Source organism: Crocodylus siamensis, chromosome 6 (genome assembly GCF_052110815.1).
Source record: "Crocodylus siamensis isolate JL-2025a chromosome 6, ASM5211081v1, whole genome shotgun sequence".
NCBI classification, from domain to species: domain Eukaryota; kingdom Metazoa; phylum Chordata; order Crocodylia; family Crocodylidae; genus Crocodylus; species Crocodylus siamensis.
Window position 1 is genome coordinate 7154756 of NC_143400.1, and position 65851 is coordinate 7220606.

At 64.4% G+C, this 65851-nt stretch overlaps 5 protein-coding genes across 16 annotated transcripts in view; 3 read left to right on the top strand and 2 right to left on the bottom strand.

The window, feature by feature from the left end:
* Positions 1-5133: 5133 nt before the first annotated feature.
* On the top strand, positions 5134-17104 carry PPP1R1A (protein phosphatase 1 regulatory inhibitor subunit 1A). Its single transcript, XM_090054436.1, has 7 exons — positions 5134-5233; positions 11744-11804; positions 14411-14448; positions 14918-14981; positions 16053-16262; positions 16557-16681; positions 16870-17104. Exons 1-6 carry the CDS (start codon positions 5153-5155, stop codon positions 16679-16681), a joined length of 579 nt encoding a protein of 192 aa, XP_089910562.1. The 5' UTR covers positions 5134-5152; the 3' UTR covers positions 16870-17104.
* Positions 17105-17875: 771 nt separating this feature from the next.
* PDE1B (phosphodiesterase 1B) lies at positions 17876-42132 on the bottom strand. 3 transcript variants are annotated; one of them, XM_090053283.1, is made up of 15 exons: positions 41926-42132; positions 27498-27611; positions 27108-27290; positions 26657-26723; positions 25940-26056; positions 24765-24905; positions 24241-24341; positions 23831-23956; positions 23307-23408; positions 22990-23110; positions 22117-22198; positions 21911-22034; positions 21065-21201; positions 20178-20288; positions 17876-19962 (listed from the first exon to the last, which is right to left on the bottom strand). In XM_090053283.1, the coding sequence occupies exons 1-14, from the start codon at positions 42009-42011 to the stop codon at positions 20191-20193; spliced, it is 1599 nt and encodes a 532-aa protein (XP_089909409.1). In that variant the 5' UTR covers positions 42012-42132; the 3' UTR covers positions 17876-19962; positions 20178-20190. The 3 variants fall into 3 exon arrangements, with proteins under 3 accessions (XP_089909409.1, XP_089909408.1, XP_089909410.1); XM_090053282.1 differs by having other exon boundaries at positions 17876-19959; positions 41926-42131; XM_090053284.1 differs by lacking the exon at positions 41926-42132 and adding an exon at positions 35600-35701 and having other exon boundaries at positions 17876-19959.
* Positions 42133-46356: 4224 nt separating this feature from the next.
* NCKAP1L (NCK associated protein 1 like) lies at positions 46357-58678 on the bottom strand. Of its 3 annotated transcripts, XM_090051116.1 has the most exons (30): positions 57287-58678; positions 56714-56824; positions 55976-56068; positions 55715-55771; positions 55454-55596; positions 55264-55354; positions 55036-55173; positions 54711-54759; positions 54459-54615; positions 54275-54331; positions 53800-53896; positions 53536-53645; positions 53184-53316; positions 53018-53099; positions 52805-52863; positions 52580-52725; positions 52156-52288; positions 51821-51940; positions 51592-51731; positions 51154-51504; positions 50548-50678; positions 50362-50459; positions 50085-50178; positions 49726-49808; positions 49451-49531; positions 49169-49262; positions 48175-48288; positions 47564-47673; positions 47163-47252; positions 46357-46917 (listed from the first exon to the last, which is right to left on the bottom strand). In XM_090051116.1, the coding sequence occupies exons 1-30, from the start codon at positions 57386-57388 to the stop codon at positions 46792-46794; spliced, it is 3390 nt and encodes a 1129-aa protein (XP_089907242.1). In that variant the 5' UTR covers positions 57389-58678; the 3' UTR covers positions 46357-46791. The 3 variants fall into 3 exon arrangements, 2 of the variants coding, with proteins under 2 accessions (XP_089907242.1, XP_089907243.1); XM_090051117.1 differs by lacking the exons at positions 46357-46917; positions 47163-47252; positions 47564-47673 and adding an exon at positions 47751-47887; XR_016442905.1 differs by lacking the exons at positions 46357-46917; positions 47163-47252; positions 47564-47673 and having other exon boundaries at positions 49444-49531.
* On the top strand, positions 58325-59762 carry LOC149860816 (gametocyte-specific factor 1-like). The gene is made up of 5 exons (XM_090051127.1): positions 58325-58458; positions 58565-58691; positions 58889-58978; positions 59297-59372; positions 59657-59762. Exons 1-5 carry the CDS (start codon positions 58366-58368, stop codon positions 59673-59675), a joined length of 405 nt encoding a protein of 134 aa, XP_089907253.1. The 5' UTR covers positions 58325-58365; the 3' UTR covers positions 59676-59762.
* Positions 59763-61952: 2190 nt separating this feature from the next.
* Positions 61953-65851, top strand: part of LOC149860817 (gametocyte-specific factor 1-like) — a 10722-nt gene continuing 6823 nt past the window's right edge. The window contains exons 1-3 of one of the 8 annotated variants that reach the window (XM_090051119.1): positions 61953-62459; positions 62848-62903; positions 63217-63328. In XM_090051119.1, coding sequence (XP_089907245.1) covers positions 61968-62459; positions 62848-62903; positions 63217-63328 — 660 coding nt within the window. In that variant the 5' untranslated portion in view covers positions 61953-61967. The other 7 variants (XM_090051120.1, XM_090051121.1, XM_090051123.1 and 4 more) reach the window with 7 other exon arrangements.

The following is a 65851-nucleotide window of genomic DNA, read 5'->3' on the forward strand; positions in this document are numbered from 1 at the left end:
CACTACCTGGAGGGGCTGCGAGCACTGCCCAGGCCCCGAGTGACAGAGCCACACAAGAACATGGGCTGGCAGCATTGGAGCCTGGACCACGAGCTGCCCGTGGGGCTGGGCACAGGTCTGTGCCACGTGCAAGAAGGAGCGTAGGGCCCGGGTGCACCTTGGCTTGGCAGCTGGGCTGAGACTCATGATTGCTGGGGGATTTCTCAGCGCTGCTTGTGCCTAGCCTTGCTCACAGCAGCTCCGTGGACATGGGGCTGTGTCCGTCCACCATGCTGTGGCCTCTGCAAGCTGCCGGATAACAGACATCTGCAGAGAACCGGGTTGGGATTTGAGGTGGGGCAGACGGCTCCAGCATCCTGCTCAGACCACCTCTCTCCAGCCCTTTCCCCTGCTGCTCCAAGGGGCCAGCCTGGCTCTCCGGGACCCTGGCCGGCGGCCTTTTGGCTCTGCAGGGGCCAGGATTTGAAGCCTGCCTCAGACAAGAGCATGAGACAGAGTCAAGGAAGGAGACGCAGGGATGGTTATTCTCCCAGGGGCTCTGGGTCCTCTTGTCCCCAGCAGCTCTGGGTTTCTAGCGGGGTCCAGTGACAGTGAGATGCTCCCAGCTCCCCCCTGGCTTTGGGCAGGGAACTGGGCATCACCTGGCACCCAATATAAAGTCCCATTGCCACCTGGGCACCGCCGGGGCGTGAAATCCAGATATGTACAGGGAAGCCACGAACCAGATCCTAACATGGAGGATCCTGCCAGCACAGAGAAGGCCCCGTGGTCCGCCCAGCCCCGAGATGCTGCAGCCTCGGGGGTGGGATTCTGGGCCCGCAGAGGCAGGGCAGGGGATAGCAGAGCTGCCTCAGCCCTCACTCCCGCTCGCCTCTCGTTCGGAGCTGGGCACAGCCACCTCAAAGCAGCGCACGCGCGTCCTGGACTCCGGCATCCTTGCCGCGGGCTAGACGCTGACCTCGTCACTCCGTGGGCGCAGCCTGGGTTGGATGTGTCCCCAAGGGAGTCTCTGCGCTGGACCCCAGTGCTGCGGGGCTCAGCCCTGAATCCCTGCTGAGGGGACTCCAGGCGGTCTCGGCTTCCCCCACCGGCGAACGGGCCCTGGGGCAGGGCCCTGCTGCTCTTTGGCACTGATAGAGCAGTTTTCCAGCTGCCCCAGCGGTGCTTTGGCCCAGATGAAGGGGCGGTGAGGTCCCCCCCGTGCTATCAGCGATGCACCACCTGAGCCCATCCACTCAGACCGGAGCAGCGGAGGTGGAGCACTGCATCCAAAGCCCCTAGCCCAGGCGCCAGCCTTTCCTCTCCAAGCCAGTGCAGGGAGGGTCTGGCATTCCCCGTATGGGCAGCCAGCCCAGGAGGAGCTGCCAGGCCGCCACAGTGTTTAGGTCGAGATGGCGCGCTCCCTGTTCCGGTAGATCTGCCCGGGGAGGAAACACCTGGGCAGGAACCGCAGCAGGGAGCTCCCTGGCATGTGCCATACTGGGAGCTCACTGGGGTCATCAGAGCCCGGGCATATCGGGCTCCCAGCACCGCACTCCAGCCTGAGGAAGGTCCCCCGTCCCCCACGGCACTGGGAGCCGCTGACATCTCAGCCCCGGCTGGTATCAGCGGGGAAACCAGGGCCTTCGAGCCCCCGGAGCGGGCAGAGGGAGCCTGCGTCTCCGTCCGAAAGCCCCAGCTCCCCTTGCCAGGCTCGTGGCTTCTTGCAGAAAGCCCCGATGATAACACAGGGCGGCTTCCGGCACTGGGACGGCGCGTCCCAGTCACGGGGCCTGGCAGGGAAATGGCACCGCAGATAAGGCCGGGGAGAGGCAGCCACAGATAAGGCTGCTTCCTAGCGGCACCGAGATTGGGGGCGGGGCAAGACAGCAGGGTCCAGCACCCCTGGGGCAACTCCAGTGGGGTAACCCAGGTCAGAGCAGTGGGGGCAGAAGGGACCTCCCCTGGCCTGGCACCTCCTGGGAGCTGCTGGGCGCTGGCTGCAGGTGCCCCGGCCAAGGTCAAGCAGGCGGGGCTCGAACAGGCCACCAGGGGGCGGCCCACCCCCAGGGACACGGAGGGGGCGGCCAGCAGGGGAGAGGCCAGAGGTGCCCAGACCAGCCCTGCCTGCAGCTGGGATTGGCACATCTCCGCTCTGCCTCCCCAGACGCTCAGGGCTCCCGGCTGCTGTGCCCATTCGTTTCCACCCCTGCCAGCACGGGAAACACCCAGAGGGCAGCTGGGCTCCCATGTGCCCAGCTCTAGGGGTGATGTGGGCAAGGAGGGTCCTGACCCTGCCCGGGGAGGGTGCTGGGCAGCCCTGGGTGGGCGGGGAGGACACTGTTCCAGTGCCCTTTGCACCCAGCTCTGCGCATGACCCCTTTGCAGCCATTGCAAACATTGACTTTGCAAGAGTCCTGGCGGCACCCGGCCTACTTGGCACCACGATGCCAGCCCAGCCCAACCCAGCACTGATCCCATGCCCAGCGATGAGCCCCACCTGCCCCTGGCTGCCGTGTCTGGTTTCAGGCTTGCACTCTGCAGCCAAGGAGGGTGGGGGCTGGGGGATACGACTCAGCCCAGGTCTCCAGCCTGGCACGAACTTCATGCCCTGCACTGTGACCCAGCCCGCCCCTCCCTGCAGGCCCCCGGTGCCCCCACACTGGCAGTCAGCCCCCGCACAGAGCCCTGCCTCAATCCTGAGCAGCTCCTGGATGGAAAAGGTCATGCACAGACTCTGCCGCATGGGTAGCCACAGCTGCCTTTGCGCCAGGGGCAGGAGATCCCCCTGCTGCCCCCCCCCAACCCCACTCTTGAGTCCTCTCATGTTGCAATGAGGCGCTGAGTCACGGCCATGGTATGGATTACCGAGTTGGCACCAAGCTTGGCCGGGCCGACCCGGAGAGCTGGCCCTCCGTCTGGCCCTATACCACCCTAAGCCCTGGCTCTGCCCGTCTCCTTGCAGCCCCACGACCTGGCTCTGTCTGTCCACCCGCATAGAGTTGTGTGACCTGGCTCTGCCTGCCCCCATACAGCCCCGTGCCCACCCCCACGTCTGCCTGAGGTTTCTCTCCAGCCCAGATCCCCGGCCTGCTCCTCGTGCCCATCACTCCCATCCTCTGCTGCACTTCTTGCCCCAGTGCCAAAGAGCTGCCCAGGAAGGAGCTTACCCAGCTGGACTCCCATGGGTGGCAGCACCTGCGTTAATAATTATCCAGCTCCTTTGCTTCTGGCTGGCCCGGCCAAAGGCCAGGGTGACATAGGGGCTGGCCTGTGCCTCACTCCCTTCCCCACCATGGAGGGGCTAGGGCCCTAGGTTGATATCCTGACCCCCTTAATCAGCAGGCCAGTTCTGCCCCAGGTGAAGCGGGGCCCAGGATGGAGCAGGGTCACCCCCGTGCTGGGCTATCCCAGACTGACATGGATGGACGCAGGGACAGGGGTAGGGGTTTGTGGCTGCCCCAGGCAAACGGGGTTGGCATGGCGTGCCATCAGCCAGGCCCGGGATTGGGGTCTCTGGCCGGCCATGGCTTGTCCAATGTAGTACCCACCCTCTGCTCTGCTCCAGTGCCCGCTCCTCCCACCAACGGGGGTGTCGAATGCCTGGGTTTTTCCCCCCTCTTCGTTGTTCAGCAAAGAGCTCCTGCTCTTCCTCCTCCCACTGGCGGGTGAATCAGCGCAGGGGTCCCTCAGCCGCCTCCACCAAATCTCACGCGCCGGTTGTCAGATCCCGGCTGGCGATATGGCTCCACGCACTGCCCATGTGCCTGCCATGGGAGCAGGGGTAGCAGGCAGCTCCAAAGCATGGCACTGAGCGACCCCACACTCAGCTGCCATCCCGTCTACAGCACACCAGATGCCTGGAGCTGCTCCTGCTGCCCAGCTCAGCTTGGCCTTTCCTTCTGTACGTGCAGCGCCTTGCACGGCGCAGTCCTGCCCTGGACTGGTGCCTCTGGGTACTGCACACGGGGAGGATGAAAGGCGGTTTGCTTTCCCTGGCACTGCTCCTTCCTTAGCCACCAGCGCTGGCAGGTTCCCCTCACCACTGGGGTGGAAACTGCGGGAGACCCTGGGACCGGAGCTGGCCAGTGGAGGGGAGAGCAGCTGCAGCTCAGGGGAGGACCCAGGAGCCAGGCGCCATCGCACGGGCAGCAAGACGCACGGAGCTGCCACCTCAGGGACCAGCAGGGACCGGCGGCTGGAGCGTCTCGGGAGCTGGCCCAGGCAGAAAGGAAGGAAGCCCCCACTCAGCCACTGCCCCAAAGCAGGCGTGAGGCTTGGGGCTGGAGACCTGCCCTGGCTCCAGGATGCCTGGCCCTGCTCCCCGGCCTCCTGCTTGTTGGCTCCCCCAGCTCCCTGGCGACAGCCCCGATGCACACCCAGGCCCTGCGCTGAGCTGTCCCTGCCGGGAGCCAGGGGCCATGGGCCTGTGGGGTGAGGCCAGATGGGCCCTTCTCCTCCGCTCCAAGCACCCAAGGGCTTGAGCCAGGGTTATACACACGCTGCACCCCATGCCCGGATATCACCCATCCAGGCTGGGTGAGGGAGGGGCAAGCTGCCCTCCCCCCCAGGAGAGGGGCTTCACGCTCACAACCCACAGGGACTCAAGGGGCAGCTCCCCACCCCAAGCAAGGCACAGGCTCGCCACAAACCCAGGTCATGTCCCTGCATCGGGACCAGGCTCCACGGGGACCCAGGGCCTGCCTCCATCCAGGGGCCGGGTGGAGGCCTGGCAGCCAGCAGAGGTGGGCGAAAGGGATCTGTGCAGAGGAGGAGGCTGAGGCGGGGGGGTAACACGCGGGGCAGGAGGCACCAGACCCGAAGCGCACAAGCCCGAGCAGGGGGCTGGGAGCCAGGATGACGGGGTGCCCCCTCTGCTTGTGCCAGCCTCCCACGCCCTCCTGCCCTGGCTCCCCTCGCTGCCCTGCACCCAGCATCAGGGCCCGCATCCAGCTGCCCAGCCCCACCCCGGCTGCGCCAGCGGGGGACCAGCGCGTCCCCGGGGAAGCGCCTCTCCCGGGCCGGCGCGGAGCCGGGCGCCGGGGGCGGGGCTGGGCGGGCCGGGCCGGGCGGGGGAGGGAGGGGGCCTGGCCGCGCCCGAGCAGCCAATCCGCGCCGGCGGCTGCCCCGGAGCTGGGAGCCGGGCCCCGGGACCCGCCGCCGCCGCCGCGCCATGGAGCCCAACAGCCCGCGGAAGATCCAGTTCACCGTCCCGCTGCTGGAGCCGCACCTGGACCCGGAGGCGGCCGAGCAGGTGGGGCCGGGCTGCGGGCACCCCCGGGCCGGGCGGGGGGCGCTGGGGCGGGGGCCGAGCCTTCCCGGCCCGGGGGTCACGGGCCGTCGGGGCTGCTGTGCCCCCCCCCACCCCGGGCACGGCAAGGCTGGCACCCGCCCCCCATTTCCCGGCCCGGACCTGGGGGGTGGGGGTCACTCAAGGACAGAGCCAATGCCCCTGCCCTGCTGCCCGGCACGGGGAGGCTCAGCAGGCGGGCAGAGGGGCGTAGGGATATGCCAAGCGCGCGCCACCTGCCACCGGGGTGTGCCCGGCTGCGGGCTCCCCTCGCCTACTCCCCGGGGTCCCTGCGGCACAGGTGGGCTGGCGCGGAAGGCGAGGGCCAAGACCGAGGCCACAGCCGTCACTCGCGGCCCCCGGAGCCCGGGGTGCCATGGTCAGGGGGGACCGGACGGGGTGGCCCTGCCAGCAGCCACGTGGCTTCGTTGCAAAACTGCCTGGCGGGACTGGAATAGCAGCAGGGATTGCGCGTTCGGGCAGCGCAGCCGGGGAGCCCTTGGCACCGCTCGGCAAGGGGCTGGGGGCCAGGAGTGAGGGGCTGGGGGCAGTTGGGACTGAGGGGCACTAGCAGGGCTGGGTGGGGTAGGAGCGTTGGCAGGGCTGGGCAGGCAGGGAGCTGCGGGGTCAGGAGTGAGGGGCACCAGCAGGGCTGGGGGCAGAGGGGCAAGACCGGGGTGTATACCAGACTTGCACTGATCGTGCCCCTGACCCTGTCCAGCAGCAGCGAGATGCAGGGGGGCACCAGCGGCCCGCAAGTCCCAGGCACAGGGTTTTGCTGCCAGCCCCGGGGCCACCTGCTCTGGGCCAGGGAGAGGGGCGGGAAGGTGACCTGACTGCTGGGAAGGCTCTGAGCCCGGCAGCCGCGCAGCGGAAACCAGATGCTGTGACTCCTAAACCAGCTCCCTGGTCGGCCGAGGCCCGACTTGCAGCTGAGCTGGAAGGTGCTGGCTCCTGGCAGAGGGCTGGGGGAGCTGTCTCTGTCCCCAGCTTCGGGTCGGGGGGTCCCAGGGAGAGGTTTCTCTAGCCCTTGTCCCAGCTGCTACATGGAAGGGCTGGAGACATCTTTCTGGGACCTCTCCCCTGGATCCCATCACGCCATCTGTGCCTGGCAGCCAGGTCCTTGCAGCAGCTCAAGGAGGGGCTGGCGTGGGGGGCTGGTGAGAGCTGCCCCCCCATCCTCCTCCTTCGACACCTCCCGGCTGAGCAACGAGCAGGCGCTTCTGCTTCACACTCCTCCACAACGTCTGGGAGCTCAGGCCTTCCGGCGCGGGGCGGGGGACACCCAGGGGAGAACCGGGGCCTGGGCTTTTTCTCCAGCTCACCAAGGGCCGTGAAGCGGGTCTACTCGTCCTGGCTGGCCGCTGCCTCATGGGGTGACCATGGATAAGTCCCGTGCCTCAATTTCACCGCCTGTTGATGGGGTTCAGTGACCCTTCCCAGGCCGGTGGGAAGGTCTGTTACTGTCTGGAAGGGGCTACGGACCGGGCGTCCAGAAGGGTCGAGCACCCCAAGGAGAGCAGGGATGACTCCCACCCACCCCCGGCAGAGAGGCGTGGTGGCCTGCCTGAGTCTGCCCCCAGCCTGAAACAAATGGCTGGGTTCTGGGCGCTGTTGAGTCCGGAGCCTAATGCTGCTGGTTTGCTTGGGAGGCGCGATCCACATTTCCCTGCTGCTCCTTGCAACCAAGAGCCAGCCCAGCCCAGCGCCTGCTCGAGCTGCTGCGGCACCCGCCATGAGCGAGGTCCTGCTGCCTTCTCGGGACCCTCCCGTGACCCGTATCCAACCTCAGATTCCCGGAGCGCAATCCAGGGAATCGCACGTCACTCCTTGTCCCGTCCCCGGTGTCCACTTGCAAGGGGCGGCTGTAAAATTAGCTCTGGGCTGCATTGCGGCCTGAACGCAGAGCAGCAGGAGGGGCTGGGGCAGGAGGTCCCGGGCCCCGGGGCAGGGGACGCAGCTTGGCTTAGTGCCCAGAGGGCAGCAACGGGGCCAAGGAACACAGTGGGAGGCTCGTGGCTGGGTGAGTAGCGGGGGCAGCTTGCATGGGTCCCCTCTCATGGGGCTCATGAGCAGCTGGTGACCTTCTCGCTGCTGCTGGAGACGGCCAGAGGGGCATTTAGTCTGTGCAGAAGACTGGAGTCAGGGGTCCTGGACTCGCGGCATGTGGCATTCCCTGCCCAGGCCTCGGCAGATCTCTCCAGCCGAGGGTCAGGGATGCCCCCACGCCCCGCAGGCCTTGGCTTGATGCAGGAGGAGCCTGGATGCTGCAGGAATGGGCAGCGGGGAGCCTGACGGGGGTACCGCACTCTGCTGGGGCCCCGGCTGCATGCCGTGAATGTGCCAGGCTGCCTCTTCCACGGGCACCGGGCTCTGGCCCCATGCCTGGCACTTCCCCCTTGGAGCGAGGGAGCCGCCTGCGGTGTGCAGAGGCTCCGCGGGGCCCTGCCAGCAGCCGTCAGCGAGCAGATGCTCCCACATCCTGACATGCCGCCAGCATTGGCGCCCGCCCGGGTCGGTGCTGCGATGTGCAACAAAGGAGCAGCTTCTCTCCCTGCTCCGTATCACGCAGGGCCCAGGGCTGTGGGGGCGGCTTGGGCATCTCTGGCTCTGATACCTGCCACCCTGCATGGGGGGACGGGGCCCTGAGCCGTCCGGCGTGCATCTTGCCCGGGTCCATGAGTGGGGGCGCAGCCTCGACCTGCCCTGATGCAGCTCGCAGAGGGGCCGGGTGGTGGGGGGGCCTTGAGGTGGAGTCCAGCTCGGTTCATGCAGGATCAGCCCAGTGGGATTCTCCCCCCTGGAGCAGACACAGGGACCTGGCGGGTCTCTGACCCCAGCCCATTACCACTGCCGTGTTCCTGTTTTTGGCATGGCCAAAGCAGTGGCCTCCAGTTAAAGCACTGGTGCTGCTCCAGCTCCCATGAGCTTCCCAGGTGAGGGGGCAGAGGTGGGCTGGTATTGTGCATCCCCATGCTTGGGTTTGGCTTGTTCTGCACCAGCCACTGCCCGGGACCCCTGTCCAGAGCCGGTTGCAGCCCCGGGGCTCTCGGGAGCTTGCTCCTCTGTCCCTGGGCTCCCCTGATGCGTCGGGTGGGTACGGCAGGCACTTCTGAGCGGACTCCGGGCGTGGGGACAGCTGGAGACCCACGGCCATCTCACACCTCCAGTACCTGCCTGCTGGCATCACTGTTGTCACAGGCCTCATGCCAGGCTGAGCCCCACGTGCCCTGCTGTGGAGGGGCTGGCCAAATGGTCCCATGGGTCGACTCATCTATTTGCTGCATCTGGGGAAGGACATCTGAAAGTCTCCGGAGAAGCACTGAGCAGGCAGCTGGACTGAGTCTCTGCCCACCTGGTGTCTGCCAGTGGCAGCAGTGTCCAGCCCAGCCACCTTCCTGCTGCTGCTCTTCTTGCTTAGGGTGTCCCAGCTCCTACAGTCCTGCCGGCAGTGGTGCTGGGTGACTGCAGGGATCGGCCTGACCCAACTGCCCTGTGTCGCCCACCTGGGCTCAGCCTCCATTTGGGGGCAGTGGCTCTGGGCATCAGCCACCGATCCTGTCTCCCACCTGGTTCCCGTGCATCCCAGTCCCAGGGTGGGGGCAGCTCCGGGTTTGGGAGCATGGCAGGTCACGCTTCAGCTCTGTGTGCCTCAGCTGCCATGGTGTAGACAGGCCTTCGCCATCGGTTCTCTCGAGAGGCACCGGTGGCTGCGCCGTGAGCGGGTAGCACTGTGCTGCCGTGGGTTCAGGTATCTCCCAGCCTCTAGCCCTAGAAGATGGCACTGCCAGGGGCACCTGCCGTGGCCTGCACGTGGGCTCACATGGTCCAAGCTAGCAGGAGGGGGCGTGTAGTCTCAGCACACAGAGCCCCCCCTGCCCCGCACACGTTGGCACAGGCCCACACACTCGCCAGCCTGCACACCCACGTGTGCTCCCAGCTCCCCCCCCCGCCCCCGCCCCGAGCAATTCTCAATCGATGGCGGAGATTGATCTAATAATAGCCGAGGAAGGAAAGCAGCAGCTTCCAGCGCCAAGCGTGGCGGGGGGAGGAGCGGGGCAGCTACACCGGCTGTGCCTGGATCCACGGCAGATTCAGATCAGCCGGGCAGTGGGACGAGCTGCCCGGTGGCTCTAATGCCCGGGGAGGTCTGAGCAGGGCCTGGCAGAGGTGTTGCAGGGTCAGGCCAGGCTGGGTCGGATTGGGCACCCTCCGCCCGATGTGTGATGGGGAAAGAAGGGGCCTGGACTCCTGCCTAGCTCTCCATGCCTCAGCGTCCACATGGAGGTGGACCCCAACCCAGCTTCTGCAGGCAGTCACTGGTGTCGGGTGGTGAAGACCCCGGGAGGGAGGGAGGGTGGCAGACGTGGGGGGTACGGCACGCTCTGTATGGCACAGTGGAGGTGGAGGGAGGGCAGGGGGCTCCTCTCCCCCTGGACCTGGTTCAGACCCCCCTGGGGGGACCCGGGACCCAGGCTGGATGGAGAGCTCTGTCGCGTCCCTCCAGCCACGGCGGGGGCAGAGAGGCAGGAGGGTCCCTAGCCCGAGGGGCTGGTGCCCACGCTCTGAGCATGGGTCCTCCGCCTGTGCCCTTGCCCAGCCCAGGGCAGAGGCCGTGGATGAAGCAGCACCTCAGCCCGGTTTGGAGCAGGTGCCGGTGGCTGGCGGGAGGGGCAAGGCCTGGGACTTTGAACCCACGCCGGGGTGGGGCTGCGCCTTGTCTGGATGCGGCCGTGGTGGCAGGGGCAGGGGCGCTTTGAGCCTGGCCCACGTCCTCCCAGACAGTGCATTGCATCCCCTGCTCCTCCCCAAACCGGGGTATGGCTGGCCACACTTGGGCTGCCCCGTCTCTCTCGTGGTGGGCACGGTGTCCCCTGCAGGGGCCTGGGCTGGGGCAGGAGGGCAGTGGGAGACCGGCAGAGCTCAAAGCCCCTCTCCAGCTCTCCCGCTGGCCCACCCTGCTGCCATCAAGCCCCCGGGGCACCCCAGGACCCCTGCGGTCCTGGCCTTTGCTTGGGCATTGCCACGAAGAGGCAGATGAGGCATGGACGTGGGCTCCGGGGCTGTGGACCAAGGCCTTCTGGGCACTGCTTGGGGAGGGGGCTGCATGTTTCTTCCCCCCCAAACCCCCGAGCCTTCATCTCGGCGTAGCGCTGCCAGAGCCGCTTGGTCACGCGGGAGATTTTTGTACCTTTTTAATCTCCGTTTAAAATTCAGATGCCGTGTTTCCTTGGCAACGAGGCTGCCGAGGAGAGAGGGAGGAGCCAGCCTCCCGCCCTGGGCTGGGGGTGGGTAGCGGAGGGGCTTTCACGGGGGCTGGACGGTGACCCCGTGTTTCCCTGCCTGGCCTCCGACGGTGCCCTGGCCACGCCACCAGATGCTAATGGCAGCACATTGGCATCTTGTTAGCAACTCGTTCTGGGGCCAGAGCCCCCCATGTCAGCCCCAGCCCTGGAGATGCGTCCAGCGGGGACAGGGAAGCCAAAGGGGGCTTTATTTGGAAGACCCCGACCCTCTCTCCCCCCTGCAAGAGACCATCCTCAGGCCTGCTCTCGCGGGGGGTGCTCTGGTTCGGGTACCGATACCCTGAGCCAGCTGTGGAGGTGCCAGCCCCAGAAAGGTGGGTTCACGCTGTGACCATGGCAGGGTCCCAGCCACTGAGACCATGGTCAGGCTGGGCTGTGCCCAAAAGCCCAGCCCGGGCTCTGCGGCTGCTTGCAGAGATCAGCGAGGGTCCGTGCCACCCGGCCGAGACCCTGGGGGTCGAGCCCCCGCAGCACCAGCCTTAGCAGGGCTGTGGTTGTTTGCAATGCTGTGGCTAGGGTCATTCCCACAGCCCGGGAAGGAGCCCGAGGCGTTGGCTGGGTGGAGAGGGGTGGCACAGACGTGGGGCTGGGGGCTGGGCTGGGAGTCGGGACAAATGGGTTCGGTGACCATCAGGCTGGCGGTGCCCAGTTCTGGAGTCGGGGGGTGCTGGGCCAGGCGGCACCCAGCTCGTGCCCTGGATGGAGCCACAGGAGAACAAAACTTCCCTGCAGGCCTCTGGATCCACCTGCCCCCGCTTTCCCCGCCAGCCCCGGCCCTGCAGAGACCGAAGGACCGGCCCGTACATCTGCATCGATCGTGCTCTTGGAGCTAGAAACCACAGCACGCTGCCGGCAGCCGCGCTGGGGCCAATCGATGGGGCAGGACTCGGCTTCTGCCCTGCCCTGCTGGTCCCAAGGCCACGGGAACGTGCGTCCGTGCGCGTCTGCGCCCCACATCCCAAAGCGCCCTGCAGGGCTGGGCATCCAGGGCACCCACTGTCCTAGGCCCAGAGAGAAGCAGGAAAAAGCCCCGCTCTGGGGCACGAGACCTGAGCACCCTGCCTAGGTCTGTGAGCTCCCCATTCGGCCCCACTGCTGCGTCCTGCCAGCTCCTCCAGCCTGGCCGGCTTCTGTGTCACCTAACAGGCTCCGTGTCCTTTCTCCCCAGATCCGGAGGCGCCGGCCGACACCCGCTACCCTTGTTCTGAGCAGCGACCAGTCCTCCCCAGGTGAGTGCCAGGCTCTGCCACCAAGTAGGGGGTCACATACCTGAACCACCCCCCCCCCCCAGCAGGACTGCCTTGTGCACAACCGTGCCAGAGCCAGAGCCAGAGGCAGCTGCTTGCATGATACGTGCAGCACAGTGCACGGGACGGGTCCACGTGAGCATCCATACCCAGTGAATGAAGGGCCGCTGTGAAGCCCCGGGATGCAGCGTGGTCCCAGGCCGTGGGACCAGGGCACCTCGCACCACCCGGCTCTCACCCCCCATGACAGCCTCGGCCCTGGTGGAGTGCGGCTCCTGGACCCGTGCCAGTGCAGCCGGGGCTTCGGCCCCTTTCCCCTCGCCCTCGCCTGCCCGTCTCCCCAAGAAGCAGCTGCAGCTGCTGTCCCACGCGGCTCGTCCCGGGCAGGCAGCCAGCGCCTCCAATCCGCGTTGCCCTGGAACGCAGCACCCCCACCCCGCACCTGTCTGTCCGTCCATCCTGGGAGATGCCAAGGTGACGGCCGGCCCCCCCACCAGCACGATAAGCTGGGCCGGGCCGTGACATTTGAGAGCACGGCAACAGCCCCGGGGCTCGAGGCCTTGGCAGGTGGTAGGGGGTGGGGGTGCCATGCAGCCAGGTCCTGCTGTCTTCTCTGCCTCCCCTTTCCCTTCCTCCTTCCTCTTCTCCGCTGTCTCAGTCGTGCCAGGCTTGCCAGGCTCGGGGGGCATCTCCTGCGGACAGCGCCAGACGGCCATGGGCTTGCAGAGTGGTCAGTCATGCGGGGGGTCTGACTGCCCTGCCAGGCTTGGGGGCAGCTGCAGGACCTGGGCCACCCTAGGGACCTACGGCATCAGCTGCAGCAGGCGCTGGTCGAGGTCCAGCTGGGTTCGGGGCAGCGGGCTGCCAAGGTCATGAGACTGGCCAGGGCTTCCCTGAAGCTTGCACCGGCAGCTTCAGCCCCATGGCCGAGCTCTCAGCTGTGCCCATAGAGAGCCAGCCCTGGTGCACTTCCGGGAAGGACCCATCCGTCATGAATGCGGACGCCAAGTGCCGGCCCCGGTGCCCAAGGACACAGGCTAGGCCAAGCCTGCTGCTTGCAACAGCTTTCCCGAGCGCCTGTGATGACCAGCTCCGGCGCTGGGCACTGCTCGGCCAAGAGGGCAGCTTTGGCAAGGCACAGGGGACCATGCCATCCAGAGCCGGACAGGCCACATTGTCACATGGCCACGCAGCTGCAATTGCCCCCTGCCTGGGGATGGCTCTGCCAGATCTGCTTTTTGGACAGCAAAGCCAAATGCTCCAGATAGGCCACAACATGCCTGCCCGGTGTGTGGGGCCTCCGTGGTCCCGGTGCAGCAAGGAGCCGGTTTCCCCCTCCCGTGCCCTCCCAGGGACGCCAACACAGCAGGTGCAGGCACGCAGGGCCGAGCCTGTGGCCCTTCCCCCTGTGCCGCGCAGCGCCCTGGGCCCACACAGGCCTCCCGCTGCTGACGGATGCGTGGTGACAGGCCGAGCGCCGCGGCCGCCTCGCAGCTCCCACAGCATCAAATATGGATGAGCTGGCATGGCAGAGCTGGCTGGGGCTGGTGGGGGGAGGTGGGGAAGACGTCAGCCAGCTGGATGAGGCCCTAGCTTTCGTTTCTGGGTCTAGCTGGGTCCTGATTCCCCGCTCCCTGGAGCCAGCTGAGCTCCGGTTGGGGGAGGCTTTGACCCTGCAACCACAGTCCCCTCCACTGCAGCCACAACCCCTTCCCACGTGCACAGTGGTGCCTTGGACGTTATCACAGCCGGGGGCTGCCTAGGGGCCTGAGCCCCATGCAAGCTCCGTCGACGGGGCTCAGCCCTCTCCACAGTATGGGGTGCCTCTAGATTGACACCTCATGGAGGAGCTCTGCAACCCAGGGCTGGGCAGTCTCCTCCGTGGGCATGAGACCCGAGCTTCGGCGTGGGGCCAGGGCCTGGGCTCTGCATCTGCCCCAGGGCCAGGGGTGAGCAGGGGACCGCAGGCTGGCTCCCCCTCGGGCTTGGCCTTCCCCTCTCCCAGATGTCCCAGCCCCGAGTCCGCAGCCTGCGGCAGTGCAGGGGGCCAGGCCTCCGCTGATCTCCTCTCCCAGGGTCCAGCAGCCCTGGCAGCATCGGGGGTCCAGAGGCTCCATCAGGACCCTTCTGGGGCCCATCCTCTGGGAGGGAGGGATGGAGCCCGGTGGTCAAGGGCATGCTGGTTGCCACAGCAACACTTTGTTTTGTTTCCTAGACAACCAAGATGCAGCAGGTCAGGTCCCTGAGGGTGCTGGAGAGCATAGCTTCGAATGGGGGGGGTGGCATGGGAATGACATCCCAGCTTGGTCCCAGGGGTGCAGAAGTCCCCTCTGACCGCCCCCCATGGCTTACCCTGCCAGGGAGGGTAGGGAGTGGAAGACCCTGAGAGCTGGGGCAGGGAGCAATGGAGCAGGGTGCTGCCCCTGGGTGCCGGGAGACCCCTGCCGGCATTGCTGTGGCAGCAAGATTTGGGGGGAGGGGGTCATGTGGTGGTAGGTAGCAGGTCCGGGAAGACCCCACCGTGGCAGCTACCCTATTAACCTGTCACTCCTTCTCTCCCCCCACCTGTCTACATGCTAACCCCACAGAGGTGGATGAGGATCGGGTCCCCAACCCCCTGCTGAAGGTAGGCACCTCCCTGCCCCCTGCAAGGCCCAGGCACCCTGCTGGCAGGAGAGTGCTGGGTGCCTGGGTCAGCCTGGCATGAGCCCTGGGGGGTTTCCAGCACTGTCCCCGGAGCAGCAGTGTGCACACGCATGTGTATGCACAGGCATGCAACGAGAGAAGCACGCTGGTGTTGGGATGACAGGCCATGCCCATTGCAGAGGAGGGTGCATGGGTGCAAGTGGGCTGTATTTCTGGGGAGGGGTGAGGCTAGGAGTGGGTGCCATGGTGCCCAGAGCGTGGCACCGTGTCCTCACCTTGGCCGCTGGGCCGTGTGATCCTTGTGCCAGCCGTGACAGAGCTGTGCCCCCCAGCCCAGAGGTGCCAGCAGGTCCCAGCACAGCCAGGCCCCCCCCAGCTCCATGGTGTGGGCTTTGTGCCCCCCGCCCCCCCCACAGGCACTCGGTGACTCACCTCCCCTTCCTTTCCAGTCGGGCACGTCCATGTCTCCGCGGCAGAGGAAGAAGGTCTCGCGCACCACTCCCACCATGAAAGGTACTGCTCCTGCCCTGGCAGCGCCGCGCACCATGGCCCTGTCCCACGCTGGCACCTCTGGGACACGCTCTGGCCTTCTCGCCCCCTTCTCGGGCTCAGCCCCTGCCCCCGTCTCCTCCTGACTCCATTCTACTCCCACTCAGGCTGGGCTCACCTCGGCAGCCACGGCCCCCATCCTGGAGGGGTGGTTTGCCAGCAGGGGACCCGAAGGGGATTGGAGCTGATGCGGCCAGGAGCGATGTGCTTGTACAGCCCCGAGCGTATTGGCCGCTGCTTTGCATTGCCAGGGCCGTGGTGGGTCCTTGGGAGGGGCAGACGGGGCTGCGGTCAGAGCTGTACGAGCATGTTGTTCCTGGCTCTTCCTTCCCTGCCATCCAGTCTTTCCGGCTCCTGCCAGTGCTGCCCGTGGGGTCCCTGCCACTGTGGCTGCCCCCTTGCACCTCAGTGCCCAGCACGTAGCCTGGGGATGTGGGCACCCCCTGGGGACCCTTCCTCTGATCCTTGGCCCTGCAGGAGACAGGTCTGACTGCACCCACATGCCTGGACTTGGGGCTGCCTGGTCCTTCCTGGCTGCAGCAGCAAGAGCCACTAAGGGGCTTGGGAAGAAGGATGGTGCTGAGAGCCGGGACTGCAGCCTCGCGGGCGCCTGGCGCAGGCTTGGCCAGGGGTCTTAAAAGGAAGCCGTAGCCTAAATATTTGGCTGTGAGATGCCGCAGCTGCCAGGAGCCTGTTTGTCTCCTCCCTGCATTCAGGGCCGGGTGGTAGCTGTGGAGCCATAGGCCGTGACGCCCTGGCAGCCATCCCGTGGCTCCGGGTGAGGCAGCACCTAATGCCTGGGCCTGCGTTAATATAACAGACACGGGGGTGGGAGGCCTAGCTGCCCCCACTGTGCCCCTGGCCATCAGCTGTCACCAGCCATGGGGGCAGAGCCCTGCTTTGGGAGGTCCCGGGGGCAAGAGGGGCAGAGAGGTGCACTGGGATGGCTCTGGCTGGGGGAGTAGTGTGGGTGGCTGGGGTGGGGGGGTAGGAGCACCCACTTTAGGCTGCCCCTGGCACCCATCTCCCTTGCAGAGCTGCAGATGATGGTGGAGCATCACCTATGCAAGCAGCAGCAGGAGGAGGAAGAGGAGCCGAGCGCCAAGAACCAGGAGCAGCCCAGCCCAGCCTGCTGCCCGCAGGGCGACACAGACCACAGCCACAGCCCCGGGGGCACCTGCCCCCTGGCCCCAGGCCTGGCCCGGCTGGGAGCCCAGGGGGGAGGCCCGGTGGCACCGGAGGGCAGTGAGTAAAGTGCAGGGTACGGGGCAACTTAGGCGCCAGGGCAGGAGGCACGAGCCCCGAGCACCAGGGCACATGTCCTTCAGGGCAGCCACGCATCTCCGGTCACCCCCAGGCTGCAGAACCAGGGGGCCCTGGGACCAGCTCTCTGGTCCCTGGGACCCTGGGGGGCACTGGCCTTGCTGGGCATGGCGGAGGGGAGCCTGGGGGTGCTCTGTGGTGTCCCCGATGGGGGCAGGGGAGGAGTTGGCCCCTGCACAGCACTAAGCTCACACTCCTGCCCCCCCGGTTTTGCAGAGCTGTCAGACGCAGCCGGGGCCACGAGCCAGGCCACGACCAGGCAGGACCAGGCCACGGAGCCACCGGGCTCACCCGCCCTTGTGACGGGCTCCACAGGCCAGAAGGTGCCGACGGCCGAGTAGGTACGAAGTTGGGGGGTCCTTGACGGTCTAGGTGCAGGGGCTGGGGAGTCCTGGGGAGCAGAGAGCGGATGAGGGTGCCCGGGGGGGCAGACGGATCTGGGGGTGCCCTCATGGGGTGGGCGGTGGTACCCTGGAGCTGGGGGGGGGTGGTCCTGCCCCGCAGCACTGACCGTGTGCTCTCCCTGCAGGTGCTGAATGGGGCGGGATGGCCCCGGTGGTGCTTTCCCGAGCTCTTGTCGCCACCTGCATGGCCATGACCTTCACCTGCTGCTGGGCCACGGGGCAGCTGCACGGATGCCCCCCGCAGCCCTCCCCTCCACGCTGGGGGCTGCTGCCCCGCTCCCAGCACCTGGGCCGGGCGGGGGGCACTGGCTAGGCCGGGCTGGAGCCCATGGGATCTGTATTAAAGGGATCTTCTTCTCAGGCCACGCTGCTCCTTACCCCAGCCAGCTGGCCGCAGAGCCTCGTCTACACCAGGGCAGGCAGGGCTGAGCTGCCGGCACCACGATCCCGCCAGGGGCTCCACTGGGCGTCCAGCCCCCGTTCCTGGCACCTGCTGCAGAGGAGGAGCAGGGTTCCCCCTCACTGCCCGGCAAACCAGGCCCCCGGGCATCCCATGTTGTAGCCACCAGTGCTGGGCCCCTCCCCAGTGTCTGGGTCCAGCTGGACCCCAGCAGGAGCTGGTGCAGCGCCCAGGAGTCCTGGATCTTGGCCCTCCTCCTAAACATGATTACTGCCCTCACCCCCACCAGAACCGGGGAGAACCCAGGAGTCCCCTGCCCTCCCGCCACACACTTCTGGGCACAATTACACACTTTGTTGCCCCGCTATAGCCAGGGAGAGCCCAGGAATCAGGACCCCTCCTAGCCCCAATTACCCCCCTTGCTGCCTTCCCCCCTAGCAAGGGAGAGCCCAGGACGCCTGGATCTTGGGATGCCGCTTTCTAGCCACAATTGCTGCCCCCACCAGAGCTGGGAGGAGCCCAAGAGTCCTGGATCTCAGGATCCCCCCAACCCCCTGGTCCTGGATCCGGGCTGACCTCCTCCCTCCCCAGGAACCGATGCAGGTCCCAGGTGTCCTGGCTCTCCCCTCCACCCACAAGCACTTCTTGGCCCTTCCTCCCTTTGGGGAAGCTTGAAGCCCCCGGCTGGAGGGGCAGGCAGAGCCGGCGCATGGCATTCAGGCCTCGGGCAGTTGCTCATGTGGTTCCTTTAATTCGCGGTGTGCGTGGCCGGTACATGCGCGTGGGCTGGCGTCTGCGGCGTTGGGATGCGGAGCTGCTGGGAGACACGGCGGCACGGCACGGGAGAGGGCCGAGGGCGGGGCGCGCGGGGTGAGCCATGGCGGCAGTGATGCTATGTACAGTACCAGGAGAGTGGCAGGGCAGGGGCCATGGGAGCACCAGGGCGCTGCTTCCCCCTAGCGCTAAGCCCTGCCTGCTCCCACGGGGGCCCACGTGGACATCTCATGCCTGCTTCCCACAGCCCAGGAGGCCAGGATAGGGCCCCCAAGGTGCTGGTGGGTGGGTCCTAGGATGGGACACATGGCCTTGGTGCTGTCCGGGCACTTCTCAACAGGACCCGTGGCAGAGACCGGCCCAGCTGGGAGAGGCAGGAAACTTCCTGGGCCCCAAAAAGCGCCTCCCTGAGCCAGGAGCCAGGTACAGCGTCATGCGCCGGACGGTGACCCCAGGGGGAAGGAACAGGCTGCGGTGAACTGGGGTCCCCATGGGCTCACAGCTCCCAAATCCCAAGGGCTAGGGCCACTGCAGCCATCTTGAACGCTGCCCATGTGGTGTCCCGTGCTTGAAAAGAACCAGGTGCCCTTGCTCCCAGCCCTGCGAGGCCCCACTCTCCTTCCTGCCCCGTGGAAAAAACCCAGGATGTGCCCCTTTCCCCTCCTGGTCTTCCTGAAGTACCCAGGAGTCCTGGCCCCCAGTTGGCTTGGTATTGCTTGAGGTTGTGCCCGGGATAGGAAGTGCTCGGGGAGGAGGGCTAGGGGCACAGCGCCCCAAGGCGGGGCAGGGAGGGCCAGGGCCAGCTCCAGGGGCAGCCGGCACCTCCTGCCCCTGCCCCCTGATCCCCATGGCCTTGCTGGTGCCTCTCACCCCCAGCCCCGCTCTCCTGCCCCTACTCTGCTGGTGCCTGCCACACACAGGTGATATCCCTGCCCTGGGTAGTGCCATGCCCCCCTCCCAGCTCTGCTAGTGCCCCCCACGCACTGGGGGTTCCTTCTGGCCCAGAGTTTTGCCCCCAGGGTCCTGCTCCCCTGCCCCTGGCTTGCAGGACTCCTGGGTTCTTTGCAGGGAGAAGCACCAGGAGGGGGAGACACTAAACTAAGCTCTTGTCTTGGCTCCATGCAGGACCAGGCCCAAAGGACACATAGGATGCCCTTGTCCATGGGGTGACACCCCCCCCTCCCAAAGGGAATAAACCCAACTCAGCTCCTGCCTCCATGCCAGGCCCCACAGACCAACACGCTCCACACACACATGTAACAGGGGCTGCATACAACTTCCACGAGCAGAGCCAAGCCCAGACCCACGTCCCGCGACACCACACTCACATCCACGTGGATCCCACCCCAGACACACAGGGGAGAGCTGGGGGAGGACAGCAGAATCCGGCCCCGAAAGGGGCTTACAAAAACAGAGAGAGCTGTACGCCGCGGGGAATCAAGCCCCTGACCCGTACGCACCCAGGCACCCAGTGCCAGGGGGGCAGTGAGCTTGCGGGGCTGAGCCCTGACACTGGTGTCTGATTGCAACTGGGGGCAGGGGGGAATTTGGAGGGTGGGGGCAGCGGCAGCATCTGTGTGACACTGATGTGATTAATTCAGGAACCGTGCGGGATAGGAGGGCACGACCCCGACTGCGGGGGTGGCAGGGCACAAGGGGTCCCAGGCACTGTCCTGGCTCCAGGGGTCTGTGCGCAGCTGGACCCGTTCCTCCCCGCGCACCCTGCCACAGCCCGAGGGGTCTCCCACGGGCCAGAGGGAACAAGCCTCCAAGCCCGAGCTGGCCCCAGCCTGTGCTGGCTTGGCAGTGAAAAGCCTGTTGTGCCCCAGGAAGGAGTGGGGCAGGTGGGTGGGCCGCGGCTCCAGGGCAGCTCCAGCTGCGGGCTGGTTCCTGCTGGGTGTCTCTGCGTCCCTGCGGATGCCCGAGCGGCGCCCGGTGTCCTCGCGCCCCTGCGGCCCAGCGGCTCCTGCCCAGGGATGGTGCGGATTTCGATGGCGTCAAAGACTTTGGACTACGTGGTGTCGCTCTGGCAGAAAGGGACCTGCTGTTGCAAGCGAGACTGTGAGGCCAGGCCAGGGCAGCATCTCCCCTCCCGTCGGCACGGCTGCTTTCCACTGCTTGGCTCCTCTGCCGAGGTCTTGACCCCTCTGGCCCCTGTTTCACGGCCCCGATCCCACCCCGAGGGCCTTCCTGGGCCAGACTTCGTCCTCCCCTGCTGCGGGCCCGGCTCAGCCAGCACTCCCATGCGCCCCAGCTCACCGGGCAGCCCCCGCTATTCCACATCGCCGTTATGGTTGTGCCGATTCTCGGGCGTGGGCAGCTCCTCCTCGCAGGGCGACAGCTCCTCGATGGACGTCTGGTTAGTGATCCCTGCGGAGGGGGGGGCAGATGGGCGGCTGGCTGGGGGGGCCGTGTCTTTCTCCTCTGCCGGTGCCGACGCTGCCCCTAGCCCCCAGCTCCAGGCAGGCAGAGACAAAGCCACTGCTGGGCACACACCCTGGTCCCAGGCCAGGGCAGGACAAAGCCTGCATGGGGCTGGGAAGGACTTACACCCCTGTGAGGGAAGTGTCAGGGGAGTTTTTAAGTCACCCCCCAAGGCGCTAGCTGCAGCCCAGGCTGGGGATGGCAACTGGGCTGTGCCAGTGCTCCTGCTGGCACCAAAGCCTTGGGGGCTTGCCCCCCGGCTCAGGCTCAGACCAATGCTGCATTGGGGTCAGGAAGGAATCGCTGGTCAGACTGGTCCAGTCTGGGGGCATTTTGCCTTCCTCTATAGTGGGGGCATGGCCTCTGCCTGGGATCCTCTCGAGGGGACATGAACACCCTTTGCAGCAGCAGGATGTACCCCCCTGTTTTCCCCGTAGCAGGTGCAGGTGTGATGTCTGCTGTTGTCTCAGGGCCAAAGGAAGTTTTGCTGTGGGGTTAGAGGATGGAAGTGTCTGGGTCGGTTTGGGCAGGGCTGATCCTGCCCCAGGCACTAGGTGAGCTCCAGCCTCACTCCTCCACGACTGTGATGCCCAATGCACCCCACATGGCACCAGGGCAAGGCTCACACACTAGGCCCCCTGCCTTCTGCCATCCAGGGCAGGGAGACCCGTGCCAGGGCTGGCCTGGGTGGAAACCTTGGTCCATCCCCGCCCGGCACCTACCGCTGGCCGCCCGCTCCTTCCACTTCTGCTTGTTCTCCTGGATGTACTTGGACCAGGTGGCCCGGAAGCTGGCAATGTTGGCACTGATGGCCCCCAGCTCCGTGTGCTCGTCCACCGACGGCTGCCGCCACTGGGAGCTGCGGGGAGAGAAGGGGCAGCCATGGCATCCGGGGCTTGCTCAGACCCCAGACAGTCCATGAGCTCCCAGCACCGACTAGCGAGAGCCGTCAGCCCGGCGCAGGGGGATCCGCACACACCCGGCTGTCTCCAGCTATCGCAGGCGGCTTCAAAAGGAGCCGTTCCCTCACATCCTGACTTTGCCTGAGGCCAGAGGAGCCCCCGAGAGGGCTCCCCCGGCCTCGAAGAAGTCAGCCCCTGCGGGCACGCTTTCGGGCAGGGAAGCTCTAGGCTCATAGACAGTCGCCAGGAGTGGGGCAGCTTTCCACCAAAGCTCTTGGGTGTATTCCTGCCCCAGCGATTCGGGATGCAGCTGCAAGGATCTCTGGGCACTGGGGATCTGCAATGCTGGAGCTGTACAGCTCCAGGGACCAAGCCCCTGCTGCTGCCCCAGCGATGGTATCACACACAGGCAGCCACTCCCAGGGGGGCAGTGACATGTCCAGGCTATGCCAAGGGGCTGTGTGGGGCCTGAGAGCCAGGATTTCTGGTTTCTAAGCCACAGGTTGCTGCAAGTTCCTTTCCCTTCGCTGTGTTTCAAGTTCCCCTCGCTGTCCCCAAGCTCTGGGATGCAAACCACGAGGGTCAGGCAGTCCCCAACATGCAGGGAGCCCGGGAGAGTGGTACACCACGGGTCTCACACCCTGCCCTGCCCACACAAGTACCCACCTGGCCTGCTGGCTGGAGGGGTTGGATTTGGCTTTGGAGCCTTCCTCCACCAGCGGGATGACGGTCTTCTCTGCCACGTCCGTCAGCACCGAGAAGGTGGGCTCCACAATGAAGTCGATGAACCCTGGAGTGGGGCGGAGGGGGCATTAGAGCTTGGTGCCATGGGGCAGGAGGCATGGGCATCGGGGGGGCGGGCAGCGACTCACCAATCTGGGACTGAGCCACCAGCGTGGACGTGCGGTCACAGAGCGGGGAGAAGGGCAGCCCCAGCTGGGCTTCCTTGTCCCCCTGGCAACACAAGGAGACGGCGATGAGCCTAGCCGGACGCCGGAGCCCGTGGGACCCCCCGGCACCAGACACGGGGCCGGGACACGTGGGTCCCTTCCTCAGGTCGCCCTTACCAGGGCATTCAAGCGTTCCCTCACGAGGCCGGATTCCCCTCCCACGTGGCAGCTGGCCCGAGCCCCGGGAAAGGGCGGCAGGGGTAGCTCTGGGATGGGCAGTGAGCACAGCCCACCCCAGCAAAGGACTCCTGGGTCCTCTGCCAGGGAGAGGGGCCTCGGGGCAAGGTCAGGCCCCCGACTCCTGTGCCCATGTTTCTGGACTCCACACCCAGGGAGAGGGGGCAGGACCGACTCCGAGCTGACCCTGGCCTGGGGGCTGCAGCTCGCTGGGGACAGAGCCACTTCAGGGTGCCAGCTGACAGGGAGGGGGTCTCAGCTCCATCCTCCCTCTGGAGGGGTCTAGCTGCCCGGGTCCCCGCCGGACGTTGCATCGGAGGCTGAAGGGAGGCAGCCCTGAGGGCTCTGCCCAGAAGCGGGGGCGAGGGAGGGGAGGTTGGGTCCAGAGCCGCAGCCTGCCAGCCCAGCGCAGGCAGCCGTGACGGACCACAACAGCGTCCACGGCAGGCTGCAGCTCCCCGGGTGCCCGTCTGCTTTGACGGCAGCAGGTCCAGGCTTGGTGCAGAGCACCCCTGGGCAGCGTCAGCATGTTCCTAGGGTTGGCAGGGCAGCCAGACTCTGGCCAAGGGTCCCCAGCCAGCAGGACAGGGCGACAGAGAGGTCACACAGGCCTGGCACCTGTCTGAAGAACTCCTCCATCAGTGCCTTGGTCCAGCGGCTGTGCACCGTCCACTGCTTGGTGGGGTGGCTGATGTCTGCCGCGTGGAGCAGCAGGGACAGCACCTTCGACTTGTCGATCCTGCGGAGGTCGGGGCAGGGGAGAAGGGACCGTGAGGGGCAGCTCGTCCCTGCCACACACCTTGCACTGCCCCCACAGGAAACCCGCCCATGGCACAAGCTGCCACCCCCTTTCGCCCCTACACGTGGAGCCACATATGTACCTTGGGCTCTCCTGCCTCACACACACCCCTGACTTCCCCCCGCCCCCAACTCACCTCTCCAGTTGCTGCAGGGAGGTTTTCATGGACTTCACCTGCTGGAAGTGACACGACATGTCGGTGGCCAGGACCATTTCGATCACCAGTGCCCGTAGCTCCCTGGCACGGGGAGAGAAACAGAGGCACGATCATAGCTGGCCCAGGCCTAGTAGGGCTAGCGCTGCCCGGGGGTCCCCATCGCAGGCTCCCAGCTGGGGGAATGACCTCCAGAGGGTCCCTCTCTTGGCAGGGACATGGTCACAACCCCCTCCCCATCAGGAGGGGCCAGGGCGGAGCTTGCAGCCTGCAACGGGCTCACCCAGCAGCGAGGCTGTTTCGGCATCAGACCATTGCCAAGGTCACTGTGAGAAAAGAGCCTTGCGGGGGCAAAGGATGGATGGATGGATGGACTAGAAATGGCCTGACGCAGTCCACTCGGCACTGACGCATGGCCAGGCGCTGAGCTAGGGACAGGCCACGGGCAAGTCCCGCCAGCCGGGGGTGTGTGCGCGCATCGGGTGGGGGGCAGACCCGTGCCTTACACAAACTCATCTTTGGTGAGGTTGATGAAGATGTTCATCTCGTCGTCCTGCATCATGCGGAAGACGGCGCTGATGTGATGGTTCTCCAGCACCGAGCGGTCGTTGTACAGGATGGCGCAGTCGGACCTGGGAAGGGGGCGGGTGACTCAGGCATGGAGCCAAGGGGACGCGGCCGTGCAGTCAGCAGGGAGCGGGCGAGAGGATGTGGTGCAGGCAGGATCAGGTCCCCCCCAGCACAAGGTGGAGCGAGTCCAGTCCCCTCTGTGCTGGAACCCCTGTTCAGGACCAGGGACGCAGGGACAGCCGCCCCTTCAGCCCAGCTCCCCCCAGCACCAAATCCACATCCATCTGTGCCCAGCCCAGGGTCCCCTCCCCCGCCCAGCCCCCAGGCAGGACCCCACAGCCCTCACTTGGTTTGGATGTGGAAGCTGTTGGTGGTGCCCGTGTGCTCGTAGTCATGGATGGCAGCAGCGAAGATGATGGCCAGGACCTCGATCTCCGTCAGGTAGTGCTGCAGCACGGCACAGCTGGCATCAGTGGTGCAACCTGATGCCCCCCACCCTTCTTACTGCCCCCTTGCTTGTCCCCAGCCAGCAACAGGGTCCCTGGGGACGTGGCAGTGGCCTGACATGGGGCCGTGGGAGAAGGGTTGCAGCTTGCAACAGGCTCTCTTGTGTATCAGGCCATTGCCAACGTCGCTAGAGGGAGTCCTGCACTGTCGCAGACCCAGGCAGCTCCAGCTCAGACAGGGAAGTGCCTGGTCCCTGCCTCGGGGACCAGCTGCTCCCAGCTCCTGTATCCCCCGTAGCCTGCGAACCACCAGCCCCAGGGGGGCGAGACGGCAGCTCTGGGGTCCAGCCCAGAGCCCACCAGGGAGGACGGATCCCTGCCCCGCTCGTCCCTGGCTAGCGGAGATACCCCAGCCCATGCTCACCACCATGCCAGAGCGCAGCAGGAAGCAGTGCACGGTCTGGGTGACGTCGGCCGCGTGGATCTGGTTGTGGTAGGGGTTCTTGTACTTGCCATAGCCAGCCTCCAGCGCGTCCAGTAGGCTCATTAAAAACACCGTGGGGATCTGGGGAGATGGGAACAGAGCAGGAGATGCATTACAGGGGTGTACATGGCCTGTCCTGCTCCCACCACTCAGCCACGCAGCGCCCGGGTCCAGACTACATGAATATGTGGCACACGTATGCCGTCCCACCGTACACGCATGCCCGTGCTGGAGCCAGCAGTGCTCAGGGCTTAGGCAGAGGCGCACCACGGACACCCCCCGCCCCGGCCCTGCCCTCAGTTCCCCCCAGGCGTCTGCTTGCAGCAGTCCCAGGTGGCCGATTAGAGCCTCCCGCTGGCAGCGGAGCTCACGACGTGCCTGTCAGTCACCAGGCCGTGGGTGGAAGCTGTGCACAGCGCGTGCAGAGGTGGGAGCCAGAGAGACACACGGCACACACACAAGCAAGCACTCTCAGGCAGGGTAAATGCTTGTACGCACACATGCAGAGCTCACATGCAAAACACACTCAGACAGGGTACAGGCATGCACACAGACAAACAAGCTCTTCAACAAGGTACACGCATGCACAGAAACAGACAGCACATGTACACACACACACACACAGGACACCCATGCACATGGAAACATTCATGAACACAGACACATACCCAGGTGTACACAACACATACCTTCACACAGAGCACATGCACGTATATGTAGATATGCAAGCTCAGGCACGTACCCAGACATACACAAGTGCAAACAAACCCAAACAGAGCTGCTCACATGCATTTGCACATACAGAGCTTCCCCTACACATGGACGGACACACACACTTACATCGATAAGTACAAATCTGTGAAGATATACATGTACACGCACTCACATGCCCATCCTCATACATGCAAACCTATGTGCACACACACACAAGCACATCCAAGCATGCAGGGAGGCGCACACGTGCGCACACACATGCCCTCGCAGGCTGTGAAGAAGCCCTGAAGGTCACAGCAATCTCCATTCAGCCCCCAGACCATTCCCCTGAAGCCCCTTCCCCAGCTGGGCCTGAGGTGCATGGGGACCCCATGGGTCACCAGTGCCCACCCAGGGCTCACCTTGAACCGGCTGTTGAGGTTGTGTCGGGTGAAGAGCTCAAAGACGATGGTGCGCAGGGCATGGTCGTCCGTCACCCGGTTCAGTGCAAACACGTCGAAGCACCACAGGTCGAGGGTCTGGGGGGAGAAGCCCCATCACCATGCCCAGCCTAGGACCCTGGCATAGCTGGTATGTAGCCGGACCATGCTCTGGGGGCCATCCCCAGTCTGGGACCCATGGCACAGCTCCCAGCTGGGCAGCGATGTATCAATGAGGGTAGGGCAAGAAGGAGGGCACCAATGCTCCCCTTAGAGACAGCGAGGGCCCTGCCAGCTGTACTTGGCAGAGGCTGGGGGGAACCCACACAGGTGCCATGATGGCAAGAGGCTGGATGGAGCCAGGCCAGGCAGTCGCAGGCTGCCTATGGCTAGCCTTAGCAACATGGGTCAGAGCACGTGCTGGGATCCGAGCTCCCCTGAGCCACAGCACAAAGGAGCAGTGGGCACAGGACATTGGAGGTGCCATCTCCTGTGATACCCAGAGCTCTGGGCCCTGCCCGTAGCATCCAGCATCCCAGTGCTGGGCACCTCGGGAGTTCCCAGAGGGCAGGTCTCGCCTCTGAGCAATGCCAGGCACCTCCCATGGTCGCAGTGGATGGGGCTGGGCAAGCTTGGGGAGTCCCAGGGCGGGCAGGCACCTCCGGGCAGTGCCAAGGGACGCTCCCGGGCACTGAGTACCTTCAGGCAGTTGAGGACAGAGGCGGAGTAGGTGGGTCCCACGGCCGTGTACGTCCGCCGGAACATCCTGCGGAGGAAGGCAGTGGCGAGTCAGGCTCCAGCCAGCACAGGGCGCTTTGTCTCGTGGGGCAGATGTGCCACCCCAGCTGGAGCAGCTGTGCACGCAGCAGGGGTCTAAGAGCCCTCAGATACACTCGCTCCCCCTCCAGCACCGGGTGAATGGTGATGCCCCCGCCCAGCGTGACAACCAGGGAAACTGAGGCATGGATGGCGGGGGAAGTGGCTCTCACTTCGCAAACCCAAAACAGACCCCAGCTCCTGGCTCGAACTCCCTGCACTGCTCCCTGGCACCCCAGATGGCCCGAGTCTCACGCCCCGTGAGCCCCCACAAGGCTCCAGGCCCGGGGTGGGACCGAGGAGTCCTGGGGCCACGGCCCACCCGGGGTCTCACCGCTCCACGAAGATGCCAGCCTGCACGGCGTGCACGATGCTGCGGAACTTGGGCTTCTCCTCGGAGCGCCGGCCCGTGGCGCGGGTCTGCTGCGTGAAGGTGGAGGCCAGCCAGTCCCGCACCTCCGAGGGCACCGCATCAGACTTAATCTCCTGCAGTTCGTCCTCCGTGTCCAGGATTTGCCTGCAATGGAGCCAGCGAGACCACGGTGAGGGGTGGGGCTCTCACCCCTCAGCCCAGCCCCTCCAGTCTGCCCGGCACAGAGTCCCAGTGCCCCCCTACTCATCGCTTCCCACTGCATGTGCAGGGTATCCCGACGCCTCACCGTGGCCCTAAAGACCCCTCAGCTCATCCCCAGCAGGGACACGCCCTCCGCCGGCCCAGCCCCACCTGGTCTCATCGATGTAGACGGCCTCCAGCAGCGAGGCCGTGTACTCCAGGTTCTTCTTGAGCTCCTCAATGTTGACCTCGCCATTCTCCAGCTGTTTCACCATGTACCTCAACCTGGAAGACAAGGAGGGAAAGGGGTCAGCACGGCCGCACCAGCCACAGGGCACCAGAGCCATGGTACCGCCAGCCACCCTGCGCATTGAAGGGGAGACGGCAAGACACCAAGGCCTGGCAGAGCGGGAGGGCCAGATGCTGCCCCTGGACTGCATTTGCAGCAGAGAAAGAGCAAGGGACACATGTCTCCCTGTCCACAAGATGCATCAATGCGCACACGAGACACCACTGGTGCATGCACGAGAGATCACAGAACACGAGGGTCAGAAAGGACCTCAGGAGGTCCCCCTGCTCCGAGCAGGACCAGCCCCAAGGCTTTGTCGAGCCAGGTCTTAAACCCCTCCAAGGATGAAGACTCCACCACCTTTTTGGGGAGCCTGTTTCAGTGCTTTACTACCATCCTAGGGAAACAGTTTTGCCTAATATCCAATCTTAACATCCCTGGCTGCAACTGGAGCCCATTGCTCCTTGTGCTGTCATCTGCCACCGCTGAGAACAGTCCAGCTCCATCCTCTGTGCAACCCCCTGCAGGGAGTTGAAGGCTGCTTTAAATCCCCATTCAGCCTTCTCTTCCCCAGACTAAATAAGCCCATTTCCCCCTGCTCACAAGTCACGTGTCCCAGCCCCCCCAGCCACGCTCTTTACCAATTCTCCAACGTGTCCACATCCTTTCCGGAGTGGGGAGCCCGAAACGACGCAGGACTCCGGACGTGGCTGCACCAGGGCTGAATAGAGGGGAAGAATCACTGCTCTTGATCTGCTGGCACCGCTCCTACCAGTGCAGCCCAGGATGCCATTAGCCTTTGTGGCAACACGGGCACTGTGGCAGGCTGTGGGGCCAGGGGTGGTGATGCCAAGTACAGGCTGCTCAGGACTGGGCCAGCTGAGGAAGATAATTAGCAGCCGGAGGGAGGAAAAAGACCTTCAGGGCAGGGAAACTGGGGACACAGGCAAAAAGAAGAGAAGGGAGTGAGAGCGGCCTGGCCACTGGCTGCAACACCGGCCCAGGGACTCTCAGGGCCCCAGGGCTACGAGGCTGGGAGCAGGATTGGAGCCCGAGAGGAGAGACTGAAGCGAGGAACCTTCTTGGGGTGGAAGAGGGTTCAGACCTGTGAATTAGCCCTTTATGGACTGCTTTTGGTGTCCAATTTTGAGGACTGACTAATGCAGGAGGGCACCTGGGTGACTAGGTGTGCCCTGAGAATATAGCTTGTATCAGGTCTGAAGATGGTTTGAGCCCCCGAGCCTGCTACAGGCAGCTGCTGGCTCCTCTTCAGCTTCTTGTGCGCTGTCACCCCTGGGGCCTTTTCTGCAGAGCTGCTGCTTAGCCAGGTATCCCAACCCGACTCAGTCCCCAGCCTGTCCCAGTGGGTGAGATTGCTCCATCCTACGTGCAGGACTTGGCACTTGTCCTTGCTGAATTTGCACCACCGCATATGAGACGCACCAGTGCTGTTTGCACAAGACACCGGTTGCTGTACAAAACAAGGCACTGGGTGCTGAGCTCAAGGGTACCATACCCCTCACCTCCAAGCAAGGGAAAATGAGCCTGGTCCAGGGAAGGAGGTCTATCTGCATGCCATCCAAGGGGTCATCCCAGTTCCTAAGTGACTGAGACCCCCCCCACCCCCTGCCTGCAGCCACATGGGCCTCAGGGAGTTGGCTTTTCTCATCCATGGGGTACTGGCAGGGGCCAGACCTGGAGCCCAGCTCATTCACCCGAGTGCCCAGAGCCCAAGAAGCAGGCACGTCTGCAGTCCCTACCCCCAACTCACTCATGCCCTGAACCATGGATATGTACAGAGTGAAGGATCACAGCCATGGAAGAGATGAGTGGAGAGGTTTTCTCTGCCATCTCTAACCCAGTGGTGGATTGAACGGTCTCTGCTTCAGTGCCCTCCCTCTATGACATCCACATCTGCTGCCCGCAGAGACCGAAGCTAGACAGATTACGGACCTGAGCCCAGCCGTGGAGCACTTCTGATCACAGGAAACCCACGGTGCTGAGCCCGGGTAGGGGGGACAGGATATCTAGCACCCGCAGCTCCAGTCAGGGGTGCGGGGCCGAGACCCAGAAGGGCGGCATGCCGTCTCCCAAAGCCAAGTGCCAGGATCTAGGCTGCGTCTCTCTGAGCGGCTCGACAGCTCGGGCTGGTATGCACCGCTCAGCAGGTCTCCCAGGACGAGGCTGTGTCAGTCACGGTGTCGGGAAGAGGGGGATCAAAGCCACCGACTGACTTGGCAGAGAGCCCCCAGGGTGCAGCTGCTGTCCCTGCCCCTGGTGCCAGCACCGACGCTGCAGCTCCCTGCCGAGACGGACAGAGACGGAGGCTGGCCTGGCTGCTGGTTCAGCCGTTCATTACATGCCAGGCAGCGGCAGAGACTGGCACAGGCAGGGGGGTAAGGACAGCGAGACCTGCCCCACACCAGGCTGAGCCCCAGCTCCGGGACCCAGCTTGGGGCAGCTGGGCGCACGCAGCCCTGAGAGCACAGGGGAGGTGTCCCCAACTCTGGGGCCAGCTGGGTACAGGGCGGCAGCACCGGGATGCGGGCAGAGGGGGCTCGCAGGGCCGGCCCATGATGGCGGCACCTCCGACGGAGGGGAGAAAAGCCCCTATGGCCTCAGGGCCACCGGCAAGAGGATGGAGATGGCTGCATTTGCTCCTGGGCATGTGTAGACCCATGCACATGCATCCATACACACACACCCATACCTGCACTCCTGTACTCACATGTGTGCATGCACACTCCCATACATGCACTCCTGTTTACTCCATGTGTGCGTGCACTCCTATTTCCTCCATACACACATATATACAGGTGTGTGTGCGTGCACGCACGTGCAAGCACATGTGCAGTGTACCACACACAAGCACTGCTGTATACCACACACGCATTCCCATGCATGCGTGCGAGGACAAGAATGCGTGTATGTGCACACATTTCCATGCACGCGCGCACACACACTCCGAGACATGCACAAAGACACACTCCCCTACATCCCCTGTGCATGCACACACAAACGCACGCAGCTCCCTCACACACGTGCAGCCCACTCGGGCAGAAGGCGAGGGGCCGGCAATGCCTTGCCGCGTGCCCAGCACCCGTGGGAGGCAGCGCAGATGAAGGCCCCGTGCAGATCAGCCCCTCCTAGTACCACCCCCGGGAAGCTGCAGAGCTGCCCCCCCATCCCCACCCCCACCTCTCTAGCTGAGGTTAAGGAAACCCCCTGCCTATGCTCCCTCCTACACCACTCCGGGCCCCAGGGGTGGGCAGGCATCAGACCCCCAGCATCACGGTGCAGGGACCAGACCGGCTCTCCCGGGCACAGCCGCAGCCCTGCCCGAGCCTGGGCAGGCAGACTGGAGAGTGCTTCCCAGTGGTCAGAGCAGGGGGGCTGCATGGGTCCAGACCCACCTGGCTGCAGACAGAGCCAAGCTCTGGGCTGGGACTTCATATCTGCCAGGTCTCGAATTCCGGCTGTACCTGGGGGTGCTCTTGGGACCCCCGGGCACCCATGGTCAGCGGGGCAGAGGGGAACGGCACTACATCCCGGACCCAGGACCCCAAGGTGAGCAGCCAGGCCAAGTTCTCCCGACCAGCCAGTGGGCTCCCTCCTGGGCAATTGTCACAGCAAGGCTATAATCTCACCGCCAATCTTTTCAATTAGCCGGGAAGGCACTGCAGCAGGCGGGCGGGCAGAGAGGGAGGGAGGAGTAATCGATGCTCAAAGCCGGCGGCAAGGGCAAGCTCAAGGAGACATCTGCAAGAGCGCGGCTGAGCGGGTCTCACGGGCCCCACGGCACCGCCCCAGCGCTCAGACCCGCCGTGCCCCAGCTCTGGGGCACCCCAGGGGCCTCCAGCGCACAACTACACGGCGCAGCCGAGCCAGGCCAGCTCAGAGCAGGACAACATTAGGCTCAGATGCACAGGCCAGCCCTTGGGGACTCGGCTAAAGGATTTAGGCACCTGCATCTCTGTGGCTTGCATGGGCAGGGTGAGGGGGCGGAAAAAAAGGGAAGCATTACAAGATGCCCACGACGGAGATCGGTGTCAGCCCCTGGATTTCCCCACAGCCCAGAGGGTCCCAGTGCCCCTGCGAAGGGCAGTACATAGGGGCTAGCCAAAGGTCCCGTTGGGCTTTCCGGCCATGCACAGCTCTGAAGGGGGCACTCGCCTGCACTGCAGCCAAGCCTGACACAGGGACGCAGGGCATTAGGATCGTGTGCCCTTGTCTAGGATCCATCCAAGGACCCAGCAGCTGCCACCTTGGTTGGGGGCTGACATATCCATCACCCACATTTGCCCACTCCTCCCCAGACCCACAGAACGGACCAGGCTGCAGCAGCCGCAGCGTCCGAGCACAGGCCCTCAGGATGCCCGGGTTCTCTCCATGGCAGCCGATGCCAGCCCCAGTGCCGCCGGCTGAAGGGTTAAACCCAGGGACAGACACGCACGTGGGTGGACACATGCACCCCCATCCCCACCGCCAGCAGTCGCTGCAGCAACCCCCTGCACACGGAGGCAGGCTGGGCTTGCGCCTCCCCGGGTTATGCTCTCCCCACCCACACGCAGGATCCGTGCCCGTGTGCCAGGCTCTTCCGTGCAGCTGGTGGGGGGCCCTCCCCGCCTCCGATGGAGCCGAGCTTCTGCTTTACAGAGCCTCAGAGCAGCTTTTCCCCCCCACCCCTTTCTCCCTCCCCACGGATCCTTGCTTGGCACCAGTCTCCATCCTTGCCCAGCAGAGATGGGGCAACTTTGCTGGGCGTGTGCTTTTGCCTCGCTTGAGCATGGAAGCCGGGTTGGGCCACAACACCCCGGGAGCCCAGAAAAATTGGGATCAAGAGAAATTCCACCCCAGCCACAGCTGACAGTCCTGGACTACCTGGACCTGTATACAGCCCTTCCCCAGGTGCCCCCTGGCCCTGGCAGGAGACGCACGGGCATATATGTGCGTGTGCCCATGCACAGGCTGCTCAGCCCCGTGGGGCCACAGCTTCCTGGTGGCCAGTTCAAGGCTTTCGGGATGTACTAGAAATCCCCAGGGAAAGGGGCAGGGAATGCTCAGAGCCCCTGGAGACCTGGGAACAAGCCCTCGAGCACCCCCAGGACTTCCCCTCGGGCAGGCGGGACTGGATGGGGGAGGCAAGCGCAGGGTGCAGGCCAGGCCTGGGCACCGTGGGGACACGTTCCCGCTCCAACCGGCTCCAGCCACGTTTCCACCTTCTCCGCCGCGGCAATTACGGGTGCGTCGAGGCCTGGGCCCATTCGTCTCTCTGAGAGATGAAGGCTGTCATCGATTGTGACACGCGGCGCCGGCGCTAATGGCGCAGAGCAGGGGGAGGGGGCAGGCAGGGGTCAGGTGTAAATACAGGCTCCTGCACCACGGAGGGAGCTGGCCTGGCCCCCCTTGCCCACGTCCAGAGTTGCCAGGCACGGACACGGGGTACCAGGCCCCGGGGCCCGACCGTTTGTGCCCTGCACGCACCGCCTTGACCCGGGCACCGCCGGGTGCCCGTCCTCAGAGAACCCCGGGGAGGCCGCGAACGAACGCCGGTAAATACCGCTCCTTAATTCACACACTCGCTGCCTCCCAGCGGAGCCGCTCCCGTCCTCAGGGAATTACGTAATTATGCAGATTGAGCTCTCCTCCCCGCTTTGCATAACGAACAAGCTGGCGCGGCTGGCTACTGCTCCCCGCCCTGAGATCCCACCGCAGCTCCCCGTAGGCCCACGGGGGCAGAGCGCGCCGGACAGGCACGCTCACCCCTCTGCCGCCCAAGTCGGGCAGCGAGAGCTAGTGGTTACAGCAAGGAGAGGGATGGGCATGTGCAGCGATGGCACGAGGCAGCGGGGAGGGCTCCCAGCTCTGGCAGAGCGGGAGCACCCAACCTCAAAGCCTGTCGATGAGAAGGCAACAGGAATCTCACCCCTGAGGCTGGCTACTAGCTTGGGAAACTGAGGCAGGGCCTGTTCTACCAAGAGCCGCCCAGAAAAGCCAGGCGTCCTGACACCCACGGTCCTGCCCAGCATTGCATGAAGCCGCTTTATGCTGGCAAGGCTGCCCCATGGGCACTAGATGGGGGTTTACCCATGCTCAGCTAGCAGCTAGTTTCAGCATCCTCACTCCTCCCTGGCTGCCACAGGATCCCGGAGGGGAATGGGCAGGGCTCACAGCTCCTTGCCCGGCCAATGCAGCATGAAATGGGTCCTGGCTGGTGACCAAGTCCCACCGGGGTCTGGCCCCCTTGGACAGCTTCCCCGCTACTCGGAGAGGCAGCAAAAGTTGAGAGAAAACCCAAGATGTCCGTCTACAGACAACCCAGGTCCATGAGACAGCTGGGAAAGGAGGGGGTGGATAAGAATTAAAACATCCCCATCTGAACTCCTCCTCCACCGAAGGAGATTCCCCCAGAGCAGCCGCGTCCCCTGCTTCATTGCTCGAAGGATGTTTCGGAGCCTCGACGCTGGAAAAGCAAAGAGATAAAGGAAGCAGGACAGAAGAAGCCGGTGACCCGCCAAACCGAGGACAACGTGAAAGGGCTTGTTTAAATATAACCAAGAACAAAAGGCATCGCAACAATGGCACCGGCCTGGCGGTAGCTGGTAACGGCGGGACTGCTGGTATCGAGGGAGAAGAGGCAGAAACGCGTGGATGCTCCTGCTTTGGAAAAAGCCAGGGGAGGTAGTCGAGGCACGTGGCGATGAAGCCCCTTCCATGCCCAGAGGAATCCAAGCAGTCTGGCTGGATGCGTCCAAGCCAGACTTGCTGGATAATTTGCACCCCCAGAGTTTGAAAAGAGCTGGCCAAAGACTAGACCAGGGATATCAAAACTCACTCGGTCCCCCTCGGCTAGGCCCATACTGTGGTGCACCCTATCTCAACAGCTGGCTCTGCCCTGAATTTGAACCCCTGGCTGGGTCCCAGTTCCACGAGCTAGATCTAGCCCATGGGCCGTATCCTTGACACCACTGATGTGGGTGTTTGCTAAGCCCAAGCAAATCCCGCAGGGCTGGAAGGAAGGGGATGCCACGTGCCAACAGTTAACAAGGATGAGAGACAGAACCGGTAATCAGACATCAGCCAGCCCAGAATCGCAAGCCTGAGCCTGGAACAGCTGATACGAGCCACGATCAATACAGAATGGAAAGAGTGTCATTTAATTAATCCCAATCAACACAGGCTTATGGAAAACAACCCCCGTCTGATGGACGTGGGGTCTCTGATGGAGAAGAAAACGGATTTGCCCAAGGTGACACTGGTTCCCAGTCCCATCGAGAGCTCGGTCTCCGCAGGGTGCTGCCCACAGCCCCACTTGATCCTGCCCACAGAGCCCAGCTTCCCTCCCACCCCTGCTCCCCTCTGGAGCCAGCCCCATTCCCACCCCCCAGGAAAGCTCTTGCCAAGTGCTGCCTGTTGAAGCCTGGCAGCTAACGGCTGGAGGAGCCCGGGGCCACCTAAAGGTAGGGGCTTGGGGTGGGGGGGTGGTAAACAGACCAGGGTAATAGAGAGGGCACAAGCATAGTGCCAACTCAGGGCACTGCTCACTGTGATCCAGCAAGGCCACAGACTGCAGGATCAGGGCCCTACAAGCACCCCACCAGCCAGGGGTCATTGTGGGCTAGTGCAGGGTAGCTCTGCTCAAGACCCTCCACTGCCCGTGACCCCCCCAGCAGCTACAAAGGCTGGGTAGTGTGACAGACCCAGCCAAGGCCCCTCCTCCCTGGGCATCGCCAGTCCCCCCAGCAGGACTGGGGAAGAGTGTGGGGCTTTACAGGACCCAGGCAAGCTGGGTCCCAGGCTCTGTGCTGCCGGTCCAGCCCCCAGGGGAGAGAAGAAATCGCCCCACTAGAGACCCGCCCCATCTCTTTCCTACCCGAGCAGCACTGGAAGCCCAGGGCCCTTGGAGTGGCGGCCCCTTTAAGCAGCCGTGGGAAACAGTGCGAGGTTCCACCCCAGAGTCAGCTGCATCAGCACGGTCTCTTACCTGAGGATGGGGCCCTGCAAATGGGCCCTGCGCACCCTCACCAGCCCCGCCATGGAGGGTCACAGGAGAGCCCCATTCCCCATCTCATTGCTCGCTGGCGGCTGGGCGGGGTGCGGGGAAGTTCCTGTCCTCAGCAGAGCAACTAAATTTGGTGGCTGCAGCTGAGCGTGGGAGTGTGGGGGCGGAAGCGGGGGGCAGGGAGGAGAACAACCACACAGGAACTGCAAAGTGGCCCCCCCTTCCCAGAAGCCTTTTACCCCCCACAGAGAAAGCCAGTGACCCTGACAGGCAGGCGGGGCAGGGACCAGCCAGGCTGGGACGGGGCTAATACATGGAGACAGGCCCAGGAGCAGGGCCCTGGGGCTCCAGGCCTTGGGTGGGGGCAGGATAGACCCGCCCAAATGATGGCAGCTGGGACCACGGGCTGGAAAGGACTCCCCTGGGCCTCGGCTCCAGCTGCTGTCTATGCAGCCCAGCCTAGACCCCTGCCCAGCTCCGTGCTGGCTGCAGCCCCCTCCCATGCGACCCCAGGGCCTGGCGCCAACAGGACCAGAAGCACCCGGCATGAGGAGGGCAGGACGCACCAGGAGTGAGCAAGTGGCTATGCACACGCATAAGCACACATGCACATGCATACAGACACAAGCCAGGAGACACGCAACTATACGCACACTGTGCATGCCCATGCTGGACAGCACAGGAGACTCCAACCCAGTGCCAGCCTCAGACCGAGACAGGAGCCACAATGTGCCTCTGCCTTGCGCAGCCACCTGCTCCAGGGGATGCCACCCCCCACCCCGATGCCACAAAGAAGCAGCAAGAAGGGAAACCTCCGGCAGCTGGGTCTGGGCCCCAGATGTCCCAGCTCCCACCGTGGCTCAGCTCCAACTCCTATGTGACCCTGGATAGCCACAAGGCACCTGCCTGTGGCCCCTAGTGCCCACCAAGCCAGGCTGGTCCAAGTTGCCAGGGGCCTGCTCAGGGCAGTCCACATGGGCAAGCCCCAGATCTCAGCCCCGCATCCAGTTGGGTCCAGCTCAGCTCCCGCTGGGAAGTACAAGGACTTCCCATCACCCCCACCAAGGGTTGGGTTCATGCCGGCTGGAAGACATTTGCCCCCACGTCCACATCCACCTGTATGAGGCTGGGGACCTCCCAGGAGGTGACCAGAGCCCCCGGAAGAATGCAGGCATGGGCGCTGGGCTGATGGTGCAGACAGCAGGAGCTGCTTCACACAGCCTGGGCTGACGCCGGCATCTGTCACTCATTAACGTGATGAAGCTTTTCAATTAGCTCCTGCAGCCTCCCCTCCGCAGCCAGTGGTGGAGCTGGGCTTTGCAGCTCCAGATCCGAGGCCCTGCTCCCTGCTGCGGTCAGAAGGGCCTGGTGGGCAGGACACCTGGGTTCGCAAAGCCACAACCCCCACCTCGACCCTCAGCTGCCTTACAGAGCTGGGTGCTGGCAGGGACCGGGCAGTGCCTAACGTCCCCTGGTGCACCCTTGTCCGATGGCTGCAGGTGCCCTGGACTGCACCACACAGGACACGGCCTCTCACCCAGCACCCCCAGGGGCAAAGGCAGCAGCAGAGAAAAGCACCTTGACCTGGAATTACTGCAGAGACCCAGGCACCCATTGCCTGCCCAGACAGCCCCGGCATGACCCTGGCTTCCATGACCCCAGGTGGTTTAGGAGCACGTGAAGCACTGGGGGGGGGAGGGGTCTCAGCAGGGCTCTGCTGCCTTTAAGCACTGAAGACGTTCCTGGAGCAGTCCCATCACCTGGCACGGAGCCGCCCAGCATCTCCAGGGCCCCAGCACGGGTGCGGATGCCGAGCTGGGGGGCAGCCAGGCTCACCCCCATGGGAGCTGAGGCCGGGATGCAGCAGTGGAAAATCTGACGCTTTGTTCTCAGCCGGCCGGGTCCTGCGAGAGGTGACCGAGCTGAGCGTAGCCCCTGGCCCTGCCTGGGCGTGGAGCAGATTCCTAGGGCCAGGGGGAGCGATGGGGCTTGGTCCTGGCTGCCCTCAAACTCCAGGTGCTGGTGCCAGCAGCCCCCAAAGGCAGTTCTGGCTTGCACCATGTGCCCTGCATTGCTATGGGCAGAGTATCCAACCTGGGCATCCAACCACCCTTGGTGCTGGGTCCCCTTCCCCCCCACCCTCAACAGCACCTGCAGCAGCAGAGGGACAGGGGCTACCCCCCCACCCCCACGCACTCTGCTCCGTGCCCCCTCATGCACAGCCGTGTCTGTCTGTCATCGTGGCCACATCACTAGCGCACTGGGGCCACGTATACCACATCCTGTTGTGCTGATAGTCAGCCAGCTCCGGGGCAGAGCGCAGGGGTGATGGCCAGTGCATGGCAGCTCAGGTATGGACCCTTGCCCCTAGGGCACACAGGGGCTGAGTGCAAGGACCCAGCTTTGCATGGAGCATGCACCCAGCTCCCTGTCCCAACCCCACCAGGTGCACGCAGCTCTGCCCCCCCACACTGACCCCTCTGCTGCCTGACCCCCTACCCCAAAATGGGCATCAGACCCAACACGGGGGTCCGGCAGGAGAGGTGCCAGAAGTGGTGCCTAGATCAGAGCTGAACTGGGAGGGGGGCCAGGCACAGAGCTGGATGCGGGGGAGAGATCAGGACTAGGCAGCAAAGCAAGTTAATGATGGGAACCGCATCAGCTCCACCAGAAACATCTCCCTCCCAAACACCCCTCTGGCCGAGATTAACCCCTTGCTCACTGCACCCCACATCAGAGCATCACCCCACAGCTCAAGATGGGCACACGGGGCACTGACACCCCCAGGCCTGGGCTCGACGGCATGGGGGTACGGGGTGGCCACAGGTTCCCAGTGGTGCCAAGAGAGGTGATTAGGGACTAATGCCTGCAGCAACTTCCAGCCTGGCCCTGGAGCCTCATTAGCCCTCAGGAGACTGGTCAGAGGAATGTGGTCAGCTTGCAAGGCTAGGAAATAATTGCAGCCCACGGCCCCAAGAGCAGGAGCCCTCCAGCCCAGAGCAGGCTCAGAGCTTACCCCAGGCCCTGCAGGGGGTCTGTGGCACCGGGGCCCAGGAAGCCGGGAGGGGTGCCAGCCCGAGCACTCGCGGTCCCAGGCAGCTCCAGCTGCGCATGGATGCTCTGTGAGTCAGCCCGACACGCTCGCGGCGTGACTCAGAGCCTGCCGAAGAGCCGGCAAGGTAACAACCTGTCCCCACGGGGCCTTGCTGCCACAGCTCTGCCCAACCGAGAGGGGCCGACGCCGGGTACGGTGCAGCCCGGGTACATGCTTTAGCACGTGGGCTCCGCTGGTCCCAGACGTGGTCCGGTCCCTGGCTGGCTGCTCCCCGTCCTCTGGGCCAGAGCCCCCGCTCTGGGACCCGGTGCCCACAGCCACGAGGCGCAGGCGGCGTTGGGAGCTTTACTGCCCGTGGCTGAAACAGCCTGGGGTTTGGTGGCCAGAGGGAGCGGGGCTGGATCCCCCCCGCTGAGCCGGCGCCAGCAGCAAAGCAATCAGCAATGAAGCCCAATTGCCTGGAAAAGGCGCCAGCGCCAGGCAGGGGAGGGGGAGCCCCCCCAATGGGACTAGCGCTGCCCCAGTCTTGCTGCATGGGTTCCCATGGAGCCCAGGGCACTGGGGGAGCCCCGAGGCCTGTTTCCTCCTGAGGCCCCAGTATGTCAGGAGGGGCTGCCGGGGTGAGGGGGCATGTGCCTCTTGCCCCTACATGACCCCGATCTGTGCTGGGATGGGTGGGGGCAGAGGAAGGGGGTCTGGACGGAGCAGGGGCTGCTGCTCTCCCACCAGCCGTGGAGAGGCCCGGGGGCAGGCTGCAGCCCCCAGACTCCCCTCATGGGCCCAGCCATTCACCCACGTGAGCCCAGAAGGGCTCGGTCTGCCCATCGAGACCCACGGGCAGCAAGGACTCGACTCGTGCTGCCCCCGGTCACACTCCAGAGCATCTCCCGGGGCTGCCTGGCAAGGCCAGGCAGGTTCACCCGTGCCTGGGTGGGTAAGCCCATGCCAGAGGGCAGGTCTGGATACTGTCACCCATTCCCCGGTGCTGGAGAGGAAAAGCAGAGCAGCAAGTTTCACTGCAGGCAGCACCCCCCAGGAGAAGAATCCAGGAGTGTAGGGGCCAGCCCGAGGCATGGGGGCCAGCCGGGATGGATGGAGCCAGGGGACACAGCCGGGATGGATATGAGGGGGCACCGGGATGCGGGAGCTCAGGTCCCAGGGACCTCAGTGTCTAGAGAAGCCGGAGCAGTCTCCTAGCCCAGCGATACGAGCTGCAGCAGCCCCCCCAGCCCACGCTCCCAGATCAGCAGGCGGCAAGCGGGAACGCGGCGCCGATCAGGAATTCTCCTCGCGTTTCAAAGGCGAGCGCGGATCATGAGCTGGCGGGGACTCGAAGGGGGAGGCGCCAGACCCAGCGGCCCGGTCCCTGCCCGCCTGCTTCGTCGGGGACCGGGCCACAGCGGGCAGCTTGTGGGGGGGAGGGGGGTGCAGGAGCATCTCACATGGCCCTGCTGGTGCCCCTCACCCCTAACCTGCAGCCCCAGCTCCCCAGTGCCCCTCACTCCCGACCCGCAGCCCCTTGCTCTCCACCTGTCTCAGCCCTCAGCAATGCCCCCCACTCCCCCGTCTCCAGCTGCCCAACTCCGGGTGCCCCCTGAGCACTCGTCTCCAGCTGCTGCAAACCATGACAGAGCCTGTCAGCCGCATTTCGCACGCCCGTCGCCTCTGCTCTCTCTTCCCATCTCACTTGCTCTCTCAGGGCCCTCTCCCTGCACCCCTCCCCTGCCCTGGTTCTGCCTGGCTACCTGGGAGCTGAGGCCGCCGGGGCTGAGGCCTGGCCTGTGCACTGGGGCTGCAGGACTCCATGTCCCCAGACAGAAACGAAGCAGCTTGAACCACGGACGGAGCAGTGACATGCAGGGAATCTGTCCCGTCCCCTCATTGCCACCCCCAGGCACGGTCTCAACTGCCTGTCAGGGAGCAGAGCGAGCAGAGGAGGTCCAGCATCTCTCTTGCAATGTCTCCATGCAGGGCAACACCCATGGCTGCAGACCCGGAGCCACAGGCAGTGGCCTCAGCTGCCCCCAGCATGGGGTCAGAGGGCTGGGGCCACGTCCAGCCACGCACCCCAATACCCCAGCACAGCCAGGCAGAGCTCCGGGAGCCCCGGAGCTGGCCGATGCTGCCATCTGGAGGCCACGGCATGTGGCACATGAGGATATGGAGGGCACGAGCTCCAGTGCCAGGCTGGGGTCCCAGAGGTGCCCCCAGGACCAGCTGTCCTCTGGCGGGCAAGGTTGGCGGAACCGGCCTGCGCCAGCGGGTCTCTAGCCCGGCTGCCCCTGCAAGGGCAGAGCCAGGCCAGGACGGCTGCAGGGTCCTGCATCGTCTCCCTGGCCTGTGGGACGAGAGGCAGGAGCTGGGGGCTGGAGCCGGGCACAGCGGGCGATCTGGCCAGCCCCAGTGCCCGGCCCCAACCCCGTGCCCGGTCTCAGGAGAAAGCAAGGACCCCTGAGCACCAGCCGGTGCAGCTGGCTGGATGAGCACCTGGCCCTGGTGCTCCCCCAAGGAGCAGGGAGACCTCAAGGGGGCCTGGCCTCAGGAGGGGCATGAAGCCCAGAGCTTTGCCCATGGCGGGGAGGGACGGGGGACGGGGACAATCTGCACGGATGGGAGCTAAAAGCTTAGAGAAGAGAGTGAAGCAGCAGATGGAGGTCGCGGGGGGGGGCAGCAGGGAACAGAAGGCAGCAGGGGCACACGTGCGAACATGTGTGCGTATATACTTGCACACGGATAGGCACGGAGCCAGACTGGGGCTGTGGGGACTTGCAGCCAGGGCAGGCCGGGACACCCAGGGTTCCCGGAGAGGCGAGTCCGATCCCCGGAGCAGCCGCTTTGCCCTGGGCTCCAGGGTGCCAGGAGCTCCCGGGACCCCGGGGGAGGGCTGGCACAGCGAAGCCCAGGCGAGACACCCCCTGCAGCCGCTGCGGAGGACACCGCTGCTGCCGGCCCCGCACGCAGGGGGCCGGGGCGGATGTCAGGCCTCCAACACCTCCACGGGCACGCCGCCGCTGCAAGCCACCCCGGCGGGCCCAGACAGCCACCGCCAGCGCCCTCACGACCCCCGACGGAGCCACCCGGCACGGGGCAAGAGGCTCCCTGGGCGCGCCCGGCGCTGGACAGCCAGCGAGCCGCGCGGTGCCTGGGCGCGGGCGCAGCCGCCTCCCCCCCCGCACGGGAAGCCCCCCGGCAGCCGCCTCCCACCCCCCGCACGGGAAGCCCCGCGTCGCCCGCCGGCCCCCCGCGCACTCACAGCGCTCGCAGCTTGACCCACATCTTCTTGCTGGGCCCCGACCGCAGCTCCAGCGGCGAGGGGCAGCCCTCGGGCGGCTCCTCCATGGCGCGAGCCCGGGCAGCCCGCACCGAGGGAGCGGGAGCGGGAGCGGGAGCGGGAGAGGCGGCCGCCGCCGCGCGGGTAATGGCCTCCCGCAGCGCCGGCCCGGCCCGCCCCGCACGCAGCGCCGCCCCCCGCCCCCCCGGCGGCGCGGGGCGGGCGCAGTGCGGTACCGGCGCGGGCGCGCGGCGTGCGGCGGGGCGGTGCCAGGTGCGGGGAGTAAGGGGGCTAGGGGCATACCGGGGTAGGGCGCGTAGGGGCAGCCCCTTGCCAGGTGCAGGGGGGCGGTGCTGGGGGCCGCACTGCGCCAGGTGTGGCGGGGGGTAGGGGCAGGGGCATCATGGTGCCAGGTGCGGGGTGGGGGAGTAAGGGGGGGGCTGGGGCATACCGGGGTAGGGGGCATAGGGGCAGCCCCAGGCGGGGTGGTACGGGCATCAGGTGCGGGGGTTGGGGCAGCGCCGTGCCAGGTGTGGGGGGGCAGGGGCAGCGTGGTGCCAGGTGTGCGTGGGGAGGTAGGAGCATCCCAGGGCAGGGGGTAGTGCTATACCCAGAGCGGGTAGGGGGTAACGCAGTGCCGGGTGAGGGGGTGGGGGCGGCACGGTACCCCATGCCCAGCTCCCAGCTGCAGTGCCCTGTCGTGGGCTCGATGCCACGACTCCCCTTCCCCTCCAGACTGCCCTGGCCCCGATTCCAGCTTCTGACTGGAAACTGCTGCCGGCTGCTGCAGCCAGGGCGAGGGAGGGGGTGCAGTGCAAGTAGGACCCCCCCCCCCCACCCCAGCCTGGCCTCACAGCTCCTCCCAGGGCGGCCTGCTCTGGGCCCTGCACCCCAAACTGCTCAGCAGCTCACCCCGGCCCGGGCTGGGTGCCTGGGGAGAGGGGTGCAAGCACCCAGTTGAGAAGTACAGAGGACCTGGAGATCCCCGGCTGGTGCCTTGCCCAGGGCAGCAAGTCCCCAGGGGCCGCTCTGGGGTTGACTGATACCCCCAGGAGGCAGGACCCCCAGCCTGGGACACGGCCAGCCCTGCCCATGCTTCCTGCCTGGCCTGTCCCGGGGGATGGGGTAGGGTTATAGCCCCAGCACCTGGATGCTGCCACATCTCTGCAGCACAGCTTGTGCAGTCGTGGCTCAAGAGCCCAGGCGGCTGCCCCCCACCTTGCACCCCGACAGTGCAGGTCACACATGCCAGGAGCAGCAGGGCTGTGCCTGTGAACTGGAAAGGGGGCACGCTCCTTGATCAACGTGCACCCACCTCTTGGCTCTCTGGATGGGTCTCTGGAAGGACCTTGATGCTCCTGTTTGCTCCTGGCTGCAGAGAGGGTGTTGGGGTGGGGTCCTGAGCATCACAGGGGGAGACTGGCAGCCCCTCCTGGCTTGGCCTGTGCTGTGCAGGGAGCCAGCACCTGTCCCTGGCTGCCGCCTGGGCCAGGAGGGCAGGGGCAGGTGGGACGGAGCTGAGCAAAACATTTGGGGGTGTAGGACCATCCTTCAGGGGAGGGGAGGGGGATGGGGGCCAGGGCTGGACTCACAGGTGATCAGGGCCTGGCTAGCAGGGTGCCAAAGGCCTCGGCTTCCCCCTTCCCTAACCAAACCAATGTATAGGGTCTGTTCTGTGCTGCCGCTGCCGCGTTCCTCCCCAGATGCAGCCGCATGCCATCGGCTGGCCATTTCAGATGGGCCCCAGAGGGCTTTTGGGGTCATTTGGGAGCCAGATGCCGCAAGGCGCTGGCGGCGAGGAGGAGGCCCAGGCCCCACGGGAAGGCCGACTGTCAAGCCAGGGAGGAAGCCAAGCCACCGGCTGCAGGTGGAGATAAGGGAGAAGCAGGAGCTGACAGAGGCTTCAGCTGAGTGCCAGCCTGGAGGTGGCTGGATCTGTCGCCGCAGGGCTTCAGCCCCTGCAGTATGGGGGGAGCAGGAGCTGCAGGCTGGAAGCGATCGTGTGGATGAGAGACCACATCCTGGAGATGCCCCTGGAAGAAGGGACAGAGGCTTTTTGGCCCACAGGGGCTCTGGCATGGCAAAAGAGAGATCCCCAAATTAGGCACTAAACCCCGGGGGGGAGGGGGGGCATGGGTGAATCTCCCTGACACAGTGGTGGGTCACATGCCAAAGTACCACCCCTCACAGCATGTGGGACACAGGGAAAGGGTGTCCCAGGATGCGTCTGGGCCCCAGGGACGTGGGAGGGTGGGGGGGGAAACCGGGCTCCCCGAACGGTAGCCCCATGAGCTGCCACATGCTGGCTACATGGAGGCTGCTGGACACGTGTCTGCGCCCAGGGTGGGTGCACAGCTCGCGTGGTCCCTTTAAGGAGCCAGGGCGGCAGGGGGCCACGCTGAAGGCGGCTCCGCACAGCGTTCAGCAGCCCCCAGGGATTATTAATAAGTGCTTATGTAAGGCTGTGGGCGGGCGGGCGCCAGCACGGCAGCCACGCGTGGCGCCGAGCGTGGGAGCCCACGGCACAGGCCAGCGCAGCCTGCAGGGCATGGCGCCCTCAGCCTTCCCCCACAAGGCTGAGCTGGCTGGTGCAAGGGGGGTCCAGCCCCCCCCAGACCAGGCTGGGCTGGGGAAGGGGCTTGGCCAGCTTCCAAGGGGCCAGGACCACGCTCGCACCCGGATCCCGTGCATCCATGGGGAAACTGAGGCACGGGCAGAAGAGAGCTACCACTTGCTGGGACTGGGTCAGACCCTTGACCAGGGCATGCAGCTGTACAGGGATCCCCCAGAGATGCAGCTGCAGCTCTTCTACAACCGCGGTGCTGGTGGGGGCAAGGTGGCCCTGGACCCCCTTGCACGCCAGGGTTGGCAGGGGAAGGGCTGTGCACCACCTTCGAGCTATCAGTGCTCATTATCATTAATATGTGATCGATGAGCTGGCAGCAGCCATTTGGGGCTGAGCCCCCTGGTGTGCAGTGATGGGGCACAACCCCTGGCCTGGGGGCCGAGGGTCACAAGGAGAGGGCAGAGTGGGGGTCACGGCCGATGTTTGCAGGCAGAGGGCACCCATGCCTTGGCCCTGGCACCAATGTGAGAGGTCAACAGCTGCCCAAAGAAGGGGAAAACCGGACTTCAGAGGCTCCGTAACCCCGAGATGTGCCACAGCCCCCAGCAGGGTTGGGGCTGAGCCCCAGGCCAGGGTCTCAGGGCCATCTGGGGGTCCAAGCAGCTCCACCCCTTGCTGCAGGCCTCTCACACTGTGGCCCTCTCGGCACCAGGGACTGGTGGCACAGGGGGTCAATGCCAGGCACGCACCGGGAGCAGTGCTGCCTGGACTGTGGGCCTGTCTTGGTGCTCTGTGCACATGCAGCACCTAGCGCAGAGTAGAAGAGGATTGTGCTCCAGAGCCAGGGGCTCTCACGCCCACCCCTGCCCATCCAGTGCGGCCTGGGCAGGCTGCCTGTGCCGCCGTGCTCTGACAGCTGCTGCCGGCTCCCCGCCGCGCCTGTCTTAGCAGAGACCCGTCAAGCACAACGGAGCTGTCAGGGTGCGGGGGCGCGCGTCGGTCCATTAGCCCATTAACCTTTGCTCCGGCCAAGCTGGGAGAGCAGGCGTGCAGGGCTGCCCCGGGCACGAGTGCAGCCTCGGGGGCCATGTGCCTCCCGCCCAGGCTCCAGGACCTGCAGGTCCACACTTGTGCCAAAGGCGGTTGCACAGGGGGACACGTTTCCAGCACACAGTGAAGGCAAATGGGCCAGGGCCGGATGCTTCAGTCGCTGTCAAGGGCTGCATTCACCCCAAGGCATGATGCGATCACTCTGTGCCTCAGTTTCCCCAGAGGGGGAATGGGGCTGGCAGCCCTGCCCGACCTATATGGGGTGGTAGAAATCCTGTGCAGGGAGCTTGGGCCCAGGGCAGCGCTGGGTGTGGGGACAGAATAGGGCTGGGGGAGTTGGCCCAAGGGGATGAGGTGCACAGCTGAGCAGGATTTACTGCCACTCATTCCCACCGCAGCCCCGGCGTCTCTGCTGCTCTAGGGCCATAACTCACATGAGCCGCCTGCGCCATGGAGCCCTGCCGGGAGATTTGTTACTGCGGCAGCTGGTGCAGCCACTCCTGGAAGTGTTGGGACAGGGGGGACACAGGAACCCATAGGGAAACCGAGGCAGGACCAGAGCCTAGCCAGGTCACAGGATTGGGTCCCACGTTGGCCTCGCTGGTGCTGGCTCCTGGGATGGATCCGGTTGCCACTGGCCTGGCTCCTGCCCACCTCCCTGCTGCCTTGGGCTGGGGGCAGGATGCCCCCAAGCCTCGAAGCAGGGGTTGGATAAGCTGCTGCTGTCTCTGGGGGGTGCTGAGCACTGGTGCTAGTCCCCAGGTGTCCCTGCAGTGTCAGAGTCAGGTCACAAACCATGGGAGCAAATGCCTTTATTAGCTCTTAGCTGCTGCATCTTGGTGCGGGGCCACAATCCGGGCTGGGCACAAGCAGAGAGGCAGTGGCCTGCGTGGGGCAGCACGGTGGCAGCCGGGGACCCTGTGGCCAGTGGGGCCAGCACAGCCAAGCTGGGCTGGGCCGGGGCTGAGATCTTCCCAGACCCGAGGCCAGAACCCAGGAGTCCCAGCTCCAAGTCCTGGCTACCCGCCCCCCACACTCCCCTCCCAGAGACCTCAGGGGTCCTCACACCTGCCCTGATAGCCCCCACTGCCCTCCTGGAACAAAGCAGAGAACCCAGGTGTCCAGGCTCTACCCACTCCCCCACGCTGCCTCCTGCTGCCATGCAGATGCAGGCAGTTTGGCCCTGGCACCAGCCTGTGGGGGTGCAGGATGGGGCAGGGAGTGGGGGGAGGTTAGTGGGCGGACATCTTGCTGAGCAGCGCCTCGCGGTGCACCTCACGGTAGGCATTGCGCAGCAGCACGTAGGGGAAGCAGGTCTCCAGCATGTCTGCGGTCAGGAAGGATGACTCCTCCACGATCTGCCAGGGCCAGGGCATGGGGTCAGGGCGGGCTGAAGTCAGGCGGGGGTGCTGGAGCTGAGCCCCAGCCTAGCCCCGCCATGGCCTAGCCTCCACTTGGACGGACCACGGGCACTGTGGCCCAGGCACGGAGCAGGGTCAGGAGGCAGCCTCCAGGGCTAGATCCAGGTAGGGGACTCAGTGTATCCAGCTGCCAGGTCATCCTCCAGCCCCTGGGGAGCCCGGAGGTGGCACAGGGCACTCACCCGAAGAAGGAGCAGGGAGATGGCCTCGCGGCTCTTGGTGTGCAGCCGGTCAGGTTCCTGCCCCAGCTGCAGGAGACTCATGGATGCCAACTGCAAGGCACAGGGGGGTAGGACAGTGCCCTCTGCCTGCTCTACCCAGAGCACCCCTGGGCCAGGGCAGGTGATGCCCATTCCCCCCAGCCCGTAGCAGGGCCAGGTGGACTCTGCTCCCCCAGGCTCCAGCATGGGGGTCCCCTGCACCTGTGTCCTGTGTGGTCCAGAGCCTTGGGGGTCCCCAGCACCTGGCCCTGCACCCAGATCCTGGCAGATTGCCAGGTGCCAGGGAGCCAAGCAAGGCCAGTGGCCAGGTCTGGTGTCCCCCCACACCCACGCTGCCCTGTGCCTGAGACCCCCATGCTCACCAGCAGGAACTCCTTGAGGTGGACCTCAATGTTCTTGCTGTAGATGGTGAAAAGGGCAGCGGAGACCTGGATGATGGCTTTGGCCAGGCAGTGGCTGTTGTTGCTGAATGCTGTGGGAGCCAGGGCCGGTCAGTGGGGGGGGGCAGGACTCCATGCCCCAACCCCCCCACCAAAAAAAAAAGCACTGAGGCTGCATCTGACCCTGCTAGCCGGCCCCTCTGCTCTCATGGGCTGGCGGGTGCCCGGGGGCTGTGCCAATGCTCCTGCTGGGCCCTGCAGGGTTCTGGCTAGAGGATCTCATGACTCCACTCAGGCTCAGACCCACTGCATTGGGGGCAGAAGAGATTTTACCCCCTGGTTAGACTAGTATGGACTGAGGAACGGGGGCTGCCTTCCTCTGTACTGGGGCACAGCCACTGCCTGGGATCTCTGGAGCATCAATTAACCCCTTTTGGTGCCAGATGCTGGTGGCCGCAGCCCCCTGCTCTCCCTGGGACAGAGGTGATGCCCGGGTCTGTAGTTGCACGAAGAGTTTGGAGGACAGATGTGTTTGGTGGGGCTCAGATTGGGAGAGACCGCCCCTGTGACCCTAGGGTGTCTGTGGTCCTCACCATCCATCTCGACGTTATAGGTAACGGGCTGGGAGGCCAGGAGAGGCATGGCCACGGCTATGAAGACCAGAAGCAGGCACGCAGCCTTGTAGTCTTCCTCCTGGGATGATCCATCTGTGGGGCAGAGAGGGGATGTTAGCCTGGTCCCCAGCCTTGAACAGAGGGCACTGGCATGACCCCCTGCACCTGTCCCCATCTGCCCCCATCCGGCAGCAGGGCCAGGGCCAGCGTGGGGACCCCAGTGTCCTTGGTGAAGCCTCCCCGGAGTCTTGTTGGGGGCTGGCTCCCCACTCCCTAGGCCCGGTGCCACCACCCCCACCCCGGTTTATGACCCACCATGCCCCCCTCCCCTTCCCCCCAGCACAGGCACCCAGCATGTGCAGCAGGCATCCATGGGCAAAGACCATAAGTGTGTGCCTAACTTGTGGGGGTCTTGGTGGTGTATGTGTGTGTGGCTGCAGATACGGGCACGTACAATGCGTGTACACACCGGGGGCCTGCCTCCTCTGTGCATGTGTGTGGGTGGTTGTTTGTGTGCAGTGTATGTGTGCGCAGGTTGGTATGTGGGTTCAGTGTGCCTGTGTAGTGTGTGTGTAGTGTGTGTGTGCAGTGTAGTACATGTGCACTCTGCATGTTCAGTGTGTGTGTGTGTGTGTGTGTGTGTGTGTGTGTGTGTGCAGTGTGGGTGCTTGGTGTCTGTGCAGTGTGTATCCATGCATAGTGCACATGTGCAGTATGGCTGAGTGTGTGTGCAGCATGTGTGTGCACACAGTGTGCATGTGTGCACAATGTATGTGCAGTGTGTATTCATGCGCAGCGTCTGTGTGAGCAGTATGTCTATTCCATGTGCCTGTTTGTGTACTGCGTGTGCAGGCAGCATATACATGTGTGCAGGGCATGTGTGTGCACCCACAGAGGTTTGTGTGCAATGTGTGCACGTATGTGGTGTACATGTGTGTGCAGGGTGCATCCCCCTACGTGCCCCATCTCCTACCGGACTTCAGGCTGGCCAGGGCAGCCACCAGGGCTGGGTCGATGTCGCAGGGGAGGCCTGCAGCTGTGGCCAACTCAAAGATGCTCAGGGTGACCTGGGGGCAGCACCCAGACAGCTTCAGACGGAGGTGGGCGGGGGGGACACAACCCATGGCCGGCACCCCCCGGCTCCCACACCCACCGTCCTCAGCCACAGGGGCTGCCCCAGGGAGCGATAAACCCAGCACCACTGCCCCCCACCCCGAGCTCCCAGGGATGCCTGGGTCCCGGCCGCACCATCCACCTTGATGTCAGTGTCAGGGGTGACAACGTCTTTGAGGCACTCGATGGGGCCCATCAGGAAGGGGCAGTGGCTGGAGAAGACCTGTGGGGTCGGGGGGGGACACCTGTGAGCCAGGTCTAGCCCCCCAGCAACATGCAGCTGGTGCGGGGAAGGAATGGGCCAGGATGCGGCCTGGGCACAGTGGGTATGGCTGGGGGAGTCCATAGCAACCCCTGCCTCAGCCAGCCCTGCCCTGGGGCACCCCCCATGCAGAGGTGGCTCTGGGGCAGCCTCACCTCCCGTAGGCCCTGCTGGGCCATGGCGCGGAAGCTCAGGATCTCCCCGATGATCGTCATCCTCTTCAGCACATTGTCAGCAGCTTGGGGAGGACGGGGGGTAGCTGGTTACCAGAGGGTGACGCACCTCAGCCCTACTGGTGCCCCTCACTCCCAGCCCTGTGCCTCCTTGGCCTTCCCAGTACCCCTCAGTCCCAATCTGCAGCCCCTTGCCCCCCTCTTACTTGCTACCCGAACCCCTTGCTCTTCCCCTCTGCACTCCACTCTTCTAGTAGTTCAGGCCCATCCACAACCCCCAGAGGCAGGACTGCCCCCTCCCCACCAAGCCTGGCAGCCTGGGGTCAGTGTGGGGTGCTCACAGGTCAGCCGGGGTGTCAGCGCCGCCATCTGCTCAGGGTTGTAGAAGTTGGAGCGGATTTGCACCAGCACATCCATGTTCTCATTCACGAGCTTCTGCAGGGCCGGGGGGGGGGGTGTCAGTGGGGCCCCCCAGAGCCCTCCCCTTCCCCAGAGACCCCAAAACCTCCCCAGCAGCCAGGAGGACACCCAGCATTGATGAAGGACTGACCTTGCTCCCGTCCTGGCACCCAGGACTGAACCCAGGTGTCCAGGCTCCCGCCCTGCCCCTCGCCCTACCTTTAGCTCCCCGACCTGCGAGGTGACGTGCCACATGAGGTTGTCACTCAGGAACTTCATGCCGTAGGGGCCCAGCAGCTCGGCCAGTGCCCGCATCTCTGGGGGGGACAGGGGGTCAGCCCCACATCTCCCCCCCAGCCCTTGGTGTCCCCCCCAGCCAAGTCCGGAGGCCCTGCCCTGGCTCACCCATAATGTCGGAGAACTCCTGGGCGCTGAAAGACCCTTCACCCTCCCGGGGCTGGTTCACGAAGGCCTCCATGGCTGGCGACAGGACAATGGTGCCCATGCTGGCCTGGCGCAGCAGCGCCTCCAGGTACCTGCCGGCAGCACCCATCACTGGCCCTGCAACCCGCTTGGTTGGGAAGAACTGGGGGTGGGCAGGGGCTCCAGGTCGGGAGTGAGGGGCACCAGCAGGGTTGGGGGGTAGGGGACTGTGGGTCTGGAGTGAGGGGTACTGGCAGGGCTGGGGGGGGTCAGGGGGCTGCAGGTTGGGAGTGAGGGGCACTGCAGGGCTGGGGACAGGGGAGGACAGGGGCTGCCCAGAGCAGCTGTGGGGCGCTGGGTCCGCCAGCCCTTGTTCAGGCAGGGGGCTGTGAGCCGGGAGCCCAACTGCAGGGGGACGTGGCTGTGGCCCTTGGCTCTGTGTGTCTGTCCATCCCCCACGTGAAAGTGGGGGTCCTGGTCAGATGGCACCAGAGGACACATCAGGCCACGGCACCCCATCTTGGTTCCTAGTGGCTCCCAATGGCAACACGCCATAGGGACCCGGTCCCGTGTCCGTGCTGCCCCTACCAGTTGGTGTAGATGGTGGTGAGGGTCTGCTCCCCGCGCGAATCCAGGGGCTGTGTCTGCTGCAGCAGCACAGAGCGCACAAGGCGCCCGGCGTCCAGCCCCAGGCGTGGGCCCAGCGCCACCAGGAAGCCCTCGTAGGCCCGCAGCCCCGCCAGCACCTCCGAGGGCCGCGCCACCTCCTGCGTGGCCGAGCTGTGTCTTGCCAGCCCCAGGATGGCCCGGCTGAGCCGAACCTCCAGCTGGCTGCTCAGGAACTCGGGAGGCGCCAGCACGTGCTCGAAGACCGTGATGCTGCCCACGTGCGCCAGGCTCAGCGTCAACTCCGTCAGCACCACATGCAGCTTGTCCAGGCTGCGCGGACAGGGATGGGGGTGTCACCATGGGGCAGCTGTACGCCTGGGTTACCTGCCCACCCTGCCTCCCCAACCCCGTGCTCACTTGGTAACCAGGCTGCGGTCCTTGCGCTGGCTCTCAGCCCCTGGCTTGTCCCGTTCGGGCTCCCCCTTCCGCGCTGGCTGCCTCTGGGACTTCTTGTTGCGGGCCTTGCTGATGGTGGTGGCGCAGTGCTTGGGCAGCAGCTGGGGACACCAGGGTGGGCTCAGCCACTGGGCCACAGCCCCCAGCACCCCTCCCCCTGCTGGGACCCGCCCCCCCAGGGCAGTCCCACCTGCTCACTGAGGTTGCGCTGCTCGGCGCACGTGTCCATGATGCAGGTGCTGGCCTGACGAGCGAGCTGCTCCAGGAAACTATGACAGAGCCCCACGGCGCCGACCTGCAGGTGCGGGTACTAGGGGGCATGTGGGGGGTGGGGGGTGAGATCAGGGCCCTGCAGTTCCCCCCAGTACCAGACACTGCCACACATGGTCTGGTCCCCCCTGCAGTGGCATGCATGTCCCATGCCATCCCATGCCATTCCCCACCTTTCCCCCCCACATTGGCAAGTGGACCATCCCCCTCCCTGGCATACGCACGTGTCCCATCCCCCCCACCAGCTGCACAGACCTCTTCCGGGCACATAGGGTGGGTGGCGCAGTCAAAGCGGGCGCAGATCAGGGGGAAGGCGATGGCATAGCGCAGCATGGCTGGCTCCTCCACTGCCAGCCCAAAGAGTCGCTCAAGGGGCCGCACGTAGAAGCTGGGGGGGGGCATGGGAGGGGGGTGAGGTCATGGGAGGGCACATGCGGGCGAGGCAGAGGCACATGCAATGCCCCAGACATGTGCAGGGCTGCGTACGTGGGACATGTGCACAAGGGGGCAGCCACCCCACTTCTATGGGAGCAGGGGAAACTGAGGCACGTGTGGAGCAGGCCCAGCACCAAGCCTGCAGGTCCCACGCACATTGCATCCCCGCCACTTCATTTCCCAGCCCCCCCCCCCCCCGCTCTAGCCCCTTCCAGCTCCCAGCCCCCTCTCCATCCCAAGGTACCAGAGGACAGAGAGGTTGGCGGTCTCGGTCAGCAGCTCGCCTAGCCCGTCCAGCAGACGTGTGTGGAAGACAATGAGGTTCATGACGCGGCCAAGGTCTGCGACCTCGCGCAGCTGCAGGGGGGCCTTGGCCACGCTCGTGTAGGCCTGGGCGGGGGGGCACAGTGTCAGTGCAGGCAGGACCCCTGGCATCCAGGGGCTGGGGTTGTGATGGGGGGGCAGTTACCTGCAGACGAAACCAGTCCAGCCGAAGCCCTGAGAAGTCGAATGGCTCCTTGTTGTCCACTGTGGGCGAAACACAGCTGTGGACATGTAAGGGGCCGGACATGGGGGGGTCCTACAGCCAGACCCCGGGGCAGACATGCTCAGAGCGGACCCACCCGTTCTGTGCCATGGGGGCCAGGCCTTGTGAGAGTGGTGGTGGGGCGGGGGGGGTCACCTTGTTTGAAGGAGAGGGACGAGAGCACTCCAACGAAGGCTGACATGATGATGGACTCCTCCTCGGGGCACACGGACAAGTTCTGGGGGGACGATGACCGGCACTCAGCACTCCTGAGCCCAGCACCTCCCCGAAGCCCAGGCCCCTGTCCTGCCTCCCCCCGCACCTGGATGATGTCGCTGAGGATGAGGGCGTCAAAGCGTGCCAGGTACTGTACATGGTAGCGCTGGATCACGGTCGCGTGCCTCTGGGCCAGGCCACGAAGCTGCTCCATCAGGAATAGCAGCTCGGCCAGGTAGCTGCACCAGACACGGGCGTCACAGCCATGGGGCAAACCCCACAACCAGCTCACATCCCTCCCCCACAATTCCCAGCCCCCCTGGCTAGCGCTCCCCAACCCCATGAGGTGGATGGGGCCCAGGATCATTCCCCAGCCTCCGGGGCCTCAGGGCTCGACACCTCCGACCTCTCCAAAGGGAGCCAGGCCAGGACCTGCTGCCCGGGGGTATCCGCCCTACCTGTCCGCGTAGTCCTCGGGGGTCTTGGTCTTGGTGACATGCTCGGCGTGACGCACCAGCCAGCTCACCTCATCACGGCAGAAAGACAGCGCCATGAAGACGTACAGCGCCTGGAGCAGGGCCAGGGCAAATGCTGGTCAGACCTGGTGCACAGCACCCAGCGCTGGCTCTGCCCGGGGGGTGGCGGGGGGTGGTCTAGGAGCCCCGGCTGTGGCCCAGACCCCCCCCCACACACACACTGACGTGCTGGAGGTCCCCACTCACCTTGGGGCCCAGCAGCCCAGGCTGGTCAGCCAGCAGTGCCTCCAGCTCCCGCACAGCCCCACGCAGGAAGGCTCGGCGGTTCCTGTGCAGCTGCCCGCTGTGCAGGGAGTGGGGGGTCATGACTGGCGAGGCCCCCATGTCACCCCCCACCCCATGCCTGTCCCAGCCTGGACCTGCTGCTGGCTGTGTCCTGACCAGGGTTGGGGGGCGTGGGGGAGCCACCAGTCCTCTGGGTCCACCCGGCCCTCCCAGGGTCCGCATGAGGACAGCCACGGCCCCATGGGCCCTGAACCAGGGGGAGCTAGCAAGGGCCCAGGTGGGACAGCAGGGGGGCTGCGAGTCGGCAGTGAGGGGCACCAGGAAGGCTGTTGGGGGGGAGCAGGGGGATGTGGGTTGGGAGTGAGGGGCACCACCGGCAGGGCTGGAGAGCCCCGAGGCCGGGGGGTCCCAATCCTGCGAGGCTTGGGGCTCGTACCTGTGCATCACCACATGCTCCTTGCACTCCTTGATATCAGCCCCACGCTTCCCGTAGCTACAGAGAGGGAGGGGGTCAGAAACAGCACAGGTCCCCCCATCCCCCTACCCCACTGTGATCCCTGCTCCCGTGCATGGTGCCAGCCCCCCACCACCACTTGCCCCCAGGTCTCCTTCCCCATTACCCCTTGAGGCTGCTGAAGAAGTCCTCGGTGACCTTGTGGATCTGCAGCACCTCATCACGCACCAGGGGCACGTAGAGGGACCCACGCAGCGCCAGCTTCCACAGCTCCAGACACTGGGGCACGGCGCTCAGTGACCCGTGGCACAGCAGGAACCCCACTGCGGGGAGGGGAAGAGTCAGGGACCTGCTGCCCTGGGCTGGGTGGGCAGGCCAATACCAGGGCCCAGCACAGTGTCCCGTGAGGTGCACTCACCTAGGATCCAGCGCTCCATCACCTCCAGCGACAGGTACTCGCAGGCCATCTGGGGAGAAAGGAGGTCACCTTCGCTCTCATGTGCCCCTCACCGCCGCCGCCAACCCCGCTAGCACCTTGGTCACTAGGAGCAACCAGGACGGACTGGGTGGTCCATAGGCCCCTGCTTGCTGTCCTCTGTGCCCAGTGAGCAACTGCAGCCGGGCCCACGGCTGACCCCTTCAGCTGCTCCTAGCCCCAGGCCTCAGCCCATGCACCCCAGCTGTGCACAGGCAGAGCCCCAGCTGGGCACCCCCCAGACCCCCTGTGTGGCAGGCACACTCACTGTGTCCGAGGTAGCCGGTGCCAGCAAGTTGCTCGTGGGGCCAATGAGACTCAGCAGCTGGTCGCTGCGCCACTGCTCAGCCGCCTGGTTTCGCCGCACGAAGAGGAAGTGCAGTGACAGCAGGGCGCCGGTCACCGCCTGCGGGGTGGCAGGGGCAGGGCTGGGCAAGGGCCTGTTTGCCCAGGTTCAGCTCAGCCCAGTGCTGCCTCCATCCCCGCCACCCCTCACCTTGCTGTGGGGCCCAAACTCCTCGCTGAGCTTGCGGAGTGGGTGGTCGTATTCCAGCACCATCTGGCCCAGTCGGGCGCAGCTGGGGTCACTGTGGGCACAGGGGGCACCGGTTTGACACAGCCCCAGGAAGCACTGCCCTGGAGCCCCCACCTGCCAGCATCACCCCCTGCCCCCCCCAGGCACCGACCTAGTCCCGTGCAACATCTCGTGGGCACAGTTGTAGAGGCCGATGAGCACCTTGCGGTCCTCAATGCGCGCCAGGAGCAAGATAAGTGCTGAATAGGTCACCACCAGATCCAGGTAGTTCTTGGTGAAGTCGTAGTTCAAATTCTAGAGAGATAGGGAGAGTGGGCTGGGGGTACAGCCAGGCTCGCCCCACCTCCTGCAGGCACCTGGCAGCAGGCTCTGCCCAGTGCCCGCCCCATAGTAGTCCCCTAGTGCCACTCACAATGTCAAAGTAGCACTGGCTGGCATCGATGGCGTTCAGCAGTTCATAGACGTGGTCCTGGCAGGGGGTGGCACCATGTCAGCCCCAGGAGGTTCCCCCAACAGCCCCATGGACCCCCCAGCAGCCTACCCAGGCACATGCTGCTGGGTACAGTCTGTGCCCAGCGTGCCCTGGTGTGGGGCAAATGGCAGAGCCAGGGGGAAGGTGGTGCAAGGCTGGGGGTCCTCACCCTGCCTGGCCCCCCACCCTGCCCCAGCTCACCCGAAACTCCATGACATCCACGAAGGACTGGTAGTAGGTGCCGAGCACGCGGATGATCTCGCCCTTCTCCTTGTGCACCTGGCCCAGGTGTTGCTGAGCAGAGGGGCAGCGGGGTCATGACATGGGCATGGGACCACAGGGCCCAGCTGTGCAATGCCCCAGCATGGTGACGGGGCAGCACAGTGAGGTCATGGGGTGCCCCAGCACTATTGCAGGGCAATGCAGTATGGTCATGGGGCACCCCCACATGTTCACAGAGTAGCACATGTCCCTGGGACAACGTGGCAAGGCCATGGGCAATACAGTGTGGTCATGGAGCAATACGGCACAGTCATGGGGTGTTGTGCCATGGTTATGGGGCAACACAGCGTGATCATGGGATGGTCTCGGGGCAATATGGCATCATCATGGGGCAGGATGGCACTGTCCTGGGGTAAAATAATGTGGCCCTGGGGCGGCATGGCCAGGTCATGGCCAACAGTGAGGTCATGGGGCAACATGGCACCATCATGGGACAGCACAACATGGTCCTGGAGTGATGTGGCAAGGTCATGGGCAACACAGCATAGTCATGGGGCAATATGGCTTACTTGTGGGGTGCCCTAGCACAGTCACGGGGCACCCCAGGACCTCAATGCAGCCCTGATTTGGCTGCCTCGGGGTTGGCACCAGGAGGGCACAGGTCCCAGGGAGCTGGCCTGTGGGGCATGGGCCTGGGGGCAGGGGCTGGGCCCTCACCGTGCTGCTGCGCATGTCCAGGCTGGGGAACTTCTTGTTGATGTACTTGAGGGCCGGCTCCATGGCCTTCTCCAGCAGGAACGAGGGCTTGGTGCGGGTATCCGCACACGTCTGCAACACAGAGCCATGTCAGCTGGGAGTGCTGGGCAGGGTGTCTCAGACCCTGTACTGTGCACCAGGTGGGCGAGTCTCCCATAGCTCTGCTTCAGGTTGGGCGGGCTCCAGTTCCCCGGGGAGAGGCTGTGTGGCTGGGTTGCATGGGGAAAAGGGAAGCTGTCAGCATCAGGAAGGAAAGGGCCAGGGCCTCTGCAATGCAGCCCCTTCTGCCCTTGCCCAACATTGCCCCCAGCGACCACCCTGCACAGGACTGGGGGCAGTGCCCACCGTGCTGCAGGGGAGGGGAGAGGTGTGGTGAAGTGACAGGACTGGGACCCCACAGCCGTTTGTGTCAAAGGGCTCTTCTGGAGGTGATAGGATCTGTTCTAGGCCCCCAGCCAGGTTCGGGCCCTGGGTGACCACCCAGAGCCCAGGAAAAACCCCAGGCAGCCTGCCCTCCCCACCCTGCCCCCATACCTTCTTGATGTTGTACATGCGGATGAGGACGCCCTGGCCACGGTCATTGAGGATCGTCAGCTTCTCGGCGAACTTGTGCTGGTACACGGAGGGCAGCGACATGGTGCGACGGGCCCGTGGGCACCGGGCTGGGCCGGGCTGGGCCGCGATGGCGTCGCTTCCTCCGATGCTCCCCCAGTGCCTCAAGCGACTTCCCCTTCGGGGCCGCCACTTCCTGGGCTGGGCTGGGCGGACGTGGGCTCCACGCTCCCCACCCAGCCCCCATCACGAGGCCCAGCTCCACCCCCGGCTGCAGCTTTTCAGCCCCCAGGGACACCCCCAGCTCAGCCAGGCCCCCACGCCTAACACCTGCATCCTGTGTGTGCACACGCGTGTGCTCCTGGCCGTGCCGCTTGCCCCGGCCTCCCGTGGCTTGCCGTGGTGTTTACCTGGCGTTGGGGTCTTGTGGGCGTGGAGATGATGACGTCTCAGGGGTCCATGGAGGGGTCTTGGTAGCCACGTTTCTCCCCTGAGAATCAGGCTGGCACCCCCAAAGCCCCCTGCCAGCCGGTCCTCCATAGGACTAGTTCCCCCCAAGCTCGCCTGAGATCGGAGCCCCCGGGCACAGGAGCAGGCTGGCCCAGGACATCCCAGCTCACACCCCCCGTGGCATCTGCCCTGCCTATGTGTGGTTGGGACCTCTGCAGGGCACACATGCTACATCTAAGGGTCCCTACCCAGCTTTGCCCCCCCCCCTCCACCGGCTGGTCCCAGCCCAGGTAGGGGCACAGTGATCTCACAAAGGTCACTGAGCCCTGCTTTGCCATTGGCTGGGGCAGTTGCACCAGGGCAGGCTCCACTGCTTGCAGGCAGCCACCTCGCCCCCACACCAGGCACAGGAAGCAGCCGAAGCTTGGAGCCTGCCCCAGCCCTAAAGCAGATTCAGGAGGAGAGTTTTGTCTGAGAAATAAGGTAGGAAGTCCCTCCCAGGGGCGTGGCCAGCTGGTGTATAAGAGGCTGCAGAGCTGCAGTAGCTTGCAAGGGGTGGGGGTCCTGGCTGTAGTCCCTGGTGTCCTATCCTTCCACCCACCTGCAGGACCATGGACCCTGAGCGGCTCCTCCAGTGCCCCTACGACAAGACCCACCAGATCCGTGCTTGCCGGTTTCCCTACCACCTGGTCAAGTGCCGGGAGGTGAGAGCGAGCTGTCCTGCAGCTACCCGTGTAGTCATAAGGAGGGTGGTTGGGGGGGTGTCCCAGCTTTAATGCCCCCTGAGCCTCCTTACCTTGCTGTTCCCAGAACAACAGGAAGGCAGCAGCCGAGCTTGCCACGTGCCCCTACAATGCGCGCCACAAGGTCCCAAAGCGTGAGCTCCAGCTCCACATTGCTACCTGCTCCAACAACCAGGGGATGAAGCTCCTTGCTGGTAAAGCAGGGGTGAGGGGGGCAGAATGGGGCCACTAGGCTGCCCCTGCACCCTCATCCTGCACAGGGTCTCCCCACCTATTCTGCTGGTATGATGGGGGTCCCTGATGGCTCCCGTCTGAATGTGGAGTGCCACCTGGGGCCAGGCCAGACACTGCCCCTGCCTGCCTGCGCCCCACTAGTCTCCTCCACTTGCAGAGACTGAGGCCCCGTTCCCACCCAGGACTGAGCTGAAGGAGATGCCAGGTGCCTGGCAGTGCCCCCCATGCCAGGAAGACTGGGAAGCAGGTGAGTCATGGCATCCGCCTCGGTCGTGGCCAGCATGCTGCCTGAACCCCTGACACCTTCGTATGAGCCCTCCCCAGCAGAGAGATCCCTGCGGCCTTGCGTAGACGTGGTTGGCCTTGAAGTGGTTGGCAGCCTGCAGCACAAAGAGAAGCGGGGCTGTGCTGTGCCTCTGCCCAATCCTTCCAAGCTGAGAGCCCAAGAGTGCTGCCCAAGCCACGGGGCAACCTCTGCCCGCAGGCTATGGGCAGGGCTGGACCCTGTCCTGAGACCGGCCCTGGACCCTTGGCTCTGCTGATCCACATGCATCTCCACCCGCAGATGCAGACGGGTCGGGGGCTGCTGCTCCTTTCCTTTTTGGCTCCAGGGAAAACCGCCCCATGGGAGCCCCACAGAGGTGAGAGCAGCCCTGGGTGCCCCTTGTCGCATAGGTGGGAGGTCTCTAGGCACTGGCAGGTGGAAGCCAGCCATGTCCCAGCCCCTCTTGGGCTGGTTGAGGGGAGCCTCCATGTTTCCAGGGCACCCACAACCTTACCCCTTCCCAGGCACCAGGCGTGGCAGGAGCTGTGGGCTCTGCCCTGGCCTTGCTCAGAACTGCGTCTAGAGGTGCCTGGTGGCTGAGATGTAGTCACCAGGCAGCCTTGCCCCAGCTCGTGAAACATTTCTGTTCTCCCTTTCCAGGTTCTCCAAGTGTCCGTGAGCAGTGGGGGAGACCCAGGGGAAACGTGAGCTCCAACTTGGCCCTGCAGAGCCAAGGCAACCCCTAGACAGTGGTTTTAATGCAGACAAATAGAGTCAATAAATGTTTTGCTTTTATCGCCCTGTGGCCTTGAACTTGCAACCCTGTAGCTTGGCATCTGCCCCCAGGGACTGCCTAAATCCCAATGAATTATAGCTGCAGCTAGAGCCAGCCAGAGACATCCTCACCTTGCTGTGAAGGGCAGACAGGGATCGGCTGAGGCCCAGCCCGAGCTTGCCTGGGCTCTTTCCGATCCTGCTGCACTGCAAGGAAAGGCCAGGAACAGGGTAAGCTGATTGACTAATGGAGGGCCCTGATCCTTGAGAACAGGCCAGACTTTTAGCTTAATCAAAGCCAATACAGCTCTTTGGGCTCCCCCGGGAGCTCACATCCAGCAAGCAGCCAGGCAGGGCGTTGATCCAGATGTTACCATGTGTGCTGGGGAAGGAGATCTGTTTTAATGACTGACCTAGGTTTCTATCAAGCCTAGAAGCATGGGGCAGGCTGGGGATGGGGACCGGGCTGAGCCAACGCTCCTGCTGTGACTGAAAGCTGGAGGGTCCTAGCTAGAGGGTCTTGCCCCTGCATTCAAGCTCAGAGCAACACTGCATTAGGAGCAGGAAGGGACTTTTCCACTGGTTAGACTGATACAGCCTGGGGGGGTGGAGGGGTTCCTTCCTCTGTAGCAGGGTCACGGACTCTGCCTGGCACCTCCTTGTGTATTAATACCCTTTATGGGAGCAGGACAGTGGTGGCCACAGTTCCCCTGCTATCCCCAGGGCAGGTTTGGGTGTGAGGTGTTGTCAGAGTGGGCAGTAGTTTTACTAAGAGATCAGATGATGGATTTTGTACAGGACAGCTCGGATGCGGCTGGTCCTGCCTCAGGCAGGGGCTTAGATGAGAGGTGACTTCAGCAGCTCCCTTCCTGCCCCGTGGGTTTGACTTTGCCCCAAGGCAAACAGCTGTTTCCCAGCTGGCTTCTCTGCCAGTGGAACTGGTCTGGCTCGAGCGTTCGCATTGCTCCAGGAACGTGCATCCACTTGGCTGCTGCACAGACGATACCTGTTGCAGGAGGCAGCTTGGCTGTCCCCAAAATAGCAACAGCAAAAAGCAACGGAGCTTTGACACACGAGAGCATCTTATTGAAAAGCTGAAGTGGAAAGCGTCTCTGCAGGATGAGTCCCCAGGTGCTATCGGCACAGGGAAGGGAGGGGAGGAGAAAGGCAGTGCTAGCAAATGAGTCACTTGAAAAAATCCCTCTTGAGCCCCCCACCAAGGCCTTCCCACCTGGCTTGCATTTACCTTCCACTTGGTAGTGCAGGGTGGGCAGCAGGGGCAGGGGGGACCTTGGCTGTGGCAGTTGCAGACCCAGGCCCTGGCAGGGGCGCTGGGTGCTACTGGTTGGAAATCTTGGGTTACAGGGGTTGTGTTGCAGCCAGCTCTCATCGGTGGGGCAGGGAATAGCTGGTGGCTCTTGACCAAGCTGCTATTTCTGGTGTTGGCTTATGAGAAATAGAGGTGAAAAGAGCTGGCTACCTTGGGGGGGGGGGGTTCCCTCTGACCTGGCTCCTTTTCTCCATAGTCCAGAGAACCCAGCATGCTGCAAGACGGCTGTGGAAAACCCCAGCCTGGGTCAGAGCACGTGTGGTGGTGGCAGTAGCACTGCTCTAACCACTGCACACACCTGCCCAGCACTACATGGTATGGGGAGGTCCTCCTAGGGCCACTCATTGGGCTGCGGCATCTGTAGACAAGCAGCCACCCCTATAGGGCAATAGGGGCTGGGTTCCTTCATGTGGCCTGGCTCCCACCTCGCCTCTGTGGCCCCTTCTTGACCCCCCCGCCCCCCATCTCCTGGACCCTGGGCTGGGAGGAGAGGAGGCCTTGCCTGGAAGCTCTTTGGGGCAGGGTGCCTCTGCCCTGCGCTTGGGCACCACTGTGCGAATGCGGTGCTGGCACGAAGGGGCCCCAGCGCTGCCCGGGCCCTGTGTCTGGCTGCAAGTCGGCGCCACTGTCACTCACTCACCCTGGCCGGGCTTGTTTGCGCGGAGCCGATTCGTCAGCGCCGCCTGCCGCAGTGCCGTGTGCCGCGGGGCCCGGTGAAGCTTGACATGGGCTGTTTATCGAGGCGGCTGCATCCCCCGCCCCTGCAGGAGCTCCAATCTGCCTGGGATCGGAGGCGCTGGCGTTTCTGGGTCATTGAGTAACAGCGCAGCCCATTTCGCGGCGATTATCGCAGCTTAAAGCCAGAAAATGGATCCTAAGCACCGAGCCGAGGCGCAGGGCGCCGTGGCTGAAGGATGCTCCTGGGCGAGGGGTGTTGGGGGGGGGGGGGGGGACAGATCCGGCCTCTGTGGTTGCTCCCCCTCCCCAGGCCCACGGCAGGGGTGGCAGTGGCAGGGCCTGGCACGTGCTTGGTGGCTTCATCCAGGCAGCACTGCACCTCCGCCCTCTTCTAGCACGAGCCCTGTCTTCGGCCACACTCCCAGCATGCATCGCTCCATACCCCCACCATGCAGTGTTCCACGTTCCCAGCATGCACCGCTCCCCTGTCCCCGGGGCGCTCGCCTGATCTCAACTCCCCCCTCCCCCCCGCAATGGGAGCGGCGAGTCGGACTTCACCACTCGGTGTGGGGGGAGAGGAGCCTCGTTCTGGCCCCACGGGGGAGGGGGCGGGGCCGGAGCCTCGTTGTTGCGCCGGGCAGGCAGAAGCGGCCGGGAACCGCCTTCTCACTGCGGCCGGAAGTGCGTCAGGGAGGGGGACTTCCGGTGGGAGAAACGGGCTGCGGGTGCTTGAAGTGGGGGGGGGTCCGGCTGGCTGTACCCTTCTCCCCCAGCCCAGAACCCCACCCCCACTGGTACTGGATGCCCCCCCAAAACACAGGCAGCCCCCCTGACCCTCAACCCCCATGAGCCCAGATGCCCCCCCTACAAGACTAGGCACCCCCCCAACCCATACTAGGTGGGGTTATTTAAGCCGGGGGGGGCACTATCTCCCAAATGAGGCAGTCTCTGCTGCTCCCCTTGGCACGTGGGGGCTGCAACGGAGCAGCTGGGCAGGCTCCTCCGGCCTCAGGAGGGTGTTGCGTCGCGGGGGGAAATGGGGCAGGACCTAATACTGTTTTTGCTTCAGGTCGTTAGGGGGAAGCTGACGAGTGCTTCGTGGGCGTCATGGACAGGAAGGTGCACGTACGTCGGTTTGTGGGGCAGGGGGAGCAGCTGGGAGCATTGCCTGCAGCCAGGGGAAAGCACCCGAGCTTGCAGCCTTTGTGCAGCTCGGAGCCTGGCCTCTTTTATTCCCCTTAAACGCTCCCCTGTGAGGTCTCCTCAAAGAGCACGAGTCAAAGAAAGAGCCGCGGCCCCCCACGAGGTGGATTTTTTCTGGCACGAAGCCAGCGCTAAGGGACTGGAAGGAGCAGTGTGAGGTTCTCGGGCGGTCACTTGCTCCTTGACTGGTGGCAAATTGCCCTGAAGCTGCTGCTTGTTTCCCTTCTGGCTCTAGGGCAGGTACTTTGGGGAGGAGGATGAACCTCAGAGACCAGCTCTCCGAGGCGGTCAGCAGCTCCTCCGCCACCCGCCCCTCGCCGAGAGAGCGCACTTGGAGAAGGACTACGGTGAGCAGGTCTTCATGGGCTGCGCTGCACTGCTCTGTATTCCTGGCAGGTTGCAGGGAGAGCGAGAGGGTTGACGTAAAAAGGGTTCTGCTTGAATTGACTTGTCATCTGAAGCTTGGGCTGGGGTGGGGGGGCTTCTAAGGAAAGGCACGTCTAGGCTCAGCATTGCAGCGTTAGTGCCTGCGTGCTGCCTTGTGGCCGAGCCGCAGTACGTGACCAGGGGACATTGGCACCCCAGAGTGGCCACGGTCTTGTTGGGACCGTGAAATGCCACCTCCCCCGGTGAGGCACGAGAGGTCGAGGAGGGCATGGGGAGGAGGTCGGCTTTGCAGACAGAAGCGGGAGCCAGGGGCTGGGCAGAGGCTGTGGGAGCAGGCTGGGCCAGTGGGGGTTGCTGACGATGTGAGACCAGAGCGCTCTAATGCAATTGTTACCCCCCGGCTTATAGCAGGGTAAATGGGTGTCACTGATTCAAACACTTCTCTGGTGTGGACGGAGCCGAAATAGGTTTCTGACCAGGGCCTCTGAATCCTGTTGAAGACTTAGTCCCTGCTGTAACCTACCCTGCCTGGCTGGTTCCAGCATGACCCAAGGTTACTCATGCTTCATGCAGGGTGCTGTGACTAGCTGTAGTGGTACCAACTTAATCCTAGCCCCCCACTGTACCAAGGGACTATGATTGGGTTAGGGAAAAGGTGGGGGTGCAGGGGAGTGGGTGCATTTGTTGTAACAGGTGCATAGTTTCTTAATGTGGTTTAAGGTGTGTGATGTAAAGTTTACGCTAGATGGTGTATGGTGTGTGTGTATATACTTATAGAAATATATTTTTCAAAAAAAAAAAAGGATGTAGTCTCCCAGCCCTGCTGCTGCGGTGGCAAGGTGCCTAGAGCATCCACTCATCCCCAGAACAGCATTCACGGCCCCCCACAGCCTGTGCGTAGGGCCCCTATGCGCTCCCCCAGACCCAAGGAGGCACATGGATGTGGTGACTGAGGGCTGATACAGGAGTGCAGACCAGTACAAACTGTTTATGGCTCCTGTGCCCTGTGTCTTTCCTCAATGACACCAGGTTATGCTGAGGCTTCAGGAGCTGTGGAGAAAGTGCCTGGGCTCCACTAGTTTTTTTCCAAGGCCCTTGGGCTCCTAATGCACTTTGGTAGTTTTACCCAGGGCCAACTGCTCTGCCTTGCAAACTGCTTCCTTGACCCGATGGCTTTTGGAAAAGATGGCCTGTCATTGCCGAATGCCAGGAAGCTTTGCAAGAAGCACAGCACGGGCGACAATGTTTTATTAGCCCAGCTGTCGCTGAGAAAAGAGGCAGTTAGTCCAAAGTCAGGCAGAGTTTCATCTTATTGACTAATTCAGAGCAGTGTAAGCTTTTGTAAGGACCTGAAGGAAAACAGAGCCTATGACGGGGCAAAATGTCTTTGATGCTATGGATTGTTATTTGCACATCTGAGGTGCTACCATAGCGTGGCCCCCTTCAGCACCCTTGGAAGGGATCTCATGGCACCCCACTGAGAGAATCACAAGTTAGTCCTTTGGGAGAGATGTTAGCATTAGGCATTCTGTGTAAATTAAGTTCCCTTCCCTTCCTCAGGTCTGAGACAGAGACAGCCTCTACTAAATACCAGGGAGAATAATGACTTTTGTTTAACCTCATTATGCAAACGGGAAGAGTCACTTAAAGAAGGGGAAGAGGCCAAGAAACCTGTGGAGGGAAGGGAGCTCGGAAGTAGCTGCAGACCAAATAAAGAGCAATTGGAATCCATGAGCCTAATTACGGGAAAGAATAAGCCCATTGAGAAGGGAAAGCAGATGTTCGTGCTTATGGAGAGAAGACATGCAGGGAGCCAGTGTTCGGGTTAAGTCCTTGGTTCTTGGCATCCAGCAAAGGCTGGGACTAAGGAGCCTGAACTGTCACTGAAGGTGTGGCACAGGCCCTCCGTGGTGCAAAGACAGGTAGGGGTGCCATGAGACCATGTTCACTCCCTGCTAGTCCAGTATCTCTGCCCAGGGAGCATCCTGCCAGTTTGATTTCACCTCTGGAGTTTCCCTAGAAACCTTTGACACAGGAGAGAGTGCGTGCTTTGTGAGGGATGCATCTCAATCAGAGTCACGGGGCTAGGAGGGACCTCAGGGCACCCCTGCAGACCTGTGTCTGCTAAACCATCCTTGCCCAGTGCTTATTCAGCCTCCTCTTGAAACGTCCAGTGAATGCAGTTTCCAGCTGGTCTGTTCCTCTTTTTGTGAGGAGACTTTCCCCTGAGATCTGAATTCACTTCCAGGGGCCCTGAGAATGCCTGTTGCTGTACCTGTTTGCCTTAGCAGGCCCCTAACTCTTCCCTGTGGGGCGAGAGGGTGTAGGGGAAACGTTGCCACTGCTCTTTGCTTGCCCGAAAGAGCCGTTTGTATGCACCAAAGACAGGAGCTTCAGGATATTCTGACAGGCCCGTTTCTTTCCGGCTCGTGGCTGTGCACTCGGGCACCCATCGCTCTGCACTCAGGCGGCGCCTCATCCGT

Coding starts and splice junctions, on each gene's coding strand:
- PPP1R1A (XM_090054436.1), top strand. CDS start 5,153: ATGGAGCCCAACAGCCCGCGGAAGATCCAGTTCACCGTCCCGCTGCTG. Junction 5,234..11,743: donor ACCCGGAGGCGGCCGAGCAG/GTGGGGCCGGGC, acceptor CTTTCTCCCCAG/ATCCGGAGGCGCCGGCCGAC. Junction 14,982..16,052: donor CACCACTCCCACCATGAAAG/GTACTGCTCCTG, acceptor TCTCCCTTGCAG/AGCTGCAGATGATGGTGGAG.
- PDE1B (XM_090053283.1), bottom strand. CDS start 42,011: ATGGAGGAGCCGCCCGAGGGCTGCCCCTCGCCGCTGGAGCTGCGGTCG. Junction 27,612..41,925: donor TGGGTCAAGCTGCGAGCGCT/GTGAGTGCGCGG, acceptor CTTGTCTTCCAG/GTTGAGGTACATGGTGAAAC. Junction 26,724..27,107: donor GCTGGCATCTTCGTGGAGCG/GTGAGACCCCGG, acceptor CTTCCTCCGCAG/GATGTTCCGGCGGACGTACA.
- NCKAP1L (XM_090051116.1), bottom strand. CDS start 57,388: ATGTCGCTGCCCTCCGTGTACCAGCACAAGTTCGCCGAGAAGCTGACG. Junction 55,597..55,714: donor GCCAGTGCTACTTTGACATT/GTGAGTGGCACT, acceptor CTATCTCTCTAG/AATTTGAACTACGACTTCAC. Junction 53,897..54,274: donor GAGCATGTGGTGATGCACAG/GTACGAGCCCCA, acceptor CTCCCTGCACAG/CGGGCAGCTGCACAGGAACC.
- LOC149860816 (XM_090051127.1), top strand. CDS start 58,366: ATGGACCCTGAGCGGCTCCTCCAGTGCCCCTACGACAAGACCCACCAG. Junction 58,459..58,564: donor ACCTGGTCAAGTGCCGGGAG/GTGAGAGCGAGC, acceptor TGCTGTTCCCAG/AACAACAGGAAGGCAGCAGC. Junction 58,692..58,888: donor GGGGATGAAGCTCCTTGCTG/GTAAAGCAGGGG, acceptor CTCCACTTGCAG/AGACTGAGGCCCCGTTCCCA.